This window comes from Pyrus communis, chromosome 12 (assembly GCF_963583255.1).
Source record: "Pyrus communis chromosome 12, drPyrComm1.1, whole genome shotgun sequence".
NCBI lineage: Eukaryota > Viridiplantae > Streptophyta > Magnoliopsida > Rosales > Rosaceae > Pyrus > Pyrus communis.
In genome coordinates this window covers 25,638,307-25,707,990 of record NC_084814.1, presented here as the reverse complement: position 1 = coordinate 25,707,990, position 69,684 = coordinate 25,638,307, and the positions used below count along the sequence as shown (strand labels likewise).

Below are 69,684 nucleotides of genomic sequence, written 5' to 3'. Positions count from 1 at the left end.
CCAATTTGTTAATTACCACATGCACAACCAACAACACCGATGTTGTCCCCAACCTATTAATTACTAGTTGCACAATTCGGCCAACAATACTGATGTTGTCCTCAACTTGTTAATTACCACATGCACAGTTCGACATGTTTAGAGTTTTATCACAATAGACTTCGATATTAGTTAAAATGAAGTTAGGATATTTAAGCTCTTTTTTTTTTTTCTCTCTATCTCTACCCGATATGGGATATTTCAACAAAATAGAATATTTGACAGTTGCTACTACTATAATTCTTAATCCTCTTATTGTTCGGGTATATATAATTCATTACCGTCTGCCCATGCAGTAAGAGGGTAGAGTCAAATTATTCATGCTTACATAAATTGTACGTTGGTATACGAACATCACAAGTGAGGTTCTGATCGCCAAGTCTTTTGCTAAGCATTTAAGACCTCGTTTGGCAGCCTATATAACACACCTAATAGGATAAATAGTACGAACTTAGGTGTTTGGTGCAATTTTGTACTAAACAGTACCCGGATTAATTGAATTGGCCCCACACATTTATACGGTGTACACCTGCTAAATTATCCTCCCAAAATCCTTTGTATTATTAGTCGGGTAGTTTCGCTTCCTCCGCCCTCTCCTTCCCCTCTAACATTTTGCCCGTGTCTTCTCCTCCTCCTCTTCCTCCTCCTCATCCCCTCCCTGCTCCGGCCAAAACCAACCCCTCTTCTCTTTCCCCAATTTCTCTATCCAACCCCACATGCAAATTTCTTCTTCTTCTCTCTTTGTTTCGCCCAAACCCAAGAGCTTTCGTTTTCCCCAATTTTGCTATCCAATCCCACCTGCAAATTTCTTCTTCTTCTCTATCTGTTCCGCCCAAACCCAGCCCTTTTCGTTTTTCCCAATTTTGCCACCCAACCCCACCTGCAAACTTTTTCTTCTTCTCTATCTGCTCTGCTCAAACCCAACCCCTTTTTGTCACATCCCGGCCCGGGGCGGATCACTTCCCGGGTCCACTCCACCACCGTAGCACGATATTGTCCGCTTTGGGCTTACCATTCCCTCACGGTTTTGTTTTTGGGAACTCACGAGCAACTTCCCAGTGGGTCACCCATCATGGGATTGCTCTAGCCCCCTTCTCGCTTAACTTCGGAGTTCCGATAGAACCCGAAGCCAGTAAGCTCCCAAAAGGCCTTGTGCTTGGTAGAGATGGGAATATACATTTAAGGATCACTCCCTTGGACGACGTGGGATGTTACATTTTTGTTTTCCCCAATTTTGGTTTTGGCTGGATGACGAAAATTATGAACAATTTCGTTGAATGATATTAAAATTTACTTCTTTATTCCTATCTATTTGTCCAATCTAATTCCCTCTGCAACATTTGGAGAACTGTAATAGAGTGGGGGACATGGGGGTGGAGCTGAACTTCTGGAATTGCGCTCCATGTTTGCTGCTCTCATTGGCTTGGTGTACTCCCTCAACAATTCTCTCACAATTGAGTTTCGTTGGGTTGGATTGAAATTTGGGTTTTGATAAAATAAAAAATAAAAAAATAAAAACCAAATTAACAGTTTTAATTTTGTTGATTTTGTAATTTGTGATGTTTAGCAGCGTTTTCATTAATCATCAATTAAAGTTTCAAGTTCTATTATCCAGCTCATTATCAAACACAAGATAAATAATACGGTTATTAGTCCGACATTGCATCAAACGTCCAACTAATTTAATCAGTACTATCCAACGATTATTTATCATATTCAACTGAAATAATCAATATTGTTCGAGCTGCCAAACGAGGTCTAAGTAGCTACCTAGTTTTAATCTTTCGGTTGTTACATCCTATCAAGTAAACAGTACATATCTTTAAAAACAAACATGTACGTCGTAACCATGTCGGCAAGCAATGGATCTAATACTAGATTAACATGATGAGCTTGTACTCTTTCACTTTTTTCGATGGAATAGATATTTAATACTTTTTTAATAGAACGAAGTGAATTAAATAGTTAGTTGTTCAGATGAAGAGAATCGGTGAGAATCGAACCACCTAATAATTCATAGACAAGATTGATTTTGCAATGCCATTGCAATAAAGGGCATACATCTGCTTTCATATCACCTTTTAGTTGCTTTACAATTGTCAATGCAGATGTAAATTTATGGATTTTTTTTTTAATAAAATTATAATAAGATGGTAAATTCATGGATTTGTTACCCAAATGGTCACATATAATGTTAAAACTTATAAACTTTTTCCTCAATGCATCACACAATTTTAGGTAAAGAAAAACAAGTACGGTTGTAGAGGACTCTGCTTTTTCATATAATAACAAAAATTGACTAATTAAACATCCTTTAACACAACAGAAATCAAGGAGATTTGATTTCCCTAGTTAACTATCGACATCCATATTTTGCAAATGGAATGATTAGCTAGCTTCTATTTCTACCTGCTGAGTTAATACGCGTTCACTTTCCCGAAACCAATATACAGACAATGAACCTTGTATATTTGGTCAGCACTAGTGATCAGGATGGTTACTCAAAACCCAATCCTACCGATTAAAGAAAAACGAATAAAAATGATTTGAAAACTTTGAGTTTTAACGATAATGACAAAATGAAAGGTAAAATGAATAGTACCAAAATTGACATTTTAGTGTAAAAATATAATTTTTCGTTAAAGTGAACAATACCGAAAACTTTTCGTTAAAGTTCCCTTAATTAAATGATCAGTTGTTCTTCAAAATTAGTAATTAATCTTCAATTATCCCCTATTATTTTCTACCCCTTTATTTTGCTCTTGAGGAAATAAAGAGAAAATCATATATAAAGAGTGTCACTGTCTAGTTCTTAATTAATATACAGAAAAGGGCATCTCTAGCTAAAAGGATGGCCGGTCGAGGATATCTAAGTACTGAAAGAAGTCTGGTGGGACATTTTACATAATTGATCGACTGGCAATAGATCGCCATTCCATATGCATTGAAAATCATGTAATTAAACACTTTAATGAAAATCATACTTACAGATTATTTTCAATATGTAGATCTTTAATATAAACTTGGAAAACTATACCAACTCACGCGCACCGAATCCCCATCAGGTCTCTCAAGCAGTACTGATTCATCTTCAGGTCCTTGTGGCTTACGACTGGTAGCAAGGTACTTCATCTTCAAGTCATTGCTCATGACAATGGCAGCAGCAGGAGGAAAGCTGGCGTTGGAAATTACGTACTGAGACCTCACTGAATATTGCCCTGCTTTTTACAATCTTACCTTTCTTAGAAGCACCCACAGCCACCCTTTCTTAGGCAACGGGTCCACCATCTGATGATAATCAGATAGCTAGACATGGACCCTTTCAGCAAAACAACAGGCCGGCCGGACATGTTGTTTCAATTTTAATCGAGGGTATGTTCCGACGAGAGACGTTCAAAGTCCTAAGGAATTTTAGACTTTTTCTTTTGGGCAAAAAAAAAAAAAAAAAAAAACCCTACCATGGAATACTAAACCTACTAACAAATACGCTAGACAAATGGCCTTCAAAATGACGCATTTTAAAGACTTATGTAGAAGTCCTCTCAAATGTATTGTATCAAAACATTTTGCAAGTCCCTCATCTATATCAAGGTCGATCATATGTATGTTCAAATTGAAGCATATATGTATATTGTCCGTAACTTTGTATATCAGCGTGTTTGTTGCAGGAGATTGTCTTGGATATAATTATTCACTATAGTGACATACATTTTGAATGAATAAATGAATGACAACTTCTATATTTTGTCAAAGGTAAAGGTTACTCATGTAGAAAAAAAAAATATCCCTACTAATCGTACAAAATGGTAGAAATAAAAGGGACAACTTTCTTTATGAGTAACTTTCAACTTAAAAAATAAGCATCCACTTCTTCCTGTAAAATGCATTGACACATGAATAATTCTATCTAAGACAATCTTCTCTGACAAACGAAGGCATCATCAATTATTTTAAAAAAAATTGTGTATATGCTAAGCTTTCTCTACCTCACTTTTCTCTCTCATCCATTAATGTAGGCAGGATTTGATTGAAGCGCAGAAATTCTGTGCTGTTTGAGTTTGTTTTATGTGTTCAAATTGATCTTGGTTTATGCAAGTTCACGTTTTCGCTGAAAACTCATGACATACACAGAAATACAATCTACAACTACTCCACATCGAATATTTAGTTTCAACACTTTAATTTTAGGCTTCATTAATTTGTTTCTCTTTATCACGCGATATTTTAAATCTTTAACATGTAAATGTCCATTGAGGTCGATCAGATATTTATTTCTACTAGGAATACTTTTACACAAACTTGTTCAATTATGCAGTACTGTTAAAGTTATTGTGATTGCAGCTCTCCACTCAAAAACCTAGTAGACTATCTTTTTACTTTTTTTCTTTTCTTTACTATATAACAATGTAGATAAATGTTCTCTTTGGCCACTTAGTGATAAAAATGTCCGGTCACTCACTTATAATTTTATATCAAAAGTTGAGATTAAAACGTTAAAAGATTCACATTCATGTATTTTTCGTGTATTAAATGAATTTTTTTTATTATACATATCAAATCTAACCACAGTCAGGATCATATATTTTTTTATATTAATTCAGTTTTGTGCTACAAGGGCGAGTCTATACCGACCCGAGTCAAGTGGGTGGGGGTGGATACTGGAGCCAGTGCAGGTAGTGGCCAATTAGTTTATTTATTTACATGGACTGGGGACTAAAATTTATAATTTTCGGAAGTAGAGGGGAAATAGTACGTAGGACGTCAGTTTCAAGGGAAACAGTAGTTGAATTGAGTAAGTGGGTACATGAAAGAAAAGATGCATGAGAAATGATTTTGCACTCGATGGCTTTATGATTGATGGAGAGGAGAGAGAAACCACACACAGACACACACTTTATTCAGCAATTCCAACGCCTTTTTGACAACAAAAAAGAAGGGCTACTCGTTACGTATAGCTTTAGCTTGGACTCCAATGAATTATGTCTGTCGTTTTTATGGTGAAATTATGAAAATTAGGGTTTTCCCTCTGCCCCCTCCCACCCCCCTTGAATTTGTTTGGGATTTGAGTTCTTTTGACTTTTTCTTGTTTCTCTTTCTTTCTCCTGCTTCTTATTATTCATACACAGTCCCCCAGGCAAATATTGAAATCAACCACCGCCCTATTGGGTTGGTGGTCATAAATCAAGAAGAGAGAGAAACAAACTAGAGAGAGAGACAGAGAGAGTTTGATAGCAGCATAAACTGGATGTCACTGAGCCTTCACATCGCATGGAATACCGAGAAGAGATGTAGACGTTCCTCTGCATGGCTTTATAACAAGTTACATATACACATACAGACGCACCGGGGACCCGGCTTTCTCTCTTTCTTGCCTGCTTCTCCTCCTCCTTCATTCCTGCAATTTCCCTCAGTTTCTCCAGCTTACACCGTGAAATTAACTCCTTGTATTCTTGTAACTCACATAATAATGTTACACTATAGTTAGCCCACCACTTAATAACCAAACTACCCCTTAATCTGGTCATGCATAGCATTCTACTTTGACAGTGCAATGTATTATAAGATCCACAACGTAAAAATCAAACTTGTTACAGTATTCAAGATGTCATGAATTATACTTTGTTACTATTGCGTTGCTTTAGACCGTAAACTTTGACATAATTATGACTTGATGTTTCCTTTTCTTGCAATTCAGACTGAATACATGAAAGTAAGGAGCTCAAATATGAATAACGATAACGGGTAATTTTTCATGGCATGCACAAATAATATCCTACACATACTATACCAAGATGTAACAACCAACGTTAATAATGTTATAAATAAGGGTAGTACTGTCCACACACTTATTTTTACTTCTCGCACACTCTTTTCAATTTCCGACCATCTAATAGAATGAATTGAATAAAATGAATGGATAAAAGTTAACAAAAGTGCGTGAAGCAAAAATGAATGTGCAAATAACACTTTTCATAAACGATACCATTTTTTAACCTCACCATAGTTATGTAACATTGGAAATCTATACCCATTTCTTTAGAAAGTACAGTAGAATTTCCCTTACAAAAGAAAAATAATTAAATTATTGTTAATAATTATCTTCTCTAGTACTACTTCTAATTGTTCTTGGACAGAGTAAACTAAAATTTTCTTTATTATACAACAATAGGCATATATAATATTGTTAAGAGGTGTCAGTCTGTCAGGTCAGGTTTGAATTGAGGAGTAACAATCGGGAGAGTGGATGGAACCACCAAGTCCTCCCTTTTACTTCCACAGGCCGTACAGGGCGGGACCGATACACCTACGCACATAATTACTACTTAGACCTATCACATATTCACATTCACACCCATATTGAATTGCATCGTGTTGTTAATTTATGAAGGTTGCTTCCTTGGGGTCCAGATTCTCTTCAGTTCTCTCTCTCCAGATTCTTTACAAAACTCTAATCTTAGCCGTTCACAAAGATCATGTTGCGTGTAGGGTGAAAAAGAAGAAATTGAAAATTATTCGTGGCCTAACAATTTGCGTGAACGATCAGAATTAAGAAGGGAAGATCCGGAGAGGGGATCTAAGTCTTTGTTGTACACTCTGATAAGGCATGACTTAAAAGTCATAAATAGTGTAGAGTTGGGTTATATGCTCAACTTGATTATTGCTGCTAAATTTAATTCATGCATATAGTAAAGAATATAAGTATATATGGTTGGACAAGATATAAGATATGCATGTTGAATTCTTCTGCAATATAATTACAAAAAGTTTCTTTCTTGTATTATTAATTAATATCAAGAGACAGGAACTGATAAAAGAAAACTAAATTCTAAGAAGAATAGGAGTTCTAGATTCCATTAGTGTATGTTAAGCCATTAGACAATCTTAACATGCACTCAGTGCATGAATTTCTTAATTGATGCCTCGAATAAAAAACAATAAAAAGAAGAAGAAGAAGCATCGATAAGATCAACCTTTAACAAGATCGAGCCTGAAGCGTATACGTTAAGAAGTTATGGCATACAGACGCATATAGGTAGAGAAGGTCTGGCATGTGTTAGTATGCCAAAACTTCTCGTATAGGCCAAAGTCGGACCAAATTCTAATGGACAAATAAGAATGGACCAGATGCTAAGCCTGCCTAAGACATGGGCCAAGACCGAAGGGATAGACAGGTCCATTTGATTAGGTCAGGTGCTTAAACCCTAATTAATGTGTCTTGTATCTCGAACGCTCGCCTAACTAACAAAAAGTTGTGGACTGGTAGCCTAGGTTAATTATCCAAGTTTCAATGTGCATTTTGAAGAGAGAAATTAACTACATATTGTGGATCGATTTGAACTTGAAGTAGAAATAAGCATAGTATTCACCAAGAGATGAGAAAATCAAATCACCAAAACAGTGAAACATAATATTCACTCAAACTTTTTAATCATCATTAGGTCATTCAACAGTCTGTCAATGGCTTCATCATCGTGCCCACGTCCTTTCGTCTGCAGTTTGATCAGGCAGGAGATTCATCACAATTTAGTTTTTGCAGACATACTTACACCAAATTAACATAATAAGAAAAGTAAAGATATACAAAGTTGCCATATTACGCCAAATACTGAAAACTAATTAAAAACCTAAAGACTATCATACATGCATGAAGTGGTGCGATGCTGAGATATAAATATTTCCCTTGTTGTAACCTGAGATATGTAGACATGAAATATGAGATTTACAACATTACCTTGAGAGAAGGCACAACTGCCTTGGCTTCCTCCACAGTTTCAGGACAAAGATTTCCAATCACAGCAAGCTGCAGAGTAGAAAATATATGAGGGCTACTATCTAAAACGGAGCGTAATTTGTTCTTTTGATTCTTTGTACATTACCTCGAATTCAGCCAACTGGTATCTACTGAGAACTCTGAATATTTACTTAAGGATTAAACGTGTATAAATGATGTATAGTGAAAAGAAGAATACTATAATTAGATTATGAAGTGCAATTGGATAACCTATATCAATAGTAAGTTTCTCCATTATATTGGCATTGCATGCTTGTATTGAACCAACATGAATCCTAAAGATTTCACCAGACCATACATAAACTAATTCATCAGTGTGACGATATCTGAATTATATCAACAACGAAGGATACTCTCGAACTTGCTTCACAGAGCCCTGATTCGTGAAGCGACTAAAGCGCTTAACATACTGCAGTGATTTCTCCAACACTCTGGCCATGAAAATAACATGTGATCAGTAAGTTAATAAGTCTGGACAAGAAAAAGTTAATAAGCACCTTTTCTATCAACCAGCCAACTATACGTTAACTGATAATCCATAATTTTGTACAAGATTTTGATGTCAAGAGTACTAGAATTAAATCTTACTGGGGAAGTTGGTGCATTGATTCGCCGGACATATGCTTCATCTGATCACATCTGTGCTCAAGAAGAATGGCAACCTCACTATTCATTAGACACTTTGCCTTCAAAAAATCTGACAACCCCAACCTCAACGTTACTAATCAATAATTCCCAACGCAAAACAAATCACGACGGGATATTACCCTCTGATTGAATCAAACTAGGTTTACAATTAATTCTGGTGGTAAGTTAGAGAAATTGAGTGCTTGAAGATACAAAAAGTTATGCCCTAGCATGCTTTCTTCAAACAACGATAATGATTTCATGGAGTAATGTTTATCTTTACACAAATTCAATTAAAGTGCACAAATCCAAAAAAAATATATATATATATTTCGTCTCACTTCTTAAATTATTATATCTTCGAATTATGAACGCAAATTGTTGTACAATATCACATTTACAGTGCCATCGGTTTTGTGCCCTTTTGAGTTTTCATACACAAAAGTTTATGCCTAGATCATAACTGAAAATCGCAATCGCATCAAATTAAGAACTTTGAAAGAAATTGATAATAATTAATCAGTTACCGTCTCCAAGTTTGAGTTCTGAAGCGTCTTCATCTTCTGCTCTTACCATTTTTGAGAGAGCTATCAATGTGACCCCAACTAGATATGCTTTCTTGAACGTAAACAAATCCCTATTGAGGAATTGAATTCTGTATTTCTGGCCTTCAGCTATTATCTAAAGCTCTCAAGTGTACGGACCTCAGGTTTTGGGCCGACTTAAAAAATAATTCGATTTCGGGATTTAATGGCTGAAATTTATAAGGCCAACTTTAGGTCAAATATTAGATTTTGGGCCAACCCAAAACACTAACCCTTTAGCTACGACACAACTTCACAACCCAAGTTTTTGTTTTAGGTTAATAATCGAATTCTGCATATGTATGTTAGGTCAGTTAGTTAGGATAACGTGTCTTTTACATACAAGTTTGTGTACCAGTTCTTTAGATTAAATAGTTTTTTACTTTTATTACAAGCGATATTCTTACTCAAAGCTAAATTAAGGGAATAGAAGAAAGGTTTCAACACGGAATACAATGAGTTGAATAAGAATATTTTATCCATCAGTTACACAAATATTAAAGTAATTTAAAATATTGTTTAATCGAAAAGAGTTAATGGGATTCTTATTTAATGACATAAAGGTATACGCCAAAATTATTAAACCACGTGTTCTTATTTTTTTTTTTTCTTTTCAGTTTTCATAATCTTCAAAGTGTGAAAAAACTATAAAAACAAAACGTGATATGTTAATATGAGATTCTTGTAGCTATGATCGAGGCAGTTCAGATTACATAGGATAAGAAAAGACATCACATTTGTTTAGAGACAGATTCTATTCATGTCATCCACCTTCTATTAGCTTGTTCCATGGATGTTCCATTGTTTCTCGAAGTTTCTTGGGTGAATTTTTATGGTATATTACTCGCTTGCGCTTTCACGTATTTTTAGAGAAGGAAATTGTTTGGCAGATGAATTTTCTGATTTTGGTGCAATGAATAGTAGTTTTACGTGGTGATACTTGGTATCTGATTTTGCTGAGGCGTCTTATAGAAGAGACTACATTGGGTTTCCATTCTTGCATTCGAGGTCATGAGGAGAAAATTGATGATGAGGAGGTGAATATTGCCAGCTGAAATATGAGCAGCGGAATTATGAAAATCCAATTTCAAGTGACTGAAGCTAAAGAATTTTTAAAATAGAACATTTCAATTTTGTTACTTGTTTATAGTTTGTATTGGCCTAATCTCTCCGCTTGTTTCATTTTTCACTAGTCATTTCTCTTTAGGGAGACAGTTGGTGCCTCGCACAAGATTTTGAAATAGATTATACAAGAAAAAAAACTACATGGTCTTGGGAAAGGGATCCTTTTCGAATTCCTTCATTATAATCCACCAAATCAGGGAATTCGAACCATTGAAATTTGATCAAACGGCTACAAATAGAGGATCACTTTAAAAATTATAATAACTTCAACCGTTAGATCAAATTTTAATGATACGGATTCTCTAATTGATGGATTAGGAGGAAGGGGTCTTTATCCCTTTCCATGGTCTTGAACTAAAAAAAATAAAGGATAAGAGTCTCTGACTGGTCCCGTCCAATCCAACATACGAAGGTTGAAAGAGACCATTTTGGCTTTGAATCTTATTTGGAGATGATGGCATCTACCCTGCCATAATACGAGTCGGGAGGCAAACTGGTTTTTACCGATCTTCGATTTGGATCCTCCGAATATTCTAACGGTTCCAACTTATATGCCTGCGCATATTCGCATCTCGTCATCGTATCTTTGCTTATCAAATCCTTCTTTGCTTTGGTGGTGTAATAATTGGTTCAACCTGCAAACCCCAACATTTTCTGCCAACCATTTTATAATCCATGAAACTAATATTCCCTTCTCCCAGCCAAACCCAATCATATTCAACCAGTATTTTATACACAAAGAATCTAAAATACTTACAAATTTACAAATTAACTAATATTTATTGGATAAATACAAATCCCGATATTGAAAGAGATTTCAAGTTTAAAAACACGACAGCTAGATAATTATGTTCACCAACTCACCCGGTGAGTATATCTGTGGGTACACTCAATTCCTCGCATACCTTGTTCTAATTTCTTGGTTATAACTTGAGATTTTTCTCTTATTAGTATTTATCTAGTCGTGTAACATACTAGCATTCCAAAATTGATTGGTAACTAATCCCAACCCTTTTGCATCATCACCATAATAATTATAATTAAGCATCTCCTACTTAATTCTCCAACATAATTATCAACCTTGTTATATATAAAAGCAGTGGACCGTGACACTTTTAACAAGGAAGAAGCTTACCTCCAAATATTCAACAAGTCTATACCATTTGCCTCGGTTCATATATTTCTCCAAAGCCATCCATGGCTATTCCTCGAAAAAATTCTAGGACCTCTATTTTTTTCTCGATCCTCAGTTTTGCCCTGTGTCTGGTAATTACATCTGCGGAGCTTCAGAGATTCGACCACCCCGCCAAACAAGATGGATCACTCAGTTTCTTGGTGGTTGGGGACTGGGGAAGAAGAGGAGATTTCAACCAATCTCAAGTTGCCTTTCAGGTTTCTTCCGACAACTTCCAAACCTTCTTCTCATTCATATAAATATTCTTCTTAAAATTTTGATGGAAGTAACATTTTTGGAGTACTAGTAACAATTTGCTCTGGCATGCACAACTACTTTTGTTGCAGATGGGAAAGATTGGAGAGAAACTCGACATAGATTTCGTGGTGTCGACGGGAGATAACTTTTACGACAATGGACTCACCAGCGAGCATGACACAGCATTTGAAGAGTCGTTTACCAAAATCTATACAGAAAAGAGCCTGCAGAAGCAGTGGTATAGCGGTAAGTTTCTTCTGCGAGGACGTGGAGAGCTGTCTCACGTTCGAAAGTTAATGAAGATGTATATTTTATTTATTATATTAAATCTTAATAATTTTTTTCCTTGGTTTACTTTGAACGCAGTGTTGGGAAACCATGATTACAGGGGAGATGCAGAGGCTCAGCTGAGCCCCCTTCTGCGGAAAATCGATAGCAGATGGCTTTGCTTGAGGTCTTTCATTGTGAATACAGGTGTGCATAAGATAAGAACTCGAGTTTCATCTGTTGTACACAATGAATTCAAATTCCTATGAAATTCGATCATAATTCACAACCAATTTCTTCCTGTTATCCTTTTTCCTCCAGAATTAGCAGAGCTTTTCTTCGTCGACACCACGCCTTTGGTGGATAAGTACTTCACAAACGCAGACGAGCATACTTACGATTGGCGCGGCATTGCCCCTCGGAAGGCTTATATTGCAAACTTGTTGAAGGTATAATCAATTTTCTGCTACCATTTTGAATTTGAAGGTCTTGCCTAAAATGTTAGAAATTTAAAACGCATGGAAGTGCGCAATTAGCGTGAGATACAGCCAGATTGACATCTTCACGAAGACAATGATGCATATTGATATATCTGATGTTGTAATAGGATGTGGAGTTGGCATTGAAGAAATCCTCTGCAAAGTGGAAGATTGTTGTTGGACACCATGCAATTAGAAGTGTAGGGCATCATGGTGACACACAGGAACTATTAAACCAGCTTCTCCCAATCCTTCGGGTATGTATATCTATAAATCTTCGATAAAATTGATGTGATGAAATAATGTCATATGTAGAAAGTTAACTCTGCTACATCAATCTCAGGTCAATGACGTCGATCTTTACATGAACGGGCACGATCATTGCCTAGAACACATTAGTGACTTAGAGAGGTAAGTTTAATTTAGGTAGTCCTTTTCAATTTTCATGGTGTTGCTTAAAATTGGAAGGCCTTGTTTGGTACCCTGGATTGGAAAACTCACTAGATTTGGAAGTTAACATTCATTTCTTGCTTCAACACATTGAATCTGGTGGTGATTATCCCATTCAATCCAATCCTAGGCACCAAACGTGAACCTTGACCGAAAAAGTTTAATTTTTATGTGACGCCATATGATGGTGATGCTGATTGAAACTCGAATGTAAATGCAGCCCGATACAATTTCTAACAAGCGGAGCAGGGTCTAAAGCTTGGAGGGGAGATGTTAAGGAGCTGAACAAAGAAGGGCTCAACTTCTTTTATGATGGTCAAGGCTTCATGTCTGTGAAGTTGAACCCCACAGATGCAGAGATTGCATTCTATGATGTTTTTGGCAAGGTTTTACATAGACTGAATGCTTCCAAGCAGCTTCACCCCTCCATATAAATCAAGTTTTGTGGCTAGATCCTATAGGGAACGTGTTATATATAGATTGTTGTTGCAAGAACAAAATTGTAGTTGGATTCAATTCCCAAATTGTTCTTATTCTTAAAATGTACCTCGTTCAGCTATATTGATCCTTATCAAATTGATCGATTTTTTTTTTTACAAGACGATATTCTAAATTACTTTGATGTACGACAAGAAGGATCGAATTGCAGAGCAAGGAGAAAAGTACACTGCCGTACACACATGCAATTAGTCGATTTCTTTCGATCACCACAATTTTATTGCTCAATATAATATTTTAAACGAACCCAAATTCAAGCTACTTGGCAAATATGTTCTGAGCCGGAAACATTCCCTCATGTATGAAACTCAAGAACCTATAATATATAAATAAGAGGTTTCTTGGACAAGAATCAAGATGAGGTAAACCTAAATAAGGACGTTTAGCATGGTTCTCTTTCAACATATCCTAGGTGATGAGAAACTAGAACACAAAATTAAGCCATCATTTCAGTTCTTCCTAGCACTTTGTACAAAATATACTAAGACACCATTTTAATGTTACCAAGATATATATTGTTGGAGTTTGTACGGCTCGGTATAAATCAGGAGTGTGGACCAACTTAAACGTTTAAGTTTGTTCTCAATTATTAAGTTAAAAATTATATTAGTGCTGAATCGAATGTAATGTAAGTTCATATGGATTTGTTGCACAACTTATATATTAAGAGTTGTTTTATCATCAAAAGACCTAATGATTTGTAGAAAAACTTATGCATCATGCTTCGTTCCTTTCCGTATATATTTGGAATTGAGCTAGCAAGTAATCAGTGCAGGACCGTCACTCAACTGCCAAAGTACGACCCCAAAACCTGAAAGTGAAAGAGAAAAACAAGATGTAAGAAATTGCTAGGAAATTGGGAAGGAAAGCAACCCTAGGACCTGGACCCATCGATGGGACCCAGCATGATCATATTTTGCACAGCAGACGCCGACAGAAAATTTTATCGAAAAACTCTTGGTACTGTTTATTTTAACGAACAGTAACATTTTTACACTAAAAAATCAATTCTAGTACTATTCATTTTACTCTTTATTTTGTTATTATCATTAAAACTCAAAATTTTCAAACTATTTTCATTAGTTTTTCTTAATTTTCAAATAATAGGGGGGTCTACGTAGCATTTACTTTCCCTTGCATGTTTATGCCAACATTTTCCTAATTCAGAATCTAATTGCATTATTACATGGCCCTCACAACAATAATTCAAATAACTAAAGCACTTTCTCTTTATATATAATATAATACACTCAACGTTATACTTTCTTCTAGTTCCAACTTCCAACCATCTCTCTCTCTCTCTCTCTCTCTCTCTCTCTCTCACACACACACACACACACAGAGGGAAACATAATATTGGCTACCTGATGTCCGCGGCCATGGGGTTGCTGTGGGTGGTTGTTTGCATGAATATTGTTCTGTTGAGCTTTGTTTCTGTGTCGACGGCCGAGCTTCAGCGATTTGAGCACCCTGTGAAACCTGATGGCTCACTCAGCTTTTTGGCGGTTGGTGACTGGGGTAGAAGGGGTGGTTACAATCAATCTCAAGTTGCTTTTCAGGTTAACTTTGTTTACCATACTTCTTTACTTTGTTGTTGTTTTATTTTATTTTTTTATGCGAATTACAGAGGAGGAACACGTTGTTCTGACCAGCTTTGCTACATCATGATAGTTTTACTTTCATAGACATAGAGTTGGACAGAGGTTTGCTTTACTTTCATATATGACATATATTGAAAGGGGGTGTGCTATCCACACACTTCATTTTACTTCTCACACATATTTTGATATTTTTTGTTCGTTGATCTTCTTCAATTCATTCGATCCGACAGTCAAAAATTAAAAAAGTGTGTGAGAAGTAAAATATAGTGTGTGGATATCATACCTCTATTGAAAGTGCTTTTGATTAACTCATAAAGCACATTTAACTTTTTCAACGGTCGCTAAAAGTGCTTTGATTATCATTTGAAAGCATTTTTGGCTATTTCTAAAAGGAGAAGCATCCTTGTCGGAATTTTTTTTTTGAAATCTCGGAAATCCTGTGATCATGACTGTTCATCTTATATCTTGAGATCATAAATAATTTAAATTAAATATAAATAATAACTAAAGAAAACTAATCGCACGATATATGATAAACGGTCACGACCACATGATTCCTGGAATCTGCAGAAAATGTTCTTTTTCCTTTCTAAAAGTAATGAGTGGCTGTTCTTTTCCTCTATGTACAAGTACAATTGCATTTTGTAAATACTTAATTGCAGATGGGGAAGATTGGAGCCAAATTAAACATCGACTTCGTCATCTCCACGGGTGACAACTTTTACAACAGGGGATTGACCAGCGTCAACGACCCTGCATTTCTAACGTCGTTTACTGAAATCTACACTGCTCAGAGCCTGCAAAAGCAATGGTATCTTGGTGAGTTCATTGCTCTGTACATTTTTAAGTCGTTCAGATTCATCCGTTAAATTCTCTTTGATTCTTCAATGCACATTCAATCGTTAAATTCGACAATATATGTTAAACATAGATGTCCTCTGATTTTCGTAATAATCGTGGCAATTGAATTGGGATGGAGCTCAGCTGACTTTGTTTTTATGTTGGCGGGAAAATCGGGTCGATTTCAGTTCTCGGCAACCATGACTACCGGGGAAACGCTTTGGCCCAGTTGAGTCCGGTCCTTAGGAAGGTGGACAGCCGGTGGCTTTGCCTCAGGTCCTTTCTTGTCAACACACAAGTTGCAGACTTCTTCTTCATTGACACCAACCCTTTTGTGGACAAGTACTTTTTGAGGCAAAAGTACTACAAGCATGACTGGAGAGGTGTTCTTCCTAGGAAGGAGTACATCTCCAACCTCTTGAAGGTACTCCTCCCGTTCCTCGTCGGCTTGAGAACGAAACAAGGATTTCACTTCACAGTATCTCAAATCAATCACAAACTGCTCTATGAGATATTTAAAACGCATGCAGTGCGTTATTGACTTGAGAGTTGAGATACCGTGACAGTGGCATTCCTAATTTTCTCCCATCATGTTCCCATTTACAACAATGGATTTTCCTGCCGGTAAACATAATACATTTGTTTATAAGAAAAACTAATGAAAATGACTTGAAAACTTTGAATTTTAATGATAAGGACCAAATAAAGGGTAAAGTAAATAGTACCAAGATTGACTTTTAGTGTAAAAATATGATTTTTCGTTAAAGTGAATAGTACCGTGAACTTTTCGTTAAAACTCCCCTATTTATGTTGGGAACAGGATCTAGATTTTGCATTAAGGAATTCTTCTGCAAAGTGGAAAGTTGTCGTTGGACATCACACAATCAGAAGCATAGGGCATCATGGAGAGACCAAAGAAGTAGTAGACCAAATTCTGCCCATTCTTGAGGTAACTTCTTATGCTGCTATGCATGAGAGAGAGAGAGAGAGAGAGAGAGAGAGAGAGAGATGTTGAATAACGTGTTTCAATCTCTCGTATGATTTTGATGCAGGCAAACAACGTTGATGTGTACATAAACGGACATGACCACTGCTTGGAACACTTACGTGACACCAACAGGTAAAGATGAATAAATAGTTTTTACGTTTTGTTTATGGATGAACAGAATCCGTTAAAAATCACCAATTTGTGTGCAGCCAAATGCAATTCTTGACCAGCGGTGGTGGGTCGAAGGCATGGAAAGGAGATATCAAAGCGAAACGAAACGGATTCAAGTTCTACTATGACGGGCAAGGCTTCTTATCTGCACAACTTACAGAAACTGATGCAGAATTTGCATTCTATGATATGTTCGGTACAGTTCTGCATCGTCTGAATCTATCCAAGCCTAGCAAATTTCTTTACAATTCCATGTAGAAGTGCAACAAAAGAAAGGATGTCTCGTAAATAAAATGATCAAATGTTGTTCTTGTAACCCATTGCATCGATGAGAAATAGTTGTCACGCAAATAAACCAAAATTACACAAAGTTTGACAATCCTACAAAGCCTTTTATTACACAAACAAAAGCAAATTTTCAACTGTTTATATACAGCAATTAGCACCAAATAATTGGTATTCTTCACTAGGTTTACAGTCAATTATCCCATTTGAGAAGGGGAGTTATGCCTCCACATGCACCACCGTGTTTTACTATGGCAGGACCGATCTTAACTTGACATAACTCAGTTTGCAACAAAATGATACCTGGAATCGACATAGCTCTCGACGTCCCAAAGAAAAGAGCCAAAAGTCACAGCTTCCAAAACAAGTCTCCTCAAACCACCAAAGCTAATTTTGATGTGATCATCCTTGGAGGAATCAACAGTTCCCTGAGGTGTGATGACAATATCGGGTCGCCCAAACAATGCCTCAGTGTGCTTTTCAATGATGCTAACGGCCTCCCTCGATCTAATTGTTGCATACCTATGAAGGGTCTCTCCATCAAACGACATCACATAAGTACGCAAGCGGGAAGGCTTGATCGCATTACCAAAACCCCCAGAACTAATGCCTCCAGCCCAGGAAGAGACTTCAGGATGCGAAGAAGCCCCTGCTTGCAAAGTATCCTCTCCACCGCCAGGCCTCACGTCCTGCCCCACAGATGTCTGAATATCACTGTCTTCGGGACCCATTGCACTTGGAAGGATCTTCATTGTCTTCTCAAGCTGAAACCTCTGGTCAACCCGTTTGACGAAGTACCCATACATGACAGAAGCCGCATATACCTGTCCGACTCTGAGTTTGCTAATTTGAGCTAAGGAGGTCGAGTCACCCAACCGATTTCCTAGGATGAGAGACAGGTGGTTCTGAATCATCTCGTACGCTTCGGGAGAGTGAAGCTGCTCAAGCTTCTCATTTTGACTTGGCCATGAATCAACTCGGCCAGAAGGGTCTGAAGCAGTAGGGGTAATGGCAGGTACTAAAGAAACATTAGCGTCCATGAATTTCTGCACCACCAAAGTATACAAAATCTCTTCAAGGGCCTTTCTCCTTTCAGTAGCCTTAACCTCGGCGATCCTCCTGATAATGCAGAAGAAGTTAGTAAAAGACCAATATCTCACTCCAAAACTACAATTCTCCATTTAGTTTGCACATGACAAATGATGGCAAAGAGGGAAAACATAAAACAACATAAAGAACGAAATTTCTGTTTCTTTTCATTCTTTTAGATTATTTTCATCCCATGTCTTGTCTTCTGGACAATTACACAAAATATTCAAGCTTGCTTCCTTTATTCTGATTTTCATAAGGAAAACAGCATCATACTTATGGTTCAGTTCCGCAGCTTAACTTGATTTAATTGAAAACATCAGTGGCTATTAGCTTAGCACTCAATCTCGAGAGTGCAACTAACCTGTACAAAACGATGTCAGTACCAGAAGCAGAAGGCTCTTCCTTCTTTTCCTCAGCATCACGGTCGGTTAGAAGCTGTTCAAGCTGCTGGTCCACTGCACTAGGCACGAGGTGCGGGTGGCTTATCATTATCTGTGAGAGGAACTGCCCAATTGGAGACTCCAGCTTAAGTGGGGCAATTGGATAATCAGAACCAGCTGAGTCCGGAGACGAAGATGCAGCTGCCGCCCTAACTACCAAGCCTCTCCTGCTTCCATATCCCATTCTCCTATGCCCCACCTTCGGTTGACAGATTGAAAACTGATGCTGCTAAACAAGGAATCAGATTTCAGATCAAATATTACTCAAGTACATCTCCATTTTCTATCGTAGATAGAAATATTCCAAAAAAATCAGATGAGCTCAGAAATTGATTTTTGGCATAGACAGTAAATCATATGCTATAAACAACACAATTGAACTGCATCAACTAAAAGCGCTAAAATCCTAATCAAAGATTGAACATTTATGAACTTAACAGAAACCCTAGAATTCTCATCAATTATAAGGGGAACCGATTACTCACAAACTATTCGGGATCATGCAAAATTGAAAAGCAACAAGAACCCTAGAAACTCATCAATTACCTTGCTTGGCGAGTGAGCTTTGGGACCCAAACGCAGAAATCCGGGGCCATTGGCCGTCAAAATCCCCGATCGACCAATCGAATTGGAAGGCCTGGAGGCGGCGATTGATGATTGGAAAACACTCGATGCGGCCGATGCTTCCATCTTTCAGCTCCCGAACCCAAAACCCTATAATTTAAGATTAGAACTGAGAAATTTCCCACAATACAAATGAAATTCTGATTCTTTTTCGATTTACAATGAAATCCCTAATTGGAAAAATGGGAATCGAATTGAGCAGATTGACTTGTGCAATTCGTACCAGGGAGAGAAATTTATAGAGAGAGAGAGAGAGAGAGAGAGAGAGAGCGAAAGCGGAAGCGTGTGTTATCAGTGTGTTGCGTGAAGGGATACGTCGGCGTCTTACAATTCAGAGTTTTTGTGGCCGCAGATCAAATTTGCCTTCTTTCTATTTTTAGTGATTCTCGTTTATGCTTTTTTTCTGTGGAATTAACGGGCGGCCTTGTATTGTATGTCCCATTTCCATTATTTTTTCTATATAAATGAGATATTTAAATTAGAAGGGTGAAAAAAATATATTGATACAAACGATAATGTTCATGCTTTACATTTTATATTGTGAAATAAATTTCTGTAGAGTTGTCTACTTATGATCGTTTTCATGTTACGTGATTGAAGTAGTGTTGAATGATCAAATTTGCATATCAAATGATGTGGTCGTTGATGATTGAATTATTATTTAAATCATGATTAACGTGTTTATTTGTTTTACTAATGACACATTATTTGATTTGTAAATTTAATTAAAATTTTTAATCTCCTTAACATTTTCCCACGTACAAAAGATTTCGAAATATAAGTAGCATGATGTGATCTAGGACATCTTTACTCAAGTATTTCTTCACTATTGTTTGTAGTAAATCAATATATTTAGTTAATCGACATTTAATTAATAATCCAAGAGTAATGCTAGAAAGACTGAAATTTTAAATCAATTTTTTTTGCAAACCAAATGATGTCTCACCAATAAGAAATAAACACGTTAATCAACGCTTAAGTAATAATTCAATCATCAACAACCACATCATTTGGTTTGCAAATTTGGTTTAAATCTTTTTGTCAGCCTAACATTATCCATTATCCAGTCATCTACAACCATATCGTTTGATTTGCAAATTTGATTTAAAAAATTTAGTCTCCTTAGAATTTACCCATATTTCAGAGTCAGAAGCTGAAAGTATTTCCTAAATTTCATATTTTAGTTAATATATTTTACATTTTGAGGTGTGAAATTCAAATTTGAGTGTTTAATCTGCACTTCGACGTAACATCTTTCTTTCCAGTTCTGGATGTATCCAGAGAAGTATGGGGGATTACCATTTTGTTTTGTTGGCGCATCTCGATTGCGCCCCGACAAAAGACATGAACTTGCATGGATTTGGACTTCCTATTACAACCACCAATTTTCTAATTTAACCCATAATTTCATTCCTCCAAAATATTTCCATCACCCGTCCAACTTTCACTGGAGATCTTCTTTTGGCCAGGCACGTTGAATATTTTTTTCTTGGGTAAATTACACTTTACTACCTCAGGTTTGGGTTGATTTCAATTTCATACAACATCTTTAAAACATTTCACTTTCATACCTCAAGTACTATTTTATTTCAATATAATACATCTGTTACATTTTCCATCCATTGATCCGTTAAGAGCTGACGTGGCTGCCACATTTGTGCCACGTGGCAAAAAAAAATATTTTTTTAATTTATAATATAAAAAAAGAAAAAAAAAAGAAAGAGAAGCACTGATCCCTGCACCCCCGCCACAAGCAAACCAATAAACATCCACCACCCCCCCCCCCCAAAAAAAAACCCGGACCCAGTGCTCCCAGACGCATTGCCGAGTGGGCTCGTCGGTTCGTTGGTCGGCTCAGGCAACGAGGTATGTATTCAAATTTTAAATTTTTTCGGTGCTTGGTTGGTGGTGGTTTGAATGGAGTTAGGTTTGCTAAGGGTGGGTGGGGTTGCAGATAAGAGAAGGTCAGAGAAGGTGGGGTAGGGGTGGGGTGGGATGGGATGAGTTTTTGGATGGGAGGGGAGGTGAAGAGAGTGGAGGAGAGGGAGGTGGTTGGGAGGCTTGGGAGGGAGAAGATGGGTGTGGTGGGTTTCTGCATTTTCAAGTTTTTTTTATTTTTTTTATTTTTTTTTTAGGTTTAAAAAAAATTAAAAAATTATTCTTTTTGCCACGTGGCACACATTTGGCAGCCACATGGCACAAATGTGGCAGCCACGTTAGTACTTAACGGATTAATGGATGGAAAATGTAACGGAGGTATTATTTTGAAATAAAATAGTACTTAAGGTATGAAATTGAAATGTTTTGAAGATGTTGTAAGGAATTGAAATAGACCCCAAAACTGAGGTATGAAAGTGTAATTTACCCTTTTTTCTTGCTGTGATTTCGAATAGTTTAAAATATCGATTCGTTATAAATAACATATGTTGAGTTTTATTTTTATGCGTGACATGATGTAATTCGTGTTATTAATGTAAGGATAGTATTATTCACATATTCGTTTTTAGCTCTCACACACTTTTATTAATTTTTTGTTATCGATCTTTTTCAACTATTCGATTTGATGGCTAAAAGTTGAGAAGACCGTGTAAAAAGTAAAAATGGGTATGTGGATAACATTACTCTTAATGTAATTAAACTTGACATTTATACTCATGTAGTTTGAAAATCTATTTTTCTTAGATCTTAAGTATATTCCTCTGAATAAATGCTAGGGGGACTCGTCCCAAAGCGAGTCTGAAAGGACTATTCGCCCACGAAATACTCCTTCATTTGATCATGCTAGTAGTTATGGGTTCACTGTCAATTTAAATTAAGGAAAATTAATGAAAATAATTTAAAAATTGTGAGTTTTAACGAAAATGACAAAATAAAAGGTAAAGTAAATAGTACCATGATTGACATTTTAGTGTAAAAATGTGATTTTTCGTTAAAATGAACAGTACCATATACTTTTCGTTAAAATTTCCTTTAAATTATGGAACCCGTAATTAGTATTAACTTTTGAAGTACTATTACATAGGGGTGGAAAAAATTCCCAAAAATCCCGAACCGAACCGAAAAAATCCCGATCCCAAACCAAAAATTTCCCAAACCGAAATTCCCGAAATTTTCGGGATGCTATCCCGAACCGATCCCAAAATTTCGGTATGGGATTCGGGATTGGCTTCTCGATATTTCGGGAATCCCATACCGAACCGAAAATATATAATATTAATTATTATATATATATATTATTCTTTTATAATTGATGCTAGTAGTTTCTAATTCATGCTCTGCAACCTGAAATGCCCTACACCTTGCATATTTTTCATGTTTTGTTTGATATTTATGTGGATTTTATTATTGCTGCTGCCATGGCTGATGATTTTAGAAGACTTGATTCTTTTGTCTCTCAACATATTGCAAAAAGGGTTTAATTAATTTGAATTTTGACTATGATAAAAACAGTCAGGCATGCCAGTGTTCAATTAAATGGTAGTGTGAATGAAATGAAATTCCTAGTTCATGAATGTGTTCTTGAATTATATATTTGAAGAACAATTCATAATTTCATATTTCAATTTGGGATTCCCGATTTGTCCCAAAATCCCGAAAATATTTCTGGATTCCCGAAATTTGGGATTCCCGAAAATTTGGTTTGGGATTGGTCTTCAAATTCCCGTCCCGAAAAATTTTGGTTTGGGATTCGGGATACTAGTTTCGGTATGGTATCCCATACCGAACCACCCCTACTATTACATGAAAGGAGAGTTCTTCCACACTCGCTTGGGGGCGAGTTCCTTAGCATTTCCCTTTCTTTTGTCGTTGCGATGGGGTGGCTCACCAACTTGCCAGGTTTGCTCTAGGCATTGATCACAATGTAATTTGAAAGGAGTATCTTTCTGACATCATTCAAGACGTTTTTCTCCAAAAGTCTAAGTTGTGGTCATTTTTCTATCGATTCTCTTTCAAAAAAATATACAAAAGTACGTAACTACTTTGAGATTTTATGACTCACTCGCGCATATGATACTTGTGTAAACTGTTGGAAAATATTAGTATTTAAGATTACTTTAATGTTTGGTTTTCGAGGCTTAGCTGTTAGCTTCAGGGTTTATGTTTCTTACCTTTTTAAATTTAGGGTTAATTTATTATAAATAACATGTTTGTTATTTAGTCGATAATAAGTTAGTTACAATGTAGTCTCTTCAGTTCATGTAGCATTCTTGGCAATACTGTCTAATAAAATTTTATATTCAATTAGTTCGTTGCATACTCTGATATTCAATTTGGTATCAAAATAAGTTAAATCCTTCGAGAATTAATTTGTTTTGGGGTTGATATCGATTTGTTTGTTTGTTCATTATCAGTTTTTTTTTTGTTTGAAAACAAAAGAAAAAAGTTGAATCTGTTTGCTTGGAAGGCACACCGCGCAAAACCCAGAACCCAAACTCGTTGCGACCGTTCACAATTTGTTATCTGCTAGAACCCAAACTGTATCAAAGCTGCCATTTGCACCCATTACCACTCCGTCAAATTTTATGTAGCCACCACGGCACTGTCGCACCTAAAACCTCGCACACCTTCTGTCCTCGCTGCCCCGAAACCACCACTGTTGTTGAACCACTGCCATTTAGACCTTTTCGAATCCGTCCTAAGTTCGAGACCACCGCCACACCTAATCGATTCCGCTTATACCCTAGATCAGCATCACCATCGCAGAACCAGAACTACCCTGGCCGTTGTCACAACTGCCTTATATCTCTGTTTGAACCACCACAACTAAACCCTAGCATCCACGAGTTTGATCTTCTTGCCTCAACCTGTAACTAGAAGTCCAGAAATTCTCGGTGATCATACATGTTGTTATTGACCAAGGTTCTAAAAGACGTTAGGTGCTAATCGGGCTATGGGCTAGGGCCTAGGACCTAGGCAGCTAGGCGAGCGTCTAGGCGGATTAGACATATTTAAGTAAATATATTATATTTCGTTTAAATAAATGTTTGCTTATACTTCAAAAATATATAATTTCATCACAAACTACAATATAGAATGACATATATAATGAAGTATTGGAACATAATGAAAACATAGGGACAAACATATAATGTGTGTTCATTTAAGTATGTAACAAGTCTTTTACAATTTATTGAAGAAAAAAAAAATAAAATGCAAAATGAAAGTTATCTATTTTGTGTCTAAGTGAGTCGAGACCAAGGCGGATGCCTAGGCGATCTAGACTGCCGCCTCAATAGGTCTAGGCATCATTTCTTAATCTTCAAACATCTAGACATTAATTGGGACAGTAACCAACTGCCTAGCGCCTAGATGGAGATTTTTAGAACAAAGCCATTTACTGAACCACAATTGCTGCATTCCATGGTTTGCATGATCGGGGAGAAGGTCCCACCAAGAAAAAAAGGAAAAAAATAGGAACAAGAAAAAATAAAAGAGAAGGAAAAAAAAAAACAAGAGGTTTCTTTATGAGATAGGCCCACGCGGGCAAGGAGAAAAATTGTTAGTTTTTGAGTTTCTGAGAGGCCCACACCAGCAATGTGGCATGTTGTTGAAATCTTCTATTGTTGGTGTTAGTCTATTTGGGATTTTTTTTTTAACCGTCACTTGAGTGCTTGGACCTGTGGCCATTCGAGTGATAGTATTTTGTTTCAGTTTGTTTGTGCACTTGGGATATGGAAATCTCGTCTATTTAGTGACGAGAGCACTTATATGCTTATTTCGCCAATTTGCCAGTCAAGTTCGCCAGTCTACCTAACGGAGCCAGTCCACCTAATGGAGCCAGTCCGCCCAATGGAGTCAGTCCACATCTGCTTGTTTAAAACCCATGTCATATACCGACATGAGTTTGATGAGGGTGTTGAAAAATATTAGTATTTAGGTTTACTTTAATATTTGGTTTTATGGGCTTAGCCCGTTAGCATTAGGGTTTCGGTTTCTTACCTTTTAAGGTTAAGGTTAGTTTATTATAAATAGCATGCTAGTTATTCAATCAATAATAGCATTCTTGGCAATACCATCTAGGTGCAACTTGGGTTAGGCCAATCCGAACCCGCCCATGTCCAACCGGACTTTAAACCCGAACAAGTGAGTTTTTTTTTTTTAGTTATAACCCGCCGGAACCTAACCCAATTTCAACATGTTCATTGATTGGGTTGAGTTGGATTGCTCATTTGCCCATCTATCCCCAGCCCAACCTAACCCGATTAACCAGACCCTATCTAATCAGATTGTAACCCATATCAATTAATTCTAATACTACACCCAAGTTGACTAAGTCCAAAAATCAACGCCCTTTCTAATATTTTTTTAATAAATTACCCTTTATAATTACTTAAGTTTTAGAAAATAAGAGGCTTTGATTAGTCAGCTCATATTTGTAGTCTCTAAATCCTAAAACTTTATAGTAAATTCTTAGTCTCCAAAACCTAAATTTTTTGTGTCTCAAAGCAATTGCTCAGCAGCTTTGATTGATTTATGAAATTAAAGTTAACTAGCTTTGATGCCATTTGGCTTAATTTTTTTAGGAATTCTTGAAAACTAAGTTGTTGCAAGATTAAACTCGAAAAAGTTGGGCAACCTGAACCGAACCCAATTAAACCCGAACCCAAAAGAACCCAAATAAAACCCAACCTAAACTCGAGCCCGAATTATAAAAGTTGAGTTAGGATTGGATTGACCTTCCAACCTGCCCAAGTTGCACCCTTAATACCGTCTAATAAAATTTTATATTCAATTAGCTCATTACGTAATATGATATTCAACTTAACAACTTGTCAAATCCATTCTCAACTATTGGATTTTCTTTTTGGAAAATTGAAAATATTCATTACCACGACAAAAGCCCAAGATTACATAGAAACCCAAAGAAAGGCTGACAAACAAACGCAAGATAAACAAGAACATAGAATTCTAGAAGATGTTGCCGTTGCTAACCCAGACGTCTAGTTGGAAATATTCTCAACTGGTCATTAAAGTCAACATATTTTCTAGAAGACTAATATTAGGGAGATCAAAAATTTTAAATTAAATGATGTGTCATCAATAAAAAACAAGTACGTTAATCGACACTTAATTAATAATTCAATAATTTACAACTACATCATTTAGTTTACAAATTTAATTAAAAAAATTTAATCTCTCTAGTATTACTCTTCCTAGAAATTAAACTCCATAATATCCAATGCATGCTCGAAAATAAATCATAAAAACTTTCAAGATCTAACTTACAAACATCACATGATCATGAGGATAGTGGAAGACTAGACAATGTGTAGACATCCAAATTGTCGGGGTGAGGGGTTTTACCGCCGAGGCATAAATCATCAAAATTTCCGTTAATCATTGTATAGAGGCCACTTTGCAAGTGAATGAGTCGGCAGCGCGTGATTCGGTTGCTGCCGTCGGGAGTTCCGACACTCTCAACCTTGAACAATGTGCACTCCCAATTGTCTATATTTTCATTTCGGTCGATAGCCGCGGCTAAGATCTGTACCCTGTTTTGGTCCGCCCTTCTCAAGTAGTTGTCGTTGTAGGAGCATTTGATATGCACAAAATTCTTGTCAGCGTAGTTCTCATTGTTTGGCTTCTCGGTGGTGAACTTTATGAACCGGCTGTTAGAATTTTCTTCAGAAAATCGGAGAATCTCGTTAGTGCCGCTTTCTAAATCAAGTTGGTAGCACAAATATTTGTTGTTGGTGTCAGCTTTCAAAACAAAGGAGCTTAGTGAATTTTCCTCTGTCACTACGCCGAGGCACGATTCGAATTTTCCTTCAGTAATTGGCCTTACATAGAGCCCGCTTTGCACGTGGACTAATCGGACTTTGTCGTTGTCGTGGTATTCTTTTCCGGAAGGCTCAAGCTTGAACAATGTGCACGTCGGTTGGTTTCTGTCTTCAACTGGTTGCTCGGCCGCGGCCAGGATCCATGGCGTCCCTTTCTCCGGAGCCTTTTTCAAGTATTTGCGGTTGGAAGAACATTTGATATGCACGTACTCCGGATTGGTGTTTGACATCTCCACCAGGAACCTTGCGTCCTCGCCGTTCTGATCATTTCTGGAGAACTGGAGAATCCCATGAAGATTTTCGATAGGTTCAGGTACGTGCCTCAAGTACATGCTGCTCTCGTTTGATTTCAGCGCATAAAATTCCATCCTCTAAACTCCAACGATCTCTCTCTCAATTTTTGACGTGATTTTCTAGCTTGCTAATGTTTGCTCCTTAGCTCCAAGTTAACCTGGTATATATCATATTTTAGAGCCAGTACAATCCCCCATGCGATGCAACCGTCTATTTCTCTTTCTATTTTTTTATTGACAGTTACGTTTTAACAATCCAACCATTCAATAATTTGTATATTTTAATGACTCATTAAAAGTATGACTTGTTCATTGACATTTCAACTTGTATTATGTTTTTTTATCAACAAGAATTATGTTAAAATTTCTTGACTTAAACGTCATTACTCGTTATCATTAAAAGTATGAATCTCATGTAAAAAAAAAAGAATAAATCATGCGTGTGCTTTATAAAAAGTTGGGCTCTTCATGTTTTTAATAAAAAATGTATACATTGTTCGAAATCTTAGTCAGGAGTATGACAAAACCATTTTCAACTTATAATTACATAGTACCATTCATAAGTACGCACTCATGCTGGACAAGTAAATGAATATGTAATTAAGTTGAAAACAATATTAGTGTAAGACCGTTCACCAATCCCCGATTCTGCAAAACCTCCATGAGACCAATTTCCAGAAGGTTAATGACGTATAAAATTGTGACGTAGCTACAGAGTTTAATTGACTTTGTAACGTGCAGTCGATAGCTGAGTCATTGTATAAACTTTCAATATTACAGTCGGAAGCTGTCAAGTTTGATTGAATCTCTAAAAGTATCCTCCTGGCTGTTCTCTCACAACATTTCCTCATTTATCTAGCAACTTGCAAATAATTAATCATGTGCAACACACACACATGTATAGTTTTAATGTCTGGCATGCACTTAGGAATTAATGAGTTCTAAAAAAAAAAAGACTAATGGGTTCAAACAGAAAGAAAACATTAAGAAAAGACTACCGAGTTCTAAAAAAAAAAAAAAGACTAAATGTAGAGGTATTCAATCAACATTTTAAAGTGATTATTTGAAATTCAACGTGTATTCAATTAGAATGTTAAGATAATTTATTAAAATCTTTAAAAATCCGGGTATAATCAATAAGAACTTTATAACACTCCGGGTGTATTCAATTAAGAATTTATTTGAAAGAATTTAAAAAGTTGAGGAATTGGAGAAAATTTGAGAGATTTCATATCATTCACAAATCTCAACTCCTTTATGAGATTTTGAGGGAATTGAATCAAAATTTCATATAGAATCTCTACTAATCAATTAAATTCTAACAAAATCCATAGAATTTATAAATCCATTAAAATCTTTCAAAATCTCAATTGAATACACACCCCTAATGATGGACAAGTTGTTTATCAACTTTACAAATTCAAAGGTATTCAATCAAAATTTTAGTAATTCTTTGAAAGTCTAGATGTATTCAATCAGGATTTTAAATGAGTTTTTAACATCCTAGGTCGATTTAATTAGAAACTAATTTTTTAAAAATTTAAAAAAAATAGGGAATTCAACAGAATTTAAGAGATTTCGTAATATATTTTAAGTCTTCTCAAATCTGATATCTCTCTCCTGGGAATTTGAGGAATCAAAATCTATATATTTATAAATCAATTAAAATCTCTCAAAATTTTCATTGAATATATGCCCCTAAAGTAGTAATATTGTTTGTAATAAAAAAAAAAATATTTGAACTCATAACTTTTATCTCTATACCCAACATATTATTTACACCCATATTTAAATTGACATATTTATCAGTATCTTTCTACACCCGTGGTGGGTTCCTAAACCGCCCTCACTTGAATTTCCTCGTCTAAACGAGTCACTCCAAAAAAATAAAAAAGAAAAATAAAATGACAACTTGGGATAAACTAGTGAAACCCCACCCCATGACGTATGTTGATCAAGTTTAGACGTTAGTTGGACAACGGGTTGGAACTTAGTGTTTAGATGGCTAGGTAGGTTCTAGGCAATTAAGCCGATTTAAGTATCATATAAATTATAACTTATTTATACTTAAAAAAATACATAATTGTTTTGGAGGACATAAATTGTAAAATAAAATTACATATAAATTATAAAGTATTAAAATATATTGAAAACATAGAAAACAAGCATATAGTGAATGTTCACTCTCGAGTACTCAACAAGTTTCTTACATTTTATTGAAAAAATAAATGCAAAATGAAAGTTATTTATTTTGTATAATAGTGAGAGTCGCGAGTTAGACGGGTTCCTAGGCGGGTCTAGATGCACTATTTCTTAATTTTTAAACGCCTAAAGATTAATCGGAACGGTGGCTAGACGGAGGATTTATAGAACAGTGATTGTGACTTGTGAAAAAGACAGAGACAATGAAATTTTGTTAGCCATGAAGTTCCGATACGCCATGGTGTGTTCATCGAACCAGAACTGGAGCATGGAGGCTCGCTCACTCCTCAAGCGACAAGGCTTCTACGTCAATTTGTACGGCACCGAAGCCTACGTGAAGCTCCCTGGTCCATCTCTAAGACCATCTCTAACCTTTTGGCTAAAAGTTAAAATTTTTAGCCTAAAAAATTTAGCTTTTAGCTCAGAAATAACTTTTTTACTCCAATCATTCTAGTCTAAAATTTTAGCCCCAGCTTATTAAAGAATGAACTCAGGCTAATTTTTTTCTTAAATTAACTTTAAAAAAAAAATTATGTAGACTATCGTAAATTAATTTTATGAACATTTTAATTTAAAAATATTTAAATTTTGATAAATATTGAAAAATCACTAAATCGATACATGAAACTCATGAAACACTATAGAAGAATATGAAAATCATGATAGAGATGTATAAACACTGACGAGAGAGCTTTTTGAAAGCATCTTGAACGCAGTTGTCAATCATGACCATTGATTTGAAAGGAAGATAGATGTCGTACGCCGACAAAGTCTATCACCTCATCAGAAGCTCACATCTGCATTTTGGATGCTAGCTAATTGGTGCTCTGCAGATTCAACTGACGAGTATTGCCGACTTGCAGAGACTACTACTATTGAGAACCTGAAGCGCTTCTGTAGGGCAATTGATGTCACATCCCGGCCCAGGGTCCACCACATCCCGGGCCCGCTCTACCACCGTAATATGATATTGTCCGCTTTGGGTTCCGACCACGCCCTCACGGTTTTGTTTCTGGGAACTCACACGAGAACTTCCTAGTGGGTCACCCATCACGGGAATGCTCTCGCGTGAACTCGCTTAATTTCGAAGTTCCGATGGAACCCGAAGCCAGTGAGCTCCCAAAAGGCCTCGTGCTAGGTAGAGATGAGAATATACATATAACGCTCACAAGATCCACATTGCCACATGAGAAATGGTAGAAAGAAAATTGGAGGAATTGTAGGAGAAAATTGAGTTTTGTGTGGATGTTTGAATAAATACATAGGTATTTATAGAGTTTTTAAGTGAATTTTGAGTTAAATAAATAAATAAATAAATATAATTATTTTAGGCGTTGGATTTAAATTTCAACCGTTAGATCTTTTTTTTTTTACCGTTAGATTGATTATATTTGATCCAACGGTCCAAATATATCAGTCGTTCAATGCAAATTAGAGCCATTGGGCTCCTGCAAGTGGCCGATTGCTGCCCTGACAGTGGGCCCCCCCATGTCGGACGCTGAAGGCTTGATGCCACGTGGGGCAATTAGGGGGAGTGGGTGGGCTGCGGCTGGGCTTGTTTATGGTGAATCCACTTGCATTTGGGCTAATTTTTTAAGGGAATTTAGCTTTTGTTTGGTTTTTGGCTTTTTGTTCACATATTTGGCTTGAGTTGGGTTAGGTGTTTTGGTGTTTTGTGGGTTGACATCTACGACTTTGGCACTCCTTACAAGCAGATGTTCGACGATCTCCGGCGAAAAGACCCCGAACTGTATCCTCCTCTAAACTTGTTCTTCTTTCGATTTTATTCAATTGGGTTTTTTGGAATTCTGGGTTTGGGGACTTTGATATTTTAGTGATGAAATAAATTCCTATAAATATCCAGAAAATATTGCAAATAAATTTTTTTGTAGGAGCTAATTGGTTAACAGAAAAGAAAAAGAACTTTGAGATTCTCTGTTGAAATATGCAACTGGGATTGTAGGCTCAAAGCTTCAATCTTTGGAAATTAAGTGGGCAGTCTGATAGATTTTGTGTGATGAACTTACCCTTGTGGCGTTTATGCGCAAAATTCGATATTTGTGGATTCTACGTGTTTATCGAATAGTTTAGTTGATGACAACTATTGATTGGTAGGTCTGAGTAGCAATGCTATTGATTGGTAGGTCTGAGTAGCAATGTTCGAGTTTTGTAGGGTGTATGAATTGAAATTTATGTGCGTACATCGCATTCTGAACTGTGTTTTCTATATAACCAAAATGAAACCTTGACGACGATTACAGGTACAAAGCGTAATGGTATCTTGCCTATGCTTAAAAGAGACTCGGGAGTCAAACTGGCACATCAGCGGTGGCAGGACAATGCTGCCGACAGTTCCTTTGATGTGGTGATAACATTTGAAGAAAAGGTTTTTGACATGGTTGTTGAAGGTTGGTTCTAACTCCCTTCTCCCAAGTTTTGGCTGGTATCTTTTGGATTTCAATAGTAGCAATTCGAAAATCGATCAATTATTGCTCTTCTTTGTGTTGGTAATTTTGTTTCTCGGCAATCTCTTTCTATTGAGCCGTTGGAATATGAATTGCTGGTAGAGTTGTTTTTAGTTACCTTCAGAATATCAGTCTACGTGTTTTAGTCTAGCAATGTAGATGAGCTGATCAATTGCCAAGTTAACCTTGAGCTCTTAAGTTATACGCATACGATTCCTCTCAGCTTAACGTAATCATTGGAGATGGTAATGAAAGCAGGGCAATGATTGATATTTTGAAATGGATTCTTCTCCAAGGGGGAATTGTAAGAAAGTAAGAAACTTGGAGTTTATAGGTTCCCAGGATTATTGGAACTTATCATACAACAGAGTTGCTGGTTTTAGAATCTTATGCTTAAATGAATCTCAAGGAAACATAAATTTTAAACCTGGATAGAGTTTTTGACAAAAATCATATCGGATGGTTGAAATTATCTGTTTCTTTAGTTGAGCTTGTGGCAGAATTTGTTTTGAACCGGATTTTGAACTTGTAGGATAGTAATAAACCAGAGCTGGACAGTCGGGGAGAAAGTTGAATTTTGTTGGCTTGAGACTGCATGCTTCAAACTTGGTGCGAGAAGGCTGTCGGTGTGAGGGACTACTCTTCTTACGATTAAAAGATGACAATTTAATAACTTAATGAGACTGGATTTGATCAGAGTTGTCTACGAATTTGATTTCATTAATCTTTCGCTTGAAAGACCTCACAAAACCAAATCTTTCCATGTTTAGTCTTCTACTTTTGGTAAATAATCTAACTGTGAACGGTTCTTTAATTTAAATTGATCAAAGCTGTTGTTTTAGGAGTTGCTTTTATATTAGTTAGAAATGATCATGTGGAACTTTGAACTTGTGTCCCAAGATCCAATAGAAGCTTCAAGAGTTGTGGTACCATTTGCTTTTGTTTATCTTTTAGTTTATGAAGTTTATCTGTAACTCGAAGATGCCATCCTTGTTTGCTTGTCTGACCCGTGTGCAACACAATGTATAGATCTCAACAACCGGGACCATGTTCTTAGGAAGTGTGTACTGATACTCAACTTGGAGGTAAAGGATAACCACGGGGAGGCGGCTGTAGGAGCTCGTCTTGCTTTCGATCTTTGCCCGGAGGTCTGTATTTATGGTTGCATCGACTCCCAATAATCTGTAACGCAAAATAGTAATGCTGACGGGTACATTGTCTTTGAATTTTTCCAGATTGAAGCAGCTGAATCGTGGGAGGAAGCAGTTGATGACATTGTGTCCGGTTTTGAGAAGCAGCAGCGGCAGAAGTTAATGTATACCATCTCATTTTATTGAAACGGCACTAATGGCATGTTAGGGAGATTTCCACCAACGAAGTCCAATTGTTGGTGATAAGTACCGTACGGCTACTCATGACGTGTCGACCTACTAAAAGAGTAGTAACTCAATGTATAAACTTAGTGCTCGTTTGAATGTGCTTTTAAAATAGCTGAAATCGCTTTCACATAAGATGTTTTTGGGTTTCAAAAGCACTTGAAGTGCTTTCGGTACCAGTTATATACTTCTTTCAGGAAGTATTTTTAAATGCTTTTTCAAAATTTACTTGTATTTTTAGTAAAAATTAATTCAAAAATATTTTTAATCATTTTAAAATCACATTCAAATAAGTTACGCTACCTCACCGTCCTGTGCCAAGTTTTTCCTGGTGTCAGCTGTCGAGGAATATTGTCTGTCAAATTATCTCTCTCTTCAAAATTGATATTTTATTTGTAAACAACCAAAAACACCAATTTGAAATCTAAAAAATTGTCGTCGTTATCGTTGACATCTCTCCACTCTTCTGTTAGTAACGGAAACGGAATCCCTCCATCCTCCACTCTCCCTCCACCAACTTCCCCCCAACTGCTCTGCACAGCAAAGCAATCACCTTTCGTTTCATTCTCCCGAGCTTTTTTTCTCGGGAACCAAGCACCCCATGGCTTCCGAACCGGAGGACGGGAAGAGCTGGGAGGACCTCCTCAGAAAGATGCTGCCTGCCGGCGCACCATTGCCCGACGAAGAGCACCTCGATTACTCCATCGCCATCGAGTACGAAGGTCCCCCGCTGCCCTACGACCTCCCCGAGGTTGATCCAGTTAACATCGACTCTCCCAATCTTCACTCTTCTTCCGTGGCCGCCGGTTCGGTTGAAGCCGCGTCTTCGATTCCGGTGGCTTCCCCGGTTGGTCAGAAGGTCTCGCGGTTCAATCGGGCGAGGAACGGCGGCGTTGTGAAGGAGACAAGTAGAACGGTGTCGTTTCCGACTCCGAGGAGGCAACCGGAGCTGCGGAACAGCAAGGAAGGATCGGAATTTGAAGGAGCGGAGGAAGGTTTCAGCTCTGAGTTGCCGGTTCAAGACTCGAACTTGGAGCAAAAACCGATCGGCGGCGCCACCGGAGGAAAGAGGGCGGCTGTCGTGACTTTCAATGAACCAAGAGATTTGGAGAACGAGGACGACCCCGAAAACGATAACGACGGCGGTAGGTCGTCGTCGCCGCAATCAAGCGCCGCCACCGAACAGGTAGGGTCGCCGGTTGCATGGGCCTCTTCGCCCGGGAGGCGATCGAGTAAGAGAGGAATTTGCAGCAGGTGCGGGAAAGGGAACAGATTGAAGGAGAGAGAGTGGTGTTTGGTGTGCGACGCCAAGTACTGCAGTAATTGCCTTCTGAAGGCGATGGGGTCGATGCCGGAGGGCAGGAAATGTGTAAGCTGCATTGGGCAGCCGATAGACGAGTCGAAAAGGTCGAGCTTGGGCAAGTGTTCGAGGATCCTGTCGAGGGTTTGCAGCCCTTTGGAGATTGGGCAGATAATGAGGGCCGAGAAGGAGTGCCCCGCCAATCAGCTCCGGCCGGAGCAGTTGGTTGTGAATGGGAGGCAGCTGAGGGAAGAAGAACTGGCTGAGATTTTGGGATGTGAATTGCCTCCTCAGAAGTTGAAGCCGGGGAGGTATTGGTACGATAAGGATTCTGGTTTTTGGGGAGAGGTGAGGTTTTTTTTGCTAATGGATGAGCATTTTGCAGTAGGGTTTTGTGTGTTTTGTATGTTTATAGTTCTGTGTGTTTGATTTCAGGAAGGTGAGAAGCCGGATAGGATCATTAGCTCGAAACTCAATGTTGGGGGTAAGCTTCGGTCCGATGCTAGCAATGGGAACACCAAAGTGTTCATGAATGGTCGAGAGATCACAAAGATTGAGCTTAGGGTGTTGAAGGTATGCTAATGATTACCTAAAATTTCATAATGAATGTGTCTGTCTGTAGTACAGCTTCGTATTCAATACAAACAAATGCAAAGCTAATTTGGAAATCTAAACCCTAAACCTCTACTATGAAATAGTGAATCCGTCATTCCAACGGTTACAAATGTGTTTGTATTGAATGTGAATTCGTACTACAGGATTTTCCCATCATAAATAATTCTGTAAGATAATCATGTGTTTAGGTTAAAAGTCTTCTCACAAAAGTTAACAATAAGATGACAATTCTTGAAATTTTGTGGCGACTACATAAATCATTTGATTACAATACGACAAAGCTTATGATTTTCCATTTCAGTTGGCCAAAGTGCAGTGCCCTCCGGATACTCATTTCTGGGTGTATGATGATGGCTCTTATGAGGAGGAAGGTCAAAATAACATTAAGGGGAATATATGGGGAAAGGTTCTTTCGTTACCTTGAATGTTGGTTATTTGTTGTTTGGTGCATGTTTGAAATTGTGTGTGACGGATGATTTTGAGTCAAATTTTTATACAGTTGCAGTTTGGTTTTTGGTAGGCAGGCAACCACTCGTTTCATTTGTTCATTATTCTCATTGCCCGTACCATCTGGTAATCAAAGTGGGGCAAAAGAAGATCCTACGACACCTTCAAGCAGGTCAGTTCCGGAATACTTGGAACAGGGAAGAGTTCAGAAACTTCTGTTATTTGGCTTGGAGGGATCTGGAACTAGCACAATCTTCAAGCAGGTATTAGTCTTTTATTTTCAAGCCCCCTCCTCTTCAGGGTGTCTGCATGGCACGTCTTTTTGAGTTTACGTGTTTTGTAGTTTCTGCTCCAGTCAACCTAGACTTTGGAATAGACTTGCTCTATCATGGTTCCTTTTTGGTTTACAGTTGTCCAACTATCAAGTATTAAAAACTTTCTTCACATAATGCAAAGATGTTAATAGTTGCATTTGCCTTCTATTCTTCGTGACTCATTGATTGACGATTAAAATGTGTTTCCTTTACCGTTATAGTGAAATTACCTTATCTTCCCACATGTCATTACATAGTTTGCAATCTTTCCTTGAAATCATTGGCTAGCTTCACAGATTTACGTCCAGATTGTTAAATCCAACCTGGCTCTGATACCATGTTAACGTTTTGTATAATGGAAGAAGAAGAAAATGCACTGAGAATGATGAAAATGACTGCTATTCTCTCTGCAAGTTACAGAGGAACCTTTTCTACTTATAAAAGTATATTTTCCACTCAGCACACACAATCGTGCAAAAGGGAATAATTCTGTTAACAAGGCTTAGCTGGATCTTTTCTTCTAGAAGAAAAGATCACAGCCACTCATCTAGCAATAGCTAGGATCATCACACATGGCACTCATGGCCTTACATAATTTGATCTTACACTTGGCAATTTCTAAGCACAAGTGAATACACAATTAAAGACAAGATTATTCTCAAATACTAATCAGCTCATGGCTTATAGTTCAACAGTTTTTGACTGAACAACCTCAACTAGGAATTTAGAATGTGTGATAAAACTTCTATCATGCTGCATGTATGAGTGGATTGAGATTATTAATAGAAGCCGGGGAAATCCAACTAGCTGAATTGTTGATATATTGCAAGTATGGTAAGCGTGGGCATTCACCTTGGAAAACATTAATTTGTACATCAACATAGATGTGCTGACGTATAGCTTCGTCAGTCATTAGGTTTTGTGTGAACAGTTTAGATTCAAAGCAAGGGAAAACAAGGATATAAAATAGGATTGGAGTCCATTTAATGTACTAACTTACCTTTTGTGGATAATCAAACTGCATGATACCCTGAAGACCGGTTAGCGAAAAGCCCCTAGGGCTCCGTGCTTTTGTTTTTGTTGTATATTATTTCATTTGCTTTTTTTTTTTTTTGGGTATCAGAAGCTTTATTTCTTGGACAGTATAACATCCTAAAAATGCTTATGTTATCCTTCTTTTTCCCTTGGAACAGGCTAAGTTATTATATGGGAACAAGTTCACTTCCGAAGAGCTGCAAAACATCAGACTCATGATTCAAAGCAATATGTATAAGTATCTAAGTATTTTACTTGAGGGCCGAGAACGTTTTGAAGAGGAAGCATTGACAGAGAATAGGATATCTTCGTCAGCTGCTCATGATTCCCCTTCAGGTCTCTATTAGATAATGAACATGGATTTTCTTTTTTTTCTGATTACAAAATTGATAGGTGACTGCTTGCTATGTTCATGTCCATCTTTTGCTACAAAACTCTAGATCCATGATTCTTGTAGTTGTTTCTAACAAAGTTACATTGCAATATCTGCTGACATTTTTGGATACTTTGAGATTACTGGATGGACGGTGGTCATGTCAATAGGAATTGTCTGCTTTTATTGATAGACAGATCAACCTTTCTCTTAGTCTGATTATCTGCTGCTGCTGTTGGTCAACTTTGTCTTTCCGAAAGTGAAAACTACTGTCCCTTTTGTCGTTTTTTACCCAAGGGAGTGGAGTTAGTGTTATTGGTTCCATCTTATGTCTAACATAACTTAAACTCATAATTGTCCCGTTGACATTGATGTTAAAAAAAAAATATTCTACTGGTTGAAGTGGAAAATGTTTACATCTTAAGAGAGATTATTTTGCTTATTTGGTTCTCTGCTTCTAGGCATGGATGAACCTTAGTGGTTGACTGTGAAATGAATTTATGTGAAACAGTAGTTGATGAAAGTGAGCGAAGCATCTATGCAATCAACCAAAGGTTCAAGCACTTTTCTGACTGGCTACTGGATATCATGGCAACCGGAGACTTGGATGCATTCTTTCCTGCTGCCACACGTGAGTATGCTCCTATTGTAGATGAAGTGTGGAGAGATCCTGCCATCCAGGAAACATATACGAGGAGGGAGGAATTACACTGTCTTCCTGAAGTTGCCAAATATTTCTTGGATAGGGTTAGTTATTGCTCGTTTTGGCCTTACATATTTCCTCCCCAAATTGCATGTCTGTTAACACTTTATTTGGAAGATCAAATTTGTTAATCAGAGGATTGGTAGTATTCCACTGATGGTATTTTCATATTTAGTTTATGATCTTTCACATTTACTTTGAATTAATACTAGATATATTTGGAATAAATGTGGTTTAATTGATTGATATATACGTGATGACATTTCAAGCAGGCTTGGATTGCATTACTTTGTCGCTAGCTAAACTAAATTTCCAATCTTCCATGTTTTATTCTTATGTACGTGCGGTGTTTCATTTCTAACAGGCTATAGAAATATCAAGTAATGAGTATGAGCCTTCCGAGAAGGACATTTTATATGCTGAGGGCATTACTCAGAGCAATGGACTTGCCTCTATGGAATTTTCATTTGATGACAGAAGTGCCATGTCCGAGCTATACAATGAAAACCATGAATACCCCCTTGCCTTGACTAAGTAAAATCTTCATCCTTTCATACTCAATCGAGCTTCCTATCTTCTGCTCTTACTTTTTCTTTTGCTCATTGGGTTTCCTTGTCCCAGGTATCAACTAATTCGCATCAATTCCAAGGGACTGAGTGAAGGTTTCAAATGGCTGGAAATGTTTGAAGACGTGAGGGCAGTGATATTTTGTGTTGCTTTGAGTGACTATGATCAAATGTGGGCCGACGGCAATGGTCTTCTTCGTAATAAAATGCTGGCAAGCAGAGATTTGTTTGAGATTTTGGTACGGCACCCTTGTTTCAGAGACACTGCGTTTGTGCTCTTTCTTAACAAATATGATGCCTTTGAAGAGAAGATAAACAAGGTTCCGTTGTCTGCCTGCGAGTGGCTAAAGGACTTCAGTCCTGTTAGGCCCCATGGTAATAATCAGTCTATGGCACAGCAAGCATATTATTACGTGGCAGTGAAATTCAAAGAGCTCTATTCATCCATAACTGGCGAAAAGTTGTTTGTGGCGCAGACCCGAGCTCAGGAGGGTGCCTCAGTTGACGAGGCATTCAAGTACGTGAGGGAGGTCCTTAAGTGGGATGAAGAAAAGAATGACAATTTCTTTGCAATAAACGGGGACGACTCATTTTACAGCACAGAGATGAGTTCTTCTCCTTTTGTCAGGCAGGAATAGACCAGGCTACTACTTGGCTCTGCAAGTGAGCACCATTCGAAGTGAAAGATTGAAGGCGTGAAATTGTCGCTGTGGAAACACCGAAACAGCTCCAACGGACATGTGGGGTTCCTTGCTGCCATTTGATTAACTGATGGAAGGACGATTAACGGAGACAGTCGGCTGCATTTCTTTGTTTCTTAATTCTTTTCCTTCTTCTTTCTCAGGCCGGACTTGTTTTCGACGTAGGCCGGATTTGTTTTCAACTTAGGTCGGACTTGTTTTCGTCTTAGGCCGGATTTGGTTTCAAGGTTCCTTGACAATCTTGCTGGTTAGGTACAGGGCTAAAAATTGATTTGTAACATAAGCTCATTTTCAAAGGAGTGGTTTTCTTCTGTACAGCATTTCAAAAGTGAATAAAAAAGCAACTTTCTTAAAATTTTCACTTTTTGGTTAAAATGTCCATTTGCTTCGTTCGAATTAACCTGGTTTAATTATTTATTTCTATTTTAAGGGGAATGTATAACATGCACACGTGGCATCATTTTTTTTACCCAACTTTTGACACACTTTTTTGTAGGTCCGTTTCCTAATGTACTTTAGCTATCCAAACCGTTTATCGCTTAAGTTTTCTTTTAAAAGATCATTTCTACCAAGGATTACCCAAACTTAAAATCATATGCCTGTTACATTAAGAGTTTAAGATCTCTTTGTAGAATTGTATTTATCTATTTTTTCACTAGAAATGAATGTTTTAGGATTTGTCTAATTTTTTGTAAGGATGATCTATGAATGATGTTTTAAAAGATAAAACGGTTCAGGTCATTAAAATACATTACGAAATGGACTCTACAAAAACGTGTAAAAAATTGCGTAAAATAAGTAATGCCACATGGAGGCCAAGATGGGACCATCTTGAAATTATGTGCGTTTGTTGCATCAGATTATCTCGAACTGGATTAGTTTCAGGGATTAAGCTGGATTGACTTAGTGAAGCGTTTGATACAGTGTCAGACTAAAAAACAGAATAATTAACGAATCTTAATATTATATTATTTACTCTACATATATTAATATTATATTATTTAATTTATATTATTAGGATATTCCATTCTTTTTTTTTTTGGGTAAAGTACAAAAAACTACCTTAACTATTGGTGTCACGACACTTTTATACCTCATCTTTTAAACTTGACAATGTCATACCTCATCTTTAGAATTTGGTCCAATGTTATACCTTCCGTTACTTGGCCGTTTACTTTTTAGTTAAATGCTGACGTGACTTGATTCGGAGCCCATTTTCTATTAAAAAAATCATTAAAATTTTATTAAAAACTAAAAAAAAATTATTTAATATTTTTTAAATATTAAAATAATAATAAAAAGTAAAAAAAAAAAAAAACCCTCAGTTCATCCCTCCCCTCCTCCTCTCTTTTCTCCCCATCTTCATCTTCTTCTCACCACCTGCAAATCCCAAAAAAAAAAAAAAAAAAAAAATTGAAAACCCATCAACCCCCCCCCCTGCGGAAGAAGAAGGAGAAGGAGGAAAAAGAAGAAGAGGAAAAAAAGGAGGAGGAAGAAAAAAGAAAAAAGAAAATCCACCCCCCCTCTGGAAGAAGAAGGAGAAGGAGGAAGAAGAAGAGGAAAAAAAGGAGGAAGAAATTTTTTTTTTTGAAAACCCATCAAACCAATTAAACCCCAAATCCACCACTCTTATCCATTCTCTACATCCTCTTCCGCACCCATCATCCACCTTCTCTGCGCACTCATCTTCCCGCCGACGGGATCTGGTTTTTATTTTATTTTATTTTATTTTTCTGGGTTGCAGGAGGAAGAAGAGGGGGTGGGGAGGGGGGAAATTGTGTGGCTGTGGGGGAAGACAAATTGGATTTTTTTTTTTTTGGGGGGGGGGGGGTTTGCAGGTGGGGGAAGAAGATGAAGATGGGGAGAAGAGAGAGGAGGGCGGAGGGGGAGGGGAGGGACGAAATGAGGGTTTTTTCTATTTTTTTAATACTTTTTATTGTTATTTTAATATTTAAAAAATATTAAATAATTTTTTTTAGTTTTTAATAATATTTTAATGATTTTTTTAATAGAAAGTGGGTCCCGAATCAAGCCACGTCAGCATTTAACTGAAAAGTAAATGGCTAAATAACGGAAGGTATAACATTGGACCAAATTCTAAAGATGAGGTATGACATTGTCAATTTAAAAAAATGAGGTATGAAAGTGTCGTGAAACCAATAGTTGAGGTAGTTTTTTGTACTTTACCTTTTTTTTTTCATAACAATTCTCCATTTTTCTATTCTCTCCCTCCCCATCTATCTTCTCCGTCCAAGGCAACCCAGTCCCCAGATCATCCCAAACGCCATCCAAACCCGGAAATAGAATCTTGGCCTCCCTCTGCCACAACCCGTAGAAGCAGTCCAACAGAAACATGGCGGCGACTGATTCTTCTCCAGGAGCAGATTGGTGGAGTTATGAGTGAAGGACCAAAATACCCAAAATGAATCGAATGAGGAGAGATCGAATACAAAAGTTGTCTGGCGAAGCATTGCAAGTTTGTTAGATCTGTGTTTGAAAATGGTTTTGGGAGAGCAGGATTGGGAGTCGATGAAGCCGAGGAACTAAGTAGAGAAGTGTTGCCTCTCGACAATGAGCTCGGCAATAAAGCATCTCGATGATGGGCAAATCTGAGGTCTTGTGATTGTGGGTTCAGGGCGAGGGGGGAGAGGGTGGTGGTCGTTTGGTGGTGTAAAAGGGAGAGCGGGAACGATGTGGTTGACGTCTTGTGAAACAGAGAGCAGAGAGAGGTCTTAGCTAGTCCCATGGTTTCCAGGAACTCTCGCTAAGAACCTCTAGTGATGTCCTTAGTCTAGGCTAATCCCTACTAGTCTCATAAACATTAGTCCCGTGCAACAACAAACACAGGACTAGACTAATACTTAGTCCAGTTCAGTCCAGTCCTACTTAGTGAGGGCAAACAAACACCCCCTTATATAAGTATTGGCTGCCTATTTTAAACGTGAAAGCCGGTGGCCTATTACTCCTTTGAAACTTGCTTGAGCCAAACATTTTGTTTTGTTTTTTAATCGAGCCTTATGTTTTACCATATAAAAAACATGGTCTATATTGACTCTATCTGTTGAAAGGAAAACAGGAATAGTTTTGATTCTTGACAATAAAATTTTGTTCAAGCCTAATGTGTGGATCATTTTTTTTTTATCAAAACCCATAAAAAAATGTCTGTTCTTATGATATAATTTTCTCAATACCAAATTTTTCATACAATTTTTAAAGCTCCATCACATTTGTTTGATTAAAATTTTCCATACCAATAAAAAGAACCTTTAATTTTTCTCCAATTAATTGTATTGCTATATTATGTAATTTCTCATACAGCTTAAAGACGATTGATTCTTAACTCCGCCATTGACTACAAATCTGCCATATATATATATATATTATATATTTGCCTTGTCAAATTATGCAATGGGAGTTTGAAATTGAATGGCCTATGACTCCTTCAAAGTCAAAACTGCTGTGAAGAAGGCAGCTAATACCTTAGACTGATACGAGGAACCTGGCTAGCTCGGACTCGTTCTTACATTGTTGAAGACTTGAGGCGACCGACTTTGTATTCCTGTACATCCGACTGCAAACAAAAAAAAGACGAATATATATAACATAGAGGAGGACTCGGAGCAAATGAATAAACTAATGACCAATAATTCTAGTTGTACCATATCTATTCCTATCATTATTATTTTCGTTGAAATGAGAGAAACTTGCTAACAACATAATATGTTATTTTGTTAACATCTTTCTTTGACAAAAGTCGTGTTGGGAGAAAAATTTCAGTAGAAAAAGTCTTGTCGACATACAAATTTCTATATGGTAACTTGACAAACTACTCTCTCACAAAAGATAAGACCGCGTGCATTGAGAATTGTACTTAATCTAGATGGATCGTTCCCTTGTGAGAGTGTTAACCATTCATATAGTGAGACTCTTTTGATCAACTTATTTGAGAAGTGATCAAGAAGATACTAATCAATAAATGTCATGTTCGTTATTTAAAAAAAAATTGACAAGGTAATTATACTAAATTCATTTAAACTATAAAGAAAAAAATAAAAACTCCGCTAAATTCAAATTTGAACTTCGACTAAATTCAAGTATATTGTTAGCTATTCCTCTTTGTTGTTATCTTTTAATTTTACCAATTCCTCCTAAAAAAAGGGGCAAGATAATTATACTAAATTCATTTAAACTGTAATAAATAAATAAATAAATAAAACTTAGCTAATTCGAACTTGACCAAATTCAAGTATATTGTTAGCTATTCCTCTTTGTTGTTATCCATTAATTTTACCAATTCTTCCTAAAAAAACGACAGGATAATTATACTAAATTCATTTAAACTGTAAAAAAAAAAAAAAAAAAAATTTGGCTAAACTCAGATTCGAACTTGACCAAATTCAAGTATATTGTTTTGTTTTTTTTTATTTTAATTTTTTTAATTTTTAATTTTTATTTTTTTAAGAAAACTAATGAAAAGGGCTTGAAAACTTTGAGTTTTAACGATAAAGAAAAAATAAAGGGTAAAGTGAATAGTATCAGGATCGACTTTTTAGTGTAAAAATGTGGGTTTTCGTTAAAGTGAACAGTACCGAAAGCTTTTCGTTAAAGTTTTTTTTTTTTTTTTTCCTGAGTACATCTATATTTTTACACTAAGGGGAGGGGAAGTTCGGATAAGCCACATAGCGGGCAACCTAATTTGGTATTGAATTCACCATCTAAGAGATTCGAACCTTTTTTTTAAGAAAACTAATGAAAAGGGCTGGAAACCTTTGAGTTTTAACAATAAAGACAAAATAAAGGGTAAAGTGAATAGTACCGGGATCGACTTTTTAGTGTAAAAATGTGGTTTTTCTTGAGTACATCTATATTTTTACACTAAGGGCAGGGGGGGTTCGGATAAGCCACATAGCGGGCAACCTAATTTGGTATTGAATTCACCATTTACGAGATTTGAACTTAAGACCTTTCAATTCCGAGTGAAAAAGAATACATCAGACCATAATACTGAGTGACATATTGTTAGCTATTCCTCTTTGTTGTTATCTATTAATTTTACCACTTCCTCCTTTGACGATTTAAGATTTAAAATTCTTTCAAAGCTTCAACGGTCAACGTTCAAATCCTACCCCCACATCTGGAATTTCCTTTCTTTGTTGTTATTTAATACTATTACTAAAAAGAGAGAAAAAGAAAACCTATTCCTCCCCCCCACATCTGGAATTTCCTTTCTTTGATTCCCACTTCTCATACTTTGAACGCCGCGTGTTAAAGCCTCAAACTTGTAGTTTGGACAACAAATTTTTAGTATATAAACTACATCATCTCCCTCCTAATTTTTCCACAATCAAAAAATCAAACACCAACAAAAACAAAAGAAACAAATTCTCTAGTTCTCTTCTGCTTTTTCGTTCGTGATCTCTTTAACCTATAACTTCTGTTGTGTCAGTGTACGAGCTTGTACCAATGGGTTTAGGCTGGAGAAGGAGGAGAACCGGCCACCGCGCCGCGAAAAACCAGCCAGGGGACCTCGACATGGAAGTCCTGATCCCGGACCATTTTCTCTGCCCTATATCGCTTGATTTGATGAAGGATCCGGTCACATTGTCATCCGGAATAACCTACGATAGACAGAGCATCGACACTTGGCTCGAAGGTGGGAACTTTACTTGCCCTGTGACAAATCAGGTGTTGAGAAGCTTTGATCAGATTCCCAACCATAGTCTCAGAAAAATGATTCAAGAATGGTGCACAGAAAACAAGCGCTACGGAATTGAACGTGTTCCAACGCCGCGAGTTCCTGTTATGCCGATCGAGGTCTCCGAGAATCTTTTCAGTTTAGCGGGCTCAGCTCGAAGTTTGGATCACCAAGGGTGCTTCGAATGTGTGCGCAGAATCAAGAATTGGGCCGCTGAGAGTGAGCGAAACAAGCGGTGCATATTGGAGAACGGGGCTGCATCTGTACTCTCTGCCGCCTTTGATTCTTTTGCGGGCGATTGTGAAAAGAAAAATGCAGTTGTGTGCGAAGAATTACTCTCTGCGTTGAGTTGGATGCTTCCAGCTTTCGATGAAGAATCACACAAATACTTGGGATCGAAGGCATCATTGCGTTGCATGGTTTGGTTTCTCAAGGAAACCGATGATCTTTCGGTCAAGCAAAACTCCCTTCTAGTATTGAAACAGCTTCTTTCTTGCGATGATCACACTAAACATGCTGAAGCGTTGGCGGAAATTGGTGGGGTGAATGACATTCTGTTCAAGCTCATCAGAGAGAAAATTTCGCCGGCGATTACCAAGGCATCTCTGATGGTAGTTTTCTACTTGATTTCATCATCTTCTTCCGCCGGTGAGAAGATCAAGTTATCATATTTGGAGATGGGATTGGTTTCTGTGTTGCTGGAAATGCTTGTGGACTCGGAAAGGGGCGTAAGCGAGGGGGCATTGGCGGTTATCGACAGTCTTTGTGATTGCGAAGAAGGGAGGGAAAAGGCGTACGCTGATGCGCTAACCATACCGGTTTTAGTGAAGAAAATTTTGAGGATATCGGAAATGGCGACTGAGTATTCGATTTCAGCGATTTGGAAGCTGTGTAAATGTGCAAGCAGGCAAGAAGAAAGAGTGCTGGTTGAGGCCCTTCAAGTCGGTACATTTCAGAAGCTCTTGTTGGTTTTACAGGTTCGTTGCGGGGACGATCACACGAAGGAGAAGACGAACGAGCTTCTGAAGCTCTTGAATCCTTACAGAGCTGGATTGGAATGCATTGAGTCTGTTGATTTCAAGAGTATTAGAAGGTCGTTTTGATGATCTTTTCAAGAGAAAACATACATATTCTTTGTGTTAATTAATTCTTAATTTTGGTTTCATCAAATGATGAGCTCTTGAAATGGTAAACATTAATTAATTTGTTTTCCATTTTGTTGATGCAATTCTGCAAGTTGAATTGGGAAGTAAAAGAGAGTTTCAATCTGTTCTTTTTACATGTAACAGTATTATATCAATGATCATTTGGAACCCGTTTGAGACTTTCTACAACACTTTGCTCATTAGCGCTTTTGAGAGAAGTGCTTTTATAATAAACACGTAGGGCTCGTTTGAGAGTGCTTTTAAAATGATTTAAAACATTTTTGGTAACAATATTTTTGGAACCAATTCTTAGTAAAACGACAAGTAAATTTTGGAAAAACACTTTATTGCTTTATGCAGGAAGTACGCACTTTAAGTGTTTCTGGAATACAAAAACATATTCTCTATAAGCGGTTTCAGTCATTTTACAAGCAGTTCCAAACAAGTCCTTGTACCTTGACAAATTCAAGTGCTTACAAGAAAAATACACCTCCATAAAAGTGCTTTTACGACCTATAAATGCTTGTTAAGTCTTGGGTCAAACGTTTTTTGAAAGCACTTTCATTTATCAGAAATCACTTTTTAATAATTTTGAAAGCAGTTCATAACATGTGTTTCGATTAAGATGTCGCACCAGCTGGTCATGGTTATATCAATTTAAGTCTCCTTTGCAGAAAAAGATCAAAACACATCTTTTTTTGTGTGTCAAATTGTTGGTGCCGACTGATGGACTCATTTTTATGCACCTGTTTAAACTAAACCAAAACTAGTTGTATAATAAGGACATAGTTTCATACCTACCAAAAGAAAAAAAGATGGGAACACTTTGTACGATGTGAGTTGGGAACGACAAAGATGTCAATTTGCTGCACATTAAGAATGCGTTTTCCTTTTCAATCTTTTCAACTTTTTTAGCTGTTCGTGTTTTAGCCCTTCCTCTCCTCCGAGTGGGAACTATGCATAGGACACAGTCCGGCCGACTCGAGGCAGCACATTCTTAAAAGACATGACGGGTTGAAAAAATCTTGTAAAAATATCATTTTCTCAGTTAACATGTTAAATATTTAAAAATTAAAACAATTGCCAAAGAAAACATTATCAAGCGGCATGTATGTCAACAGTCAAGATGAACCGTTACGAGGTGGTCTAGTGGTTAAGAACGAATTTTAAATTCGTATTTCACATGGCACATCTTGTGTTCGATTTCTAGCGTTTGTGAATCACACGATGGTGGTCATGAACAGGCTGAAATGCATTTGTGAGTCTTTTCGACCCTTGAAAGTATAGATTGTGGTGGCGAAACCACCGACTGTCCTCTTTTTTATAAAAAAAAAAAAATTACAAAAATCATGACGTGTAAAAAAATGATTGTTAGGTTTTCTCAAGATATTTTGCAAACTTGATAAGAAAAATATTATAAGTCATCCTGAAGCTTATGTTGTGGCAAAAATGATACGAAAACAACTTTTGTGATGGTTTCTACAAAATTTCTTCTAGTGTTATTTTCGCTCTCCAATCGGTTGATTTTGGTCCTTCTTGGCCTCTTCGTACGCAATGGTTTATTTGTTTGAATCGAATTCAGTAGATGACTTTCTAAACCTTTAACATTTATCGCGAAGGAAATGTTGTTCTTGACAATTTTGCTAACATGGGTTTGTCTTCTCCAACTTTGGTATGAGATTATTCCCCTTCACCGGTGGTTTGTGCTGCGTTGTTTTCAGACTATGTTGGCTTGCCTGGCTTTCACTTTTCAAATTAATGTGCATCTCGACATACGGTTTGTCTCAATGTTTTTTTTTTTTTTTTTCCTAACCTTGTGTGGTTCGACTTATTTTGCAGGTTTAGACCTTTTAGGTTTGACTTTAGAGGGGTTAGGTTTCATGATGTTCCCTCTCTTTCCTTTGTATCTTCTTTGTTTTCGTTTCTGGAGGAATAAGGTTTATGTTCCTCCTTATTTTTCATGCATTTTTCTCTTTTTTTTTTCTTGTTTTATGAGATGTAAAATTTATGTTTCCCTGACTAATTGTTACTTCTTGTTTCCCTCGTACTGTCAAAGTTTAATTAAAAAAAATTATAAATCAAATCTTGATTGTTGAACTAATCAAAATTAAAAAAAATCATAAATCAAACCAAAACATCATCATTCAAGAGTGAAAAGAAGTTTCAAGAGCAATTGAGATGAAACGAAAGCGTGCGTTTGATGGGTCAATGTCAATGCAAACGGTCTGTGAAAACCAAGTCAGTCTACGCTGCAATTCATTCCAAATGACCTCATGAGAACAATTCAACTGAATTATTTGAATTTCGCTGGCATGAAGTGTAAACGAAACTTGCAGCAAAACATACGCCAATGAAACAAAGACCATGCCAAAAAGCATCTGATTGCGATTGCTCCATCAACGAAATTCAAATGTCTAATTGGACCTAGACAGGAAACCGCCTGTTCGTATTGCCCCATCAAGCGCACCATCTTTTGATCCTCATCGAATCGAGGGACATTGAAATTTCATATACTCAACAGCGATCAACGCCGTAGTTTTCATATATAGTAGAAAACAAAGTGTACTTCAGCTACACGAACAATGTGCCAACAACAACATACTAGATGGCTACAAATTACGCACACAAATTCAAGACACTACAGTATTACAAACAGTAGCATCAGTTTCGCATTTATGATGAAAAAGTATTAACTCGGTTGTTTCCGCTCCCAAAGAAGAGCCTACGTCGGAAAACCTATTCGTCCTTGTACCTCTTCTCCACTTCCTCCAAGTTCTGAATGTCCTTGTAATATTTACAGATGCGAAAGAGACACCTGCGCCCAAAATTTGTAGATTGCTATCAAATGACATGAAATATATCAAAGGCCTTAAGTTTACCTTCTTCTTCATTTTTTCTTTTCTTTTAAGAATTAAAAGCAAAAGGACGGGGGCATTTGATATCTGGCCAACGTACCAGTAAAGCAGACATGCTGAAGCACAAAGAATTACATTCCTTTGAGCCTTGTAAAGCTGCATGACATATTGTTCGCAACAAAGGAAATGAGTCAAAAACAATTGAATATAACACGGATATAGACCGAACTTGATTTTGGTCACTTTAATGGCAGAGGGCTAAATATGCAATCATTAGACTGAGCCGATCAGCTCTTTTATCACCTAACCAATTTAAATATGACAAGACTAATCAAAATACGTACACAAAGTGAAAGTTTGAATAATTTTTCCATGCATGAATGGTGCAAAGACAATGCACGAGTGGTTCCAATTTCCCTAATAAACAAAGAATCCCGAAATTTGCACATTCTAAACCTAAAAAGAACGACGATGAACTTGGCTAGGAAACCTTTGTATCTTTGATACCTAGGAATCTAGAACAAAGGTGCGCGTCGTTTTAGCAGTGGCATTAAGATGAAATTTTTTCAAACACCGTTTGCATTGACATATCTATTCTCGATCTCTCTAAGACATCCCAAAGCTGAATGTGCAACAACTTGCGACAGAAGAACTGGACCACATATAAAAATTTCACGACATGTACAGCCCAAATGTAGAGATATCTCCTACTAGAATATTTCAACAAGCATAACCCCTTCCTTCACCCCTCATTCACTAGTTCCCACGAAGCACCAACAAAGAAAGTCCAACAAATGATAAAGAAGCAGGATTCAAGATACCATCATAAACAAAAGCCGAAACAACCTAACAATCTAATACCCTATATACATATGTGTGTGTATTACGGAACACAAGTTTCGGAGGACTAATTTAAGACGCAGTTATGCATTATTGAGCATTATGATTGAGTAAAAATAATCAGGAACTTGTGATGAACCCAAAGCCCCCTAAATTATTACCATGTTAATCTTTAATAAAGCTGCAAAGCAGCATTCGTTAACGGGGAGATCAAAACGTAATTTTCTTTTTGTCATATGATTTCTACTTCAACAAGTTAATTTAGGTGGCTGATCATGAATCCGAAGGCATCATCTCATCAATTTGATTAAATATTGCAACTTTAAAAGCAATGAAACCAGAGAGAGTGAGTAATGGGAACTGACGGATTTCTCATAGCGGTCACGGTCAGAGGCGGTGCAAGTCTCAGAGGTGCAGGCCAAGCGGTGCTCATTCTTCCAATATATATCTACACACAATCGATCAAAAGGAACACAGAAATAGCAAAGTCAAAGATCAATTGGAAACCCATTGAAACCAAAAATCAAAGAAAAAAGATCAATTGGGAAATCCAATGTTATGCAATGCCCTAAGAAGAAACCTCATTCGATTAAAAGGCCAGATCGCAGAAATGATTATAATTAAGGACAATATAAGTGTGAAGAGAAACCGAAACGGGAACGAAATCGAGAAAAGAAACGAACCCAGCAGCTGAAATCCGGCGAAGGGGACGATGAAGAGGGCGGGTTGGAGGATTAGAGAGACCAGCGACACGAATCGATTCTTCAACGGCTTGGGCGCCGGAATGGTTAGCAGGAAGGCCAACGCCGCCTCTGCCGCCACTACGTACGTCAGTATCATCCACTGCAATGCCATCTTCGGCTCCAATTTCTCTGCTTTTTGCTTACTTCGCTATTTCTTGCTCTACTTCTTCCTCTGATTTTGCAGCTCCCTCTCTCTCTCTCTCTCTCTCTCTCTCTCTCTCTCTCTGTGGTGTGGTTTACTTTGTGGCGGATCGGATCGGTTGAGTTGGCCCAAAATTAACACCTTTTGGGCCACATCCATTAAGCAGCTATATGGTCCACTTAAAGCCCAATCTATATATCCAACTATAAATGGCCCCTAGGCCCAAATTAGTCACCCAGTGATAATGAAAAACGAGACTTTAACGATAATTTTATTTAGACACATAAAAATAACTCATTTGCAACGCACTCTCTATTAGATGTGTATGTTGCCAACTTATCACTGTATCGTGCAAAATTCACTTGCAATAGAATTATAACTTTCAGGGATTCCTAGTGTAAAAGTGCAAAGTTTCTCTAGATGGAAATAGTGTGCAAAGAGCTCAAAATATTTACAATGAGCCATCTTATCAAATCAACTGCAGAGCGTTTTCCAGACTCCTTACCTAGTTTTCTCGACTCTTTATGTGCGTGTGGTTGAGTAGGCATTTCGTCAAACAGTTGTGGGCACAAAAAAGTCTTATCCTTGTTCGGAGCATTCTTGGAGGTCCTTCACAAACGTGTTCCAAGGGCTTCTGTATGTCTTGAAGCCACATTAGTTTAGATATGGATTCGCTCATGGTCACTTATATTAGAAAGTGCATGAACAAATGTATCAATGTTGGCACTAAATAGTAAATTGGTAATGCATTGCTTCTTCTGTCTCTGTGGAGAAGTCTAGATATGACTTTAATTAATATAGTTTCAAGGACATGGTATTTCTTTTGTCTTATGGAGATTATGTTCCATTTCTTCGTTGTTTCATATATCTCAAGTATAAAAATTATGTTTGTAGATCATCTATATATACCTCAACGTGAGTTGAATAACATATTTGTCAGAATTAAACAACGTCATCTTCTATTACTACTCAAAAAGATTGTTTGATGTGGGACAATATCTAAGGGACTTACAAATATTTTAATAAATCACCAATGATGAAAACTCAATTCAACCCCTTGAAATATAAAGGCATTGAATTCATATGTTACAAAATTTTAATTTTTACCAAAATACTTCTTCCCCACAGCCATATGCATATGCATTCATTCCTCATATGTTCCAACCGGATTCTCTTCCGATCCTTTTGGTGAGGATCCTAGGAATATGTAAATAGTGTTATTTTATCGTACATCAGTTTTTGTCAGGTACTGTTTGTGTTTAATTTTAAATACAAATATTTAAAATAATTTCTGATTGCACGATATTCGATAAATGGATACGATTCACGAATTCCTAGAATCCTCACAAAGATGATCCGACGAGGATCCAGACTCTCATGTTACAAAGTTTTCAAACAAAATACTCCGCAGCTATGTACCTCATGTATGAAAGTTTTTTTTTTTTTTTTTGCACTGAAAGCCAAAATACCCCTATTGGCTAGCAGCTAGTAGAAATAGTTTGAGAATGATCAGAGTACTGTCGCAACTGAGAAGCTCTGGTTATAATTAAAAATAATTCCAAGAAGACCATAGGATCAGTCACCTAATTAACAAGCCAGATGAGATCGTTCAAATCGTACACCTGTCCTTTGGTAGAACACTCTCTCCTATTTTATCTGTATACCAAACATGCATTTGTTTTATCTGTGTACGTGGCGTTGTGCCTGCAGTGCGGTCAGTTGTTCAACCAGATCTGGCGTTGGTCCAATGACTTGAGCTAATTAAACAACTCGCTGTTCAACCAGATCTGGCGTTAGTCCAATGACTTGAGCTACTTGAGCTAATTAAACAACTCGCTGTTCAACCAGATCTGGCGTTAGTCCAATGGCTTGAGCTAATAATACACGTAGACATATACCTCGTCAACTTTTGATTAGTTATTTTTTGGAAGGAAAGAAACTGAGAGAAAGATTAATTAAAGACCAAAAGAAGCTATTACACTTGCATAAATCAAAATAACTTTTTCCTTGGATGTAAACTTTCAAAGTTTCACTACAGGATCCACCTTTCAAACAATTCTAGAAGGGAAAGCATATCTTCTTTCTTCGAGTCCTTATCTCTCATTTTTATTTTTTATTTTTGTGAATGCTACACAAAATATATATTAGTAATCTCAGTCATACAACAATGGATAGGGTACATGTGAAAACTTAAATTCTCGTTGAATTAATTTGAGGTACTAGAAGACATCAATACAAACGATGATAGCTAGATAATCATTACAAGTCTCAATCCTCACACAGGTTTATGTCCCCTCCCTGCCTAGGTGTAACTTATTTTTTCGTTATTAATAAAATTATCCTCGTACCGTAAAGGTTTCCAAAAAAAAAAAAAAAAAAAATCATATTGCATCCGTGCTGTGGGCTTATCCTTGCTTATAAATAGAGTAGCAGTTAGTTAACATGGCAGAACTTGTCAGTCATACTACGTCCCAGTTAGTTGACATGGCAGAACTTCCAAGGTTTTTTGCACTGAAATCAAACCACAGCAAAAAATGCTTGCGCATCATAAATCAAAACATCGGGAAACATCATGGGGTGGTCCAGTTCTCGGGGGATGATGTTAAGAGCTCACAAGCAGGGTTCCAAGTGGAGAAGGCCGACGGTAACGGAGAACTTGTGCATATTAAATGCACTACCAATGGCAAATACTTGAGAAGAGGAGACGAACGGGATGTTGGTATTTGACAGTTTACTAACTCAATACCAAAATATGTGGGTGATAAGTTTACAAACTCTATCACACCTCTTTCACTTTGCACTCTCAAATAAAATTGGACAAAGAAAGAAATAGAGAAAGGAGGGAAGCAACAAGCTTTGGCAAAACACTTGGACTTTGATATATGAAAAAAGGTTTACAAACTATTGGAATAAGAAAGCTTACAAGCTTCTTCACAATTTGAAGTGGGATTTGGATGGGATGATTTACAATGCTTGAGAGCTTGGGTATTTATAGCAAACCAAATGATTAAACTAAGATTATTTATTACCACACAAAACACATTAATTGCACCTAATAATTTTTATTCAACCATACCTAACATTGCCTAACTTTCAATGCCTAACTTTGACATTGATTTTCAACAATGGCTAGCACCAACTTGTTTTGAGTTGAATTTCCAACACACCTCCTCAAATCAAAACGCCTTCATTCCTAGCATTTCACGCAGTAGCCGGAATGTTTCAATTGGCAATGGCTTTGTGAAGATGTCTGCCACTTGTTCCTTGGTGTGACAGTAGACAAGTTCAATTGTCTTTTGCTTCACATGGTCCCTTAGAAAATGGAACCTGGTATCAATGTGCTTGCTCCTTCCATGTTGAACAGGATTCTTTGCAAGTTTGATTGCAGACACGTTATCTACATGAATCACAGTCGATTCCACTTGTGGATGACACACTGACTTCAACAGATTTCTTAACCAAATTGCCTCACACACGGTTGAGGCTACAGCAACATACTCGGCTTCACATGATGACAAAGCAACAATTGATTGCTTCTTTGAAGTCCATGAGAAAGCTGTTGATCCTAGAAAAAACACATAGCCAGTTGTGCTTTTCCTTTCATCTTGGTCACCTCCCCAATCACTATCTGAATAACCAAATAATTTTGCATCTTCACCAAAATTATAAAATAGACCATAGTTTAGAGTACCTCTTATGTACCTCAAAATTCTCTTGGCGGCCAGCCAATGAGACTCCCTTGGTGTTTCCATGTATCGACTCACGAGTCCAACACCATAAACTATATCAGGTCTTGTGATTGTGAGGTACCTTAGGCTTCCAACGAGGCTTTTGTACACTGTTGAGTTTACAAACTCACCCTCTCCTCCTTTGGACAGCTTCAATCCAGTTGCGACTGGGGTATTGACAGTGTTGCACTTGTCCATATTGAACTTCTTCAATATGTCTCTCATGTACCTTTGTTGAGAGATGTAGATACCATCACTTTCTTGCTTCACTTCTATGCCAAGAAAGTATGACATTAATCCATTGTCAGTCATCTCGAATTCACTGAACATGGATTGCTTGAACTCATGGAACATTGCCTCATTGTTTCCTGTAAACAATAAATCATCTACATAGAGACAAATAATTAAGAACTCCCCCTTTTCACCATTCTTCATGTAAACTGAATGCTCGTATGGACATTTCTGAAATCCATTTTGGTGAAGGTAGTTGTCGATCCTTGAGTTCCAAGCTCGTGGTGCTTGCTTGAGGCCGTACAAAGCCTTCTTCAAACGATACACCTTATCTTCTTCTCCTTGTACTTGGAAGCCTTCCGGTTGTTCCACGTACACTTCTTCCTCAAGTACTCCATTAAGGAAGGCTGACTTGACATCTAGTTGATAAATTTTCCATTTATGATGTGCGGCAAGAGAGATTAGCAATCTTACCGTGTCAAGTCTCGCAACTGGAGCATAGACTTCATCATAGTCCACTCCATACTTCTGTTTGTAGCCCTTTGCTACAAGCCTTGATTTGTATCGATCCACACTCCCATCTGCAGTGCGTTTGATCTTGTAAACCCACTTGACACCAATAGCCTTCTGATTTGGTGGGAGCTTTGTCAGCTCCCAAGTGTCATTCTTCTCGATGGCATGGATTTCTTCTTCCATGGCTTTCTTCCAACAATCTTCTTCCACAGCTTCATTGAATGAGAAAGGCTCGTGGTCTGCATACAAGCAGAAAAAGTTGGTTTCTTCTTCTTCTTCTTGTCCATAAATCTCTGTGAGACTCCTTAACCTCACTTGAGTTGAGGAGCTGCTTTCCTCACTAGATGTAGGACCACTCCTTGCAATTCTGTGCACTGGAGTTGTTGTGATTGTTTGAGCAGGCTGTTGCTCAATCGGTGGTACAACTTCTGGTTCTTCAAAATCAGTGGAGACGATCTTCTCTTTACTGACTTCTTTGTTGTTCCACGTCCATGTCTCTTCCTCACTGAAGATGACATCTCTACTAACCACTAGTTTGCCAGTTAGTGGGTTGTAGAGCTTGTATGCCTTGGACTCTTCACTATAGCCCACAAACACACACTTCTCACCTCTATCATCAAGTTTCCTCCTCTTGGCTTCTGGAACTTGAGCATATGCAACACACCCAAAAATTCTTAGGTGTGTAACATTCGGCTTGTATCCACTCCAAGCCTCTTGTGGTGTCATCCTCTTGACACTCTTTGTTGGACATCGATTCAACAAATAAATCGAACAAGCTACAGCTTCTGCCCATAACTCTTTTGGCAAATTCTTCTCCTTAAGCATGGACCTTGTCATGTCAAGGATGGTTCGATTCTTTCTTTCGGCTATCCCATTTTGCTGTGGAGTATAGGCAGCAGTAAGTTGATGCCTAATTCCTTGCTCCTTGCAGTATGCTTGGAAAGCATTGGAGGTGTACTCTCCACCTCTATCTGATCTCACAGCCACAAGCTTGTGGTTACTTTCTGCCTCTGTGAGTGCCTTGAACTCCTTGAAAATTTTTAGGGCAGCTAACTTCTCCTTGAGAAAATAGACCCAAGTCTTTCTACTGAAATCATCAATGAAGGTAATAAAATACCTATTACCTCCATAAGACATGGGATCCAATGGACCACATATATCTGTGTGCACCAACTGCAGTGGTGCCTTTGCTATCCATGTATCACCAACAGGGAACGATAGTCGTGCTTGCTTGCCAAGCACACAACCTTCACATACTTGGCGTGTGGCTTCAATCTGGGGTAGACCACGAACCATTCCTCCACTTGACAGCAACTTTAGGCCATTGAAATTAAGATGGCCAAATCGAAGATGCCATTTCCATGACTCATCTTCCATTACACCGATGTTGCAGCTTCCAATCTTTGTGTTCAAATTCAACGGAAACATCTGGTTCTTTGACATTCGAACACGTGCAATAAGCTTTCTCCTTGCATTCCTGAAAGTGAGAAGCATGTTCTCCATATGTATAATGTACCCTTTTTGGAGCAGTTGACCAATGCTCAGAATGTTGCTTTTCATACCTGGTATGTAGTAGGTATCGGAGATGTATTCTTCTCTTCCATCCTTCTGGATGATCTTGATCTTCCCTTTGCCTTCAACTGGCAACTTTGAGGAGTCACAAAGACTTACAGATCCATAGGCCCCTTTTTTTGAGTTCGGCAAAAAACTCCTTCTTTCTACACATGTGATTGCTTGCACCAGAGTCCAAATACCAAACATCTTGTTGGCTACTGGAATCATGGTGTGCTAGTAAGACTGTAAGTTCTTCATCAGTATTTCCACTTGATTCTGCCATGTTGACATGCTCACCATTTTTATGTGAACATTCATTGGCATAATGTCCATATTGCTTACAGTTGTGACACTGGATATGCGCCTTTCCTCGAGTAGATCTCCACTCCTGAGACTGACCTTGATTTTGTGCATAGCCTCGACCTCTTCCTCGGGCTCGTCCTCGGCTACGGTTGGATGAGCTCCCACGACGTGAGTTCCACTGCCCACGACCTTTATTTGGTTTGTCAATATTCAACTTTGACTCCAAAGCTTGCTCTAGCGTTGTGGGGCTTGCATTCTTCTGAATGCGTTGCTCGTGAACTAGGAGGGATCCTAGTAGCTCTTCTGCGCTCATCACCTCCAAATCCTTGGATTCCTCAATGGCAGTCACCACATGCTCAAACTTAGATGTGAGTGACCGGAGTATCTTCTCCACAACTCGTACTTCATCGAGTCTCTCGCCATTTCTCCTCATCTGATTTACTATCACAATGAGCCTTGAGTGATAGTCGGAGATGCTCTCCCCTTCATTCATATGAGCAGTTTCAAAACCTGCTCGAAGTGATTGTAACCTCACTTTCTTGACTCGATCTACTCCTTTGTAGATTGTACTGAGTGTATCCCATACTTGCTTGCTCGTTGTTGCTTCTGCAACCTTCTCGAACGTTGAATCTTCCAAACCCTGGTATAGAAGATACAGCGCCTTTTGGTCCTTCTTTCGTAAGTCCTTGAGAGTGTTCCTTTGATCCGCAGTATATACGGCTTCTTGCTCGGCAGTGGGTACAACATACCCACTACTGACAACTTCCCATAGCTCCTGTGATCCAAACAATGCTTTGAATTGGATGCACCATCTTTCATAATTTTCTTTCTTCAATGTGGGAACTTGGAGTTGCACTAAGTTGGACGCCATAACTGCTGCACCTGCCAGAATGGTATTCTGGCTCTGATACCAATTGTTGGTATTTGACAGTTTACTAACTCAATACCAAAATATGTGGGTGATAAGTTTACAAACTCTATCACACCTCTTTGACTTTGCACTCTCAAATAAAATTGGACAAAGAAAGAAATAGAGAAAGGAGGGAAGCAACAAGCTTTGGCAAAACACTTGGACTTTGATATATGAAAAAAGGTTTACAAACTATTGGAATAAGAAAGCTTACAAGCTTCTTCACAATTTGAAGTGGGATTTGGATGGGATGATTTACAATGCTTGAGAGCTTGGGTATTTATAGCAAACCAAATGATTAAACTAAGATTATTTATTACCACACAAAACACATTAATTGCACCTAATAATTTTTATTCAACCATACCTAACATTGCCTAACTTTCAATGCCTAACTTTGACATTGATTTTCAACAATGGCTAGCACCAACTTGTTTTGAGTTGAATTTCCAACACGGGAGTGGTGGATTGTGGCAGCCGGTGATGAACCGGAGGAAGATCAAAGCCTCAGGTTGTCCATAAAGACAACAAAGCAGTCATCCGTTTACTCCACGTGCAACTCGGGCGTTATGTAAGGTTGTACACTGCAAACCAGGGCACCGCATTCATCGGCCGAAGACACCCCACGACAGTGGGAAATCTTGTAACGTCAGCCACTGCAAACGACTTCCATGAATGCCTCTACGCAGAGGAGACAGCCCCCAACCTCGAAAACCGTATGGATGAGTACACAGTCATCGACTTGGATCCACTCGCACTACCTAACCCTTTTGTGCTGAAATCAAACAGCTGCGACAGATACTTGAGGTACATACTTGATGAAGAAAACCACAATCATGAGATTGTTCAATTCTCCGGAGAGGATCCTAAGAGGGAGCAGTCAATCCTCCAAGTAGAGCAGGCAAACAATAAAGACCATCACTAGACAAGCAATTGATCATGGCAGTGGCTGACCGACGAGACGAAAGTACTAAAAGTCGGGGTTGCACATTGTTCAAGCCCGAGCGTGTCGGACAGGCCAGCAAAAACCACAACAACGTGCTCTGCCGATTGCGCCACGTGCAAAGCGGCCTCTACACAAGGCCATTTGTTGAGAATATATTCGAATTACGCCTCAACGATGAAAGACCTGACTCTCATGGAGTGGATGTCTACACAGCCATCCGCGGCCTTCCATGATTATCGATTCATCATGATCATTTGATGTTTGTGGGTAACGTCTCTGGAAACCCTCACGAAACTCCACTCGTCCCATCAAGGTCACCTATGGGTTTAAAAGACATTTCCTTATCCTATAATATGCATGTTCCTTGTGAAATTGATTAATAAAGCAATAAAAACAAATTCTATGTGTGTGGAAAGGTATTTTGTGTATGTTCTATGTGTGTGTAGAAAGGTATTTGTGGACTAGTGGTTTTAGTTAATAATACTAATAGTGCATGTAATGAAATAATTTACATTGCATATAATCAAATAACTTTGTAAGGTTATGTACGGTAATAAAGTTGTACTTATTGGGAATTATAGCTTGCAAGGGAGTACATATGCTTTTAGTTGTGAAAAAGGTGAATTTACAAAACTTTTGAAACAATTTTCAAGTATCTTACGATGCATATTACTGGAGCAATATTCCTTGGTATTTGCCTGTTGATTGGAGCAATTGCTTGTGACAGATTTGGCATATACATGTTTTTGTTTTCCACATTTTTCGCGAGGGTAATTGTGTAGCCGATACCTTAGCCAACTTTGGTGCAGATCATGATGCATATTATTGGTGGAATAACGTTCATTCATGTGCAGCGTTTGCTTATATTCATGATCTTTCTGCTTCTACTAGCTATCGTTTCAGATGATTTTTATCATATGTTTTCTTTGTAAGTGAGGTTCCCTTATCATGTTACTTGCTATGTTATTTCCATCAATCAGGTTTGGCTTTATGTCCCCCTCATTTGTGTTCCTTCATGTGTAGAGTTTTTCCTAACGTGAACCGCATCAAAGATTATAAAAGGGTGATTATCCATTAATAACTAACTCCGTTAAAAACTTCCTAAGCCATTTTGTAGAGTTTCATATAATTATCTGTCGTGAATTTTTACAACTTCAGATAGTTTTGCAAATATTACTTCATGTTGGTTCTCTGTGAGTGGAGGCCAAATTGAGGGGAACTCTAATGCAGTTGATGCTCTCCTATCTTTTGCGGTGCTGCTCTGCCACTACAAAAAAAGAAAACACCTTGCCAGACAAATAACTTCCGTCGGCTAAACGCTTGTTTCGTCGCCGAAGTCTTTAGCTGACTGAGGTTTGTCGGGAAAAATTAGTCAGGCAAAACCTATCGACTGAACGCTTCAACGACAAAAACACAATTCTGTCGAGCAAAAGTTAGTTAACGTGTCGGAAATTTTCATCGGCCAAACAATTGACCTGAACAAAATCATCTTGCCCGATGAAAATATCTCATTAGCTAGCAAAGAATTAAATAATGTAATGAATTTGACCCGACGAAAGAGTTGTTGGGCCAACTCTAAGAAATCAAACTTAAAAATATAGAAAATTTTGCACGACGAAATATCTGTTAGGTTAACATTTTTCAATTTTTAAAAAATATTAAATAAATTGTAATAAATATTTAAAAACAATATTTACAATCAAAATAAAATTGTTCTTATAATTATATTACAAAAACTAAACAGAAAAAAACGTTAACTATTAAGGTGATTGGGGGAATGGCTGCAAAAGCTCGCCCGGGACACCAGGAATCTTGATGCCAAAAACTGACAAGGACGGGGCTACGACAGCGAAGTACATGGGCACTAATTCTTGATTTCGCAGCAGCTTGTGCCAACCGTGCTACTTCTTCTTGTAGGCGCTCAGATTCTTCCTTTTGGCGCGCTAGCTCCATTTCCACTTACTGAAGTTTGGAATTAGTCTCGATCGATGAATAAAGCTCGCTGAAGAAGTAAAGCCCCCAACTTCCCGAACTCGACTCGCTTCTAGGTCACAAACTTTCTTGGCTTTCTGTCGCCTGATTCCGTCCATTAGCAACTAGATAGACACCTATGAATCAAGTATCAGCTCCTCCATAGGCACATTCAATTATAATCTTGCACAGATGATGGGATACAAGTTTGAAAGTCTTATTTTATATGTTATATAAACTTTTTGTTTCTTAATTGAGTAAATTGTAGCAATGGTCCCTTAACTTTAACTCAATTGGAGCAAGGGTCCCTCAACTAAAAATTCATTACCATTGGTCCATCAACTCATCAAAACGTGCATCTATGGTCCATCAGATAAAAATCCATTACCATTTGTCCCTCAACTTTAATCCAACTAGAGAAATGATCTCTCAACTTTAACCCAATTGGAGCAATGGTCCCTCAACTCTAACCTAATTGTAGCAATGGTCATTCCAACATAACTCGTTTTGATAAAATTCTGATGAAGTTGACGAAAATGACCATAGCTACGCTTTTTGATGAGTTGAGGGACCCCAATTATAGCCACAGTCATTTCAATATAACTTATTTTGACAAAATTCTGACGAATTTGACGAAAATGACCACAGCTACACACTTTGATGAGTTGAGGGAACAATGGTAATAAATTTGATTAAAGTTGATGGATCATTGTTACAATTTACTCTTCTTAATTTTATACGAGTGTTGGCTTTAGTTTATATTATTTTGAGAATTATATCCTTAAGTAGCACTGATAGGAAAAGGATCCTCACCGGATCATTTTCCTAGAGATCCCGTGATCCTGACCGTTTATCGTATATCGTGCGATCAGTTTTCGTTAGGTACTATTTATATTTAATTTTAAATTTTAAATTTTGAAATGATTTATGATCACACAATGTACGATGCACGGCTACGATCACAAAATCTCTAAGATCCCTAGAAAAAGAATCCAGCGATGATCATTTTCCGCATTGACATGAGTTATACAAACAAATCAATCAATGTCAACTATTTTAACAAATCTTGCATCACACCAATGAGAGCTATGTTCATATCAATGAGAGAGATGGGAAATAGATTGAGGAAATTAATATTAATTAAACTGCTCCCCTCAAGGGGATATAGAGAATTGATATTATCAAACAGCTATTAATCATTGTCTTTATAAATTGCTCCTTCCTACATTTCTTCGAAAGTACAATTAGCGGATCTGTTCACGAAAGAGTAATGTTAGGAAGACTAAATTTGCAAATTACATGATGTGTCATCAATATGAAATGAGTTTATCAACGTTTAAGTAATAATTTAATCACCAACTTCCATATTATTTAGTTTACAAATTTAGTCTCTTTAACATTACTGTTCACGAAAACTTTAGTAATTTAGTAATATTAATTTATAACATTCACTATTCAACTTGGGGATTATAGAGAGTTGATCTGATCAAATCATTTATTTTTATTTTTATTTTTTTTTACAAATAATAGCGTTTGTAGGTTAAATAATTAATTGTTAAGTGGAAGGAAAATCTGTGGGGATTGAAGTCGCACTAAGGTGCATAAACATTATTATTTTTCATCAGTGCAGAGAAGCGCGGTTAAGATATGATAAAATCATATCATCATAGCATATTCTATTATTTTTTTATATTTACCATAAATAGAAGCCAACTGACACGCCCCGACCCCGATATTCCCTGAATACCAGGATAGGCACATGCTGGCCGACACCCGAGGGTGACGAAAGCCATTTTTTGAGTGTAAATGCTGAAAATAAGGGATAAATAAGGTTTATAAATATAAAAGAATAATGAATATGCAAATAAGGACCGTGTTCAGAGCACACCTCTAATCTAGAACACTAGAAGAAAATAATATAAAATTGAATGAAACAAAGGAGTGGGTCCTATACCGAGAGGACTCGAAGATGCCGATGCGGAAGTGCCTGGACGTCGGGATTGTATGCCTCGATTCTAAGTCCTGAAGGGAGCGCAAAATAAACATGAGTGGACCAAGTTGATATATATATATATATAATAAAACAGTTATCAACATACTAACCCTCAAGTTTTATGAAAACATATATATATATATATATAATGATAAACATAGGTTTTCCGAAACCTAGCATGTCGTGCAATGTCTCAAATCATAATTCGCATAAACAATAAACACTAGTGAATGTTTGATACAACACTTCAGGCCCCATGGCGGCTCCCCGTCTCTGAGCAGACAGTCAGAGGAAAATACACTTCAGGCCCCTTGCCGGCTCCCCGTCTTTGAACAGACAGTCAGAGGAAAATACACTTCAGGCCCCTTGCCGGCTCCCCGTCTTTGAGCAGACAGTCAGAGGAAAACACACTACAGGCCCTATGCCAACATCAAACTGTCGCCCGGGACGGACCGGATCTATCCCTACGTCCCGTAGCGGAAATGACCACTAGGTAAGTACAAAACCAGTGAACATACATATATTGAAAATCAATTTCATAGTATAAAGTCATCCATCATCTATACTATAAAGAAGTGTTCTAAACATGTTCTAAATATCATATCGTCATCCATCAGATATTCTATAAGAACATGGGTTATAGGAAAAATAATAATAATTCAAAATAGCCTCAGTAAGCATGTTATCTCGTAAAACGTTTCATAAAACATAATCATCAAATCATGCTTTTCATGTATGCATTTATACTATCAAAACATGCATTTTTAGAAGAGGTTCACTCACAGTACTTCGCCGTCGAAAAGCCACGCCATCTAGTGAAGAAGGAAACGCCACATATAATCGCCCCTAAGCACATAAACGGTACATTTAGTCAAACTCTACTCAAACGATTGAATTTGGGAAAACGGACATCGGAAACGGGTTCAGAACGTCGAAATTAGCCTAGGACCGAGTCAACGCTGACCGTTGACCGAGTCAACGGTCAGACCGGGTCCGGGTCAACGGGTCAAACGGGTCTGGGCTTGGATCATGTTGGGTTAAAGGGTTTGGATTAGGATAATTGGGTTAGGTTTTTAAGTGGGTTGGGTTGGGCTTGAACCCATACGGCCCAAAGGCCCACAACAGAAAGGGTGATGGGTTTTGGGCTAACAGGCCCTAAGGCCTAATTAAAAAGGGGAAAAATGGGTTTGGGCTGCAACCAAGGCCCCAAGGCCTTTTGGGTTTTTAAAAGAAACAAAACTAAAAATAAAAATAGAAAGGGTGAGGGTATTGGGCCAGAAACCGAACAGGCTCTAAACCCGTGGGTGTGGGAGATGGCCCGAAGGCCTGGGTGTTTTCTTGGGCTGGGTTTCAGGCCGGAGAAGAAGGCCGGAATTCGGCCGGAATTTAGACAAACTTCGAACGTCCATAACTTTGTTAATACTCGACGAAATTAAGTGATTCAAAAATAAAAATCGTAGCTCTCGAAGAGACGAAGAGAATGGTACCTCACACGATGTCTAACTCGCCGTGGTTGGGCTGGAAAACACCTCGAAAGTCACTGAGGTCGCCGGAAACTGGGTAAGATTCAAATGAGTATAACTTCTTCAATACTCAATGAAATTAGGTGAAACAAAAAGGAAAGTTGTAGTACTCAGCGAGACGAAGAGATTGATACCTCGCACGCAGGCCAAATCGCCTTGGTTTGGCCGGAAATTTCCTCGAAAGGGGCGGTGCTCGCCGGAAAACTGGGAAATGTCTCCGAGGTGGTTTCTTCGTGATTTGACGTCCAAAACACAACCACGGGGTTAGAAAAGAGCTATAGGTGTGGGCATGGGTGTGTGTGTGTGTTTCACGGGGAAGAAGAAGAGAGAAATGGGGGAGTTTCGAAGGAAAGGAGAAGGTGCAGACAAAACAAAACAAAAGAAAGGAAAAGAAGAAAAAAAAGAAGAAGAAAGAAGAAAGGAGGGACACGGCAGGGGGGGACAAAACAGGGGGTGGGCTCCTTGGGCTCACCAAATAAGGTTTAAAAACAATTTTAAAAAGAAAGGTATCCCCAAACTTAGTGAAAATACAAAAATACTTATTTTCTTACATAAATTCAAGGACGGGTTGTTACACCAACCCCACTGATTGAATAGTGCATATGATCAAGCAGAGGAAGATGGACTTCGCCGAGAGCAAGGCATCACACACCCAAAACACATTGTTACATATGGTCATGACATGTGTTTATTGTAAGAAACTTCTGCTTCTCCCTGAAGAAGCAATCGCATATGAGCCTTAGTTTATATATAAGGCTTATCAAGTGAAGGCCCTCAGCGCTAAGAGATGATAATGTAAGGCACCCTTTTCTCAGGAAAATCATGCATCAAGTCATAAAGCACAGGCCCACAAGAAAACTATAACAAATTGAGAATTCGAATAAAGTTTTGATGTAAGTTAAATGGGATTCTGTTTATAGGTTGATCTGATGGCATTGTTTACATGATAAGTTGATAACCACAATTTGCTATTTGGTTTTTATGTGTTGATGATTATGAAGTTGAGTTTATTTGAGTAGTTAACTGGCATATTGGATGAAAGGAGTGCTCGCAGCAGTACAGCTGCCATCTCGTATAAAAAAATATGCCAATGGAACTGGAAGAGTTTTGATTCATACATTGTACTCGCAATTGTTATTTCTTTGCTCGATCAATCGTGAGAGCTATAGATCTACATCCTGAGTCGGACTGAGAGAATGGTATACATAAAGCTTGTGGAAGGAAGAGTTATTTGATTAATCAGGGCGTCTTATGATTTCTGGTTGATAAAATAGATCCACCATCACTGATTCACTATGATTCATAGAAATCAAGAAAAGAAAAGAAAATCAGATAAACCAGTTTTTGATCCTTATGCTTTACTTTCTTGGGCTTTTTTATTTTGGAGGTGGATTGTCTGCCGTCCGATTTCCATACTCTCCCCATGTCCTCCTGTTTGTGTGGTCACGGTTAAGCCACATCAATATTTTATATTAATTTTTTATAAAAATAATAAAACAAAAAGTAATAAAAATATAAAATGTTGATGTGGTTTAACGGTGACCACACAAACAGAAAGGCATGAGGAGAGTATGAAAATGGGCGAGCAGACAATCCACCTCCTTTTATTTTAGTATATTTCCAATTATATTGAAAGGTTTTGAAGATTGAACCTAGCATATATAATGCCCATTATATATGATATTCGTACCCACCCACCCACCCTTACCATTACAATTCGAGTAAAATAGTACGCCATGTCGCTATATCCAGGTAAACAAAAAAAAAAAATTCTAGTTAAAAATGCCCAGAATTTATTTTAAATAAATCACAAATGATAGAAACAAAATTGAACGCTTAAAAATCAAGTCTTTGAGTTTACCATGTTACAAATTTCATTCCTCATCATAGCTATAAGTGGCTGCATATCTAGGTAAACCACTCTAATTAAAAATGTCCATAATGCATTTGAAATAAATCACAAATGATAGAAACTAAATCCAAAGCTTCGAACATCGAGTCTTTGAGTTCACCATGTCACAAATTTCATTCCTCATCATAGCTATAAGCCACTTGCTTAAAGAAATTTATTACAAAATGCTCCACACCTATCCACGTTCTTTATGAAATTTGACAATCTATTGCTCATTTAGTTGTTTGCAATATAAACTATTCCGATAGACCAGGCTACAATGGAACAGAATAGTTTGGAAAAGATATAAACCAACCAATTAGATCAAGCTATTTTACCAAATCTCGCGTCACTCCTATGAGGTCAGCCATGTTCATATGAACCAAAAATATTACCACGTGCTTATAGAACTATTAAGCAAAGACTAAGAATGTGAAGGAAATGGGACACAAGACAAAGTAAACGGTCTCAAGCTGTGTAGAGTTGGTTGCATTGCACGCAAGGTGTGGGCTTATAAACAGGATAGCTGGTTTGGAGCAAGGAGAAAGCAAAGAATAAAACAAGAGAGAATTAAGAGAGGAGAGAGATATATCATCCCAGTTAGTTAAGATGGCAGAACTTCCGAGCTTCTTTGCGTTGAAATCAAACCACAGCAAAAAATGCTTGCGCATAATAAATCAAAACATTGGGAAATATCAAGGGGTTGTCCAGTTCTCGGGAGATGATGTTAACAGCTCGCACGCAAGGTTCGAAGTGGAGAAAGCCGACGGTAATGGAGAACTTGTGCATATTAAATGCACTACCAACGGCAAATACTTGAGAAGAGGAGACGAACGGGAGTGGTGGATTGTGGCCGCCGGTGATGAACCAGAGGAAGATCAAAGCCATTGGACCTGCACTTTGTTCGAGCCTCAGGTTATCAATAAAGACAACAAAGCAGTCATCCGTTTACTCCACGTGCAACTCGGGCGTTATGTAAGGTTGTACACTGCAAACCAGGGCGCCGCATTCCTCGGCCGAAGAGTACTCCCCGCGGGCGTGGGGCATTTTGTAGAGGAAGCCGCTGCAAACAACTTCCATCTATGCCTCTACGCAGACGAGATAGCCCCCAACCCCGAAAACCGTATGGTTGAGTACATAGTCATCGACTTGAATCCACTCGCACTACCTAACCCTTTTGTGCTGAAATCAAACAGCTGCGACAAATACTTGAGCTACATACTTGATGAAGAAAACCAAAATCATGAGATTGTTCAATTCTCTGGAGAGGATCCTAAGAGGGAGCAGTCAATCTTCCAAGTAGAGCAGGCAAACAGTAAAGACCATCAAGAGAATCATTACGTGCACATCAAATGCTTGTACAACAACAAGTATTTGAGAAGGATGGACGTAGACAAGCAATTGATCATGGCAGTGGCTGACCGACGAGACGAAAGCACAAAAAGTTGGGGTTGCACATTGTTCAAGCCTGAGCGTGTCGGAAAGGCCAGCAAAAACCACAACAACGTGCTCTGCCGATTGCGCCACGTGCAAAGCGGCCTCTACACAAGGCCTTTCGTTGAGAATAGATTCGAATTACGCCTCAGCGATGAAAGGCCTGACTCCCATGGAGTGGATGTCTACACAGCCATTCATGGCCTTCCATGATCATGATTTAAACCCTCACGAGACTTCACTCGTCCCATCAGGGTCACCTATGGGTTTAAAAGACTTATATATGCATGCGTCGTGTTCCTTGTGAAAGTGATAATAGCACTTATCACTAGTTTTATTCTTGTTTCTTGTTTTTAATTTAACTTTAATTGGTCCGTATTAAAGCAATAAACACAAATCCTATGTGTGTGGAAAGGTATTTGTGTAGTAGTGTCTTTTTTTTTTTTTTTTTATTTTATTTTAATTTTTATCCAATCAAGTTGTGTCATCTAACATTTTAATTAATAAAAGAATTGATGTATTATTCAACCATTCCTTTTTATATCACATGTTTGACAACGTTTTTCTTTTATAATTCACTATAAATTCATACGCTCTCTTAAAAGTATTTTGTAAAATACTACGAACTTGTAATCACTTGAACTTTCATCGCATACCATCAAATTCGCTAAAATACTAAAGAAAAGCCTATGATATTTTTGTATGATATATAGTAAATAATAAACCTAATTAAAATAATAGACCTAATTCTCAAAACAAGTATAGTTTTTTGAAGTGTAAATAGGCACTTATTTATATGAGACATGGTAAACTTACTTAAGCCCCCAAGTTTGTCTAAACCCTTGCCTAAGCCCTGTCTAGGTGCATAGGCGCTATATAGGCTCCAGTCATTTGCCCGACTAGCACCTAGTGTACCTTGATTAGGACCACCAAATATTACAATCTTGACAGGGCCGACCATGAGAATTTGGGGCCTTAGGCCAGCCTTCGGACCCTTGACTTTTTGTACATTGATATATATAAAAACAAATTTGCTAAATACATGAAATAGTTTATTTCTACATCAAATATCATTAAAAATTAATATCAAAAGAAGAAAGATATATGAACACTACTTAAATATTACACACCTCGCGTTTTTAGACACAAATTAATGTACTAATTAAGTTTACATAATATAATTTTTCAACCTAATCTTTTTTCAATTGATAAAATAATTAATCCCTTCACTCTTTCTTGTGAAGTATATAGTTGATCGAAGATAACATTTGATCAACTTTAATTTTGAATTTTTTTTCCTGCAAAAGCAATTAAACTGGTATGGTTAACAAAGTTCTATAAGCAACCCATGCATTCGGGAAACAAACATCCATTTGCCTCAGATATTTCAACACTTTCCATTGCCCGATTTATTTCATTCAGTAAAGTTTCTCTCAAGAATCTTGGCTCTAGAAATAAGGTTTTCCCATGAATATCAGAATGCTCACCAAGTGACCGAGAGAGGAGTGATAGTTTTTGGGAAAAGAAGAGAGAAAGCGATTGGGGTTGCATCGAAAAAAAGGTTTGGCATTTTGATATTTAAATGTTAATTAGATTTGAAAGAGTAAAACTGCAGTTACATCTGGGTGAGAACAAGGAAAAACAATAAAATTCTTTTTGTAAAAAATTATATTATTGCCTATGATTTTATTTTTTGATATTTTTATTGAATTTAATTTGTAAATATATATATATATATATTTAATAAAAATATCAGGGCCCC

At 37.5% G+C, this 69,684-nt stretch overlaps 8 protein-coding genes across 11 annotated transcripts; 5 read left to right on the top strand and 3 right to left on the bottom strand.

Moving 5' to 3' along the window:
* Positions 1 to 7,451: 7,451 nt before the first annotated feature.
* On the bottom strand, positions 7,452 to 9,077 carry LOC137709887 (DNA-directed RNA polymerase II subunit 4-like). The gene is made up of 6 exons (XM_068448867.1): positions 8,986 to 9,077; positions 8,420 to 8,528; positions 8,185 to 8,262; positions 7,917 to 7,950; positions 7,772 to 7,840; positions 7,452 to 7,529 (listed from the first exon to the last, which is right to left on the bottom strand). Exons 1-6 carry the CDS (start codon positions 9,032 to 9,034, stop codon positions 7,452 to 7,454), a joined length of 417 nt encoding a protein of 138 aa, XP_068304968.1. The 5' UTR covers positions 9,035 to 9,077.
* Positions 9,078 to 11,245: 2,168 nt separating this feature from the next.
* LOC137711107 (purple acid phosphatase 17-like) lies at positions 11,246 to 13,354 on the top strand. The gene is made up of 7 exons (XM_068450312.1): positions 11,246 to 11,559; positions 11,689 to 11,845; positions 11,966 to 12,073; positions 12,188 to 12,315; positions 12,474 to 12,602; positions 12,689 to 12,756; positions 13,016 to 13,354. Exons 1-7 carry the CDS (start codon positions 11,365 to 11,367, stop codon positions 13,227 to 13,229), a joined length of 999 nt encoding a protein of 332 aa, XP_068306413.1. The 5' UTR covers positions 11,246 to 11,364; the 3' UTR covers positions 13,230 to 13,354.
* Positions 13,355 to 14,553: 1,199 nt separating this feature from the next.
* LOC137710474 (purple acid phosphatase 8-like) lies at positions 14,554 to 17,151 on the top strand. Its single transcript, XM_068449503.1, has 6 exons — positions 14,554 to 14,852; positions 15,557 to 15,713; positions 15,923 to 16,158; positions 16,555 to 16,683; positions 16,787 to 16,854; positions 16,932 to 17,151. The coding sequence occupies exons 1-6, from the start codon at positions 14,661 to 14,663 to the stop codon at positions 17,149 to 17,151; spliced, it is 1,002 nt and encodes a 333-aa protein (XP_068305604.1). The 5' UTR covers positions 14,554 to 14,660.
* A 9-nt stretch (positions 17,152 to 17,160) lies between these two features.
* Positions 17,161 to 19,742, bottom strand: LOC137710472 (UV-B-induced protein At3g17800, chloroplastic-like). 3 transcript variants are annotated; one of them, XM_068449500.1, is made up of 4 exons: positions 19,663 to 19,742; positions 19,257 to 19,424; positions 18,632 to 18,939; positions 17,161 to 18,297 (listed from the first exon to the last, which is right to left on the bottom strand). In XM_068449500.1, exons 2-4 carry the CDS (start codon positions 19,398 to 19,400, stop codon positions 17,460 to 17,462), a joined length of 1,290 nt encoding a protein of 429 aa, XP_068305601.1. In that variant the 5' UTR covers positions 19,401 to 19,424; positions 19,663 to 19,742; the 3' UTR covers positions 17,161 to 17,459. The 3 variants fall into 3 exon arrangements, with proteins under 3 accessions (XP_068305601.1, XP_068305602.1, XP_068305603.1); XM_068449501.1 differs by lacking the exon at positions 19,663 to 19,742 and adding an exon at positions 19,558 to 19,654; XM_068449502.1 differs by lacking the exon at positions 19,663 to 19,742 and having other exon boundaries at positions 18,632 to 18,936; positions 19,257 to 19,627.
* Positions 19,743 to 29,830: 10,088 nt separating this feature from the next.
* On the top strand, positions 29,831 to 33,588 carry LOC137711625 (uncharacterized). The gene is made up of 5 exons (XM_068450881.1): positions 29,831 to 29,972; positions 31,288 to 31,364; positions 31,877 to 32,018; positions 33,105 to 33,223; positions 33,311 to 33,588. The coding sequence occupies exons 1-5, from the start codon at positions 29,831 to 29,833 to the stop codon at positions 33,410 to 33,412; spliced, it is 582 nt and encodes a 193-aa protein (XP_068306982.1). The 3' UTR covers positions 33,413 to 33,588.
* Positions 33,589 to 33,663: 75 nt separating this feature from the next.
* LOC137710549 (extra-large guanine nucleotide-binding protein 3-like) lies at positions 33,664 to 39,848 on the top strand. Of its 2 annotated transcripts, none has more exons than XM_068449613.1 (8): positions 33,664 to 35,099; positions 35,187 to 35,324; positions 35,668 to 35,772; positions 35,891 to 36,076; positions 37,321 to 37,498; positions 38,050 to 38,282; positions 38,603 to 38,772; positions 38,860 to 39,848. In XM_068449613.1, exons 1-8 carry the CDS (start codon positions 34,053 to 34,055, stop codon positions 39,440 to 39,442), a joined length of 2,640 nt encoding a protein of 879 aa, XP_068305714.1. In that variant the 5' UTR covers positions 33,664 to 34,052; the 3' UTR covers positions 39,443 to 39,848. The 2 variants fall into 2 exon arrangements, with proteins under 2 accessions (XP_068305714.1, XP_068305713.1); XM_068449612.1 differs by having other exon boundaries at positions 33,665 to 35,099; positions 38,047 to 38,282.
* A 4,951-nt stretch (positions 39,849 to 44,799) lies between these two features.
* On the top strand, positions 44,800 to 46,481 carry LOC137711747 (U-box domain-containing protein 21-like). The gene has a single exon (XM_068451001.1). The coding sequence runs from the start codon at positions 44,969 to 44,971 to the stop codon at positions 46,301 to 46,303; it is 1,335 nt and encodes a 444-aa protein (XP_068307102.1). The 5' UTR covers positions 44,800 to 44,968; the 3' UTR covers positions 46,304 to 46,481.
* Positions 46,482 to 48,861: 2,380 nt separating this feature from the next.
* LOC137710419 (uncharacterized) lies at positions 48,862 to 50,989 on the bottom strand. The gene is made up of 4 exons (XM_068449434.1): positions 50,724 to 50,989; positions 50,406 to 50,488; positions 49,301 to 49,356; positions 48,862 to 49,160 (listed from the first exon to the last, which is right to left on the bottom strand). Exons 1-4 carry the CDS (start codon positions 50,893 to 50,895, stop codon positions 49,082 to 49,084), a joined length of 390 nt encoding a protein of 129 aa, XP_068305535.1. The 5' UTR covers positions 50,896 to 50,989; the 3' UTR covers positions 48,862 to 49,081.
* Between the last annotated feature and the right edge of the window lie 18,695 nt (positions 50,990 to 69,684).

Bases quoted from the DNA above. Each gene is read 5' to 3' on its own strand.
- LOC137709887 (XM_068448867.1), bottom strand. From the start codon at position 9,034: ATGGTAAGAGCAGAAGATGAAGACGCTTCAGAACTCAAACTTGGAGAC. The intron at 8,263-8,419 runs GTAAGATTTAAT...TTTCATGGCCAG, and splicing joins TCAATGCACCAACTTCCCCA to AGTGTTGGAGAAATCACTGC. The intron at 7,951-8,184 runs GTATCCTTCGTT...GTAAATATTCAG, and splicing joins TCTGTGAAGCAAGTTCGAGA to AGTTCTCAGTAGATACCAGT.
- LOC137711107 (XM_068450312.1), top strand. From the start codon at position 11,365: ATGGCTATTCCTCGAAAAAATTCTAGGACCTCTATTTTTTTCTCGATC. The intron at 11,846-11,965 runs GTAAGTTTCTTC...CTTTGAACGCAG, and splicing joins GCAGAAGCAGTGGTATAGCG to TGTTGGGAAACCATGATTAC. The intron at 12,603-12,688 runs GTATGTATATCT...CATCAATCTCAG, and splicing joins AGCTTCTCCCAATCCTTCGG to GTCAATGACGTCGATCTTTA.
- LOC137710474 (XM_068449503.1), top strand. From the start codon at position 14,661: ATGTCCGCGGCCATGGGGTTGCTGTGGGTGGTTGTTTGCATGAATATT. The intron at 14,853-15,556 runs GTTAACTTTGTT...ACTTAATTGCAG, and splicing joins AATCTCAAGTTGCTTTTCAG to ATGGGGAAGATTGGAGCCAA. The intron at 15,714-15,922 runs GTGAGTTCATTG...GGTCGATTTCAG, and splicing joins GCAAAAGCAATGGTATCTTG to TTCTCGGCAACCATGACTAC.
- LOC137710472 (XM_068449500.1), bottom strand. From the start codon at position 19,400: ATGGAAGCATCGGCCGCATCGAGTGTTTTCCAATCATCAATCGCCGCC. The intron at 18,940-19,256 runs GTAATTGATGAG...TTCCTTGTTTAG, and splicing joins AAGCTCACTCGCCAAGCAAG to CAGCATCAGTTTTCAATCTG. The intron at 18,298-18,631 runs GTTAGTTGCACT...CTGCATTATCAG, and splicing joins ACTGACATCGTTTTGTACAG to GAGGATCGCCGAGGTTAAGG.
- LOC137711625 (XM_068450881.1), top strand. From the start codon at position 29,831: ATGAAGTTCCGATACGCCATGGTGTGTTCATCGAACCAGAACTGGAGC. The intron at 29,973-31,287 runs CATCTCTAACCT...TTGGTGTTTTGT, and splicing joins CCCTGGTCCATCTCTAAGAC to GGGTTGACATCTACGACTTT. The intron at 33,224-33,310 runs GTCTGTATTTAT...GAATTTTTCCAG, and splicing joins CTTTCGATCTTTGCCCGGAG to ATTGAAGCAGCTGAATCGTG.
- LOC137710549 (XM_068449612.1), top strand. From the start codon at position 34,053: ATGGCTTCCGAACCGGAGGACGGGAAGAGCTGGGAGGACCTCCTCAGA. The intron at 35,773-35,890 runs GTTCTTTCGTTA...TTTGGTAGGCAG, and splicing joins AGGGGAATATATGGGGAAAG to GCAACCACTCGTTTCATTTG. The intron at 38,773-38,859 runs GTAAAATCTTCA...TCCTTGTCCCAG, and splicing joins TACCCCCTTGCCTTGACTAA to GTATCAACTAATTCGCATCA.
- LOC137711747 (XM_068451001.1), top strand. From the start codon at position 44,969: ATGGGTTTAGGCTGGAGAAGGAGGAGAACCGGCCACCGCGCCGCGAAA.
- LOC137710419 (XM_068449434.1), bottom strand. From the start codon at position 50,895: ATGGCATTGCAGTGGATGATACTGACGTACGTAGTGGCGGCAGAGGCG. The intron at 50,489-50,723 runs GTTCGTTTCTTT...GATTGTGTGTAG, and splicing joins CGCCGGATTTCAGCTGCTGG to ATATATATTGGAAGAATGAG. The intron at 49,161-49,300 runs GTACGTTGGCCA...TTTTGGGCGCAG, and splicing joins TCAGCATGTCTGCTTTACTG to GTGTCTCTTTCGCATCTGTA.